A 72,089-nucleotide genomic window follows, 5' to 3' on the forward strand; every position below is an offset into this window, starting at 1 on the left:
AAGATGCGCTCATGAAGGCACTCAGAACGTGGGTAAGGGAAGTGAGAAGCCTATTGATGCATCTCATATGAGTACCATCATTTCTCGCTTCCACCCCTCTACTTATGAGGGTATCGGTGAGCCAAAGCTGCTTGATAATTGGCACCGTGAGATGGAGAGTTTGCTAGAGGTTGTGAAGTGTCCGGCAGATATGATGGTAGAATAGGCTGTGTTCTACCTGAGGGATAAGGCTGGAATATGGTGGCAGAATGTGAGGGAGGATGCTAGGGCACACTACAGAGACCTGGGGCATGATGTTATACCATGGGCAGGCTTCAAGAGTGCTATGAGGGAACAATTTATGCCGGAGCACATCTGTCACAAGCTGAGGGCTGAGTTCGATTGCTTCACCATGGCTGATGATATGACCCTTACGGAGTACTATCATCGGTTTATAGAGTCTTCATGGTACGCAGAGGATATACATATGGGTCAACGGAGTTTGGCTCTTCGCTTTGAAAAGAGGTTGGCACCAAAGATCATGGATTGACTACCAGCTGGGGTAATCACAGATCTGAAAGAGGTATATGCACGAGCAGGGCACGCTGAGAGGTTAGTGGACTTAGCCAAGGAAGCTAAGGAAAGGAATGATGAGAAAAGGAAGGCGTAGAGTGAGAGTGGCAACCTGTCGGGCCACAAGAAAGGCAATCACAATCAGGCTAGGACCTTTTCTGGAGGATCTGGTTATGCAGGGGGATCTCGAGCTTGGGGGAGAGGAGGCGGCGGGAGTACTAGTGATAACTCCAACCTTACTTTCTTCAACTGTGGCGGAGTGGGTCATAAGAGGCATGAGTGTACCAGTGCCAGAGGAGGAGGAGGCTTTCCAGGGACTTATCAGGGAAACTTTTCTCAGGCTCCAAGCCAAAGTTTTCCTAGCAAAAGGCCATCTGGGTCGTGGGGTAATCGCGGAGGGCAGAACAACAACAATGGCGGCTACAACCGCAACAATGGAGGGTCCTATCAGCGTCCAAACAACAGCGTGATGCAGAACTTAGCAACCAAGATGACTACTTCAACTACCACGGTCCAGGGTGGAGGTTAGAAAAGCAGTGGAAAGCTCTTTATGATGGGAAAGCAGGAAGAAGAGAATGATGCTCACGTTGTTACTGTTAGAAATAATTAATCTCATTAATTTACATATTCATATATGAAGTGATTTATTTAGTCATAAAATAAATTCTAAATCTTATGCATGCAAACATGAACTGAAATAGAGAAGAAATCGTTTTCCTTACTATGTGATTTCGGTTTTATGGGCACCAACAAGATCTCCTTCTTGTTAGTTCTTGAGCTTTCCAACAATGGATGAACAAGATTCAAGTTTAGAATCTCTCCCAAAAGCATATACCCAAGGAAACCTCTTAATAACTAATATTATTTTGTACTAGAAATAATATAAGTCTTACTATAAAATTGACACAAAAATTATAGTTTTGCTCTTGAAAAAATCTGTTCAAGAGGAAGTGATTATATGAGTTTATTTCTCTAGAATTTTCACAAATTGTAGAGAGTATTTTTTTAAATTTCTTACACTAGAAATTTTATGATAAGAGTGAATGAATAATTGTAGAGGAAACATTCTCTATTACCATGGTAAAACTGGTTGGAGGGAGTATGATGTCCAATGCATGGGCTAGTTTTTCTACCCAAGAAAAGATAGGCATGTAAGGCTAAGACTATAGGTAATTATTGTGTTTTCCACTTAAAAATAATCAACACAATTTTTATCCTAAAACTCCCTCCATTTCGGTACACACACATAAAATGGATGAGTCCATTTTATTTGTGATTTTGTCAATATGTCACATGTGACACATTACATGACATCTTATATATAAAATGTATTTTTAACAATTAAAAATCAACATATTAATAAAATATGTCACTTATAAAAATTAACATAGTAATTCATAATTACTTGTACCAAAAGTGTTTTCGAATTATAAACTACAACATTCTGTATTTATAATAATTTATTCATTCTGTTTCAATTATTTCCTTAAACAATAATTTCATCTAAGTAATAAAGCAATTCGATTACTTAGACCGTGTCTCATTTAATCAAATTACAATAAGATACGTTAACTTTACTCACAAAATCATCCGTCAATTTTAAGCAATTTAATTAACTCGTATCGGCATACGATTAATTAAATAATCAATTAAGAGTATTTCCCTATAGGTATGACCTAAGGGGATCAACTGATCACCAATGTCGCACGACAGTAATGTCAAACTCTAGTCAGCCAATCATTACCGATATGTGTGGACCAGTTGACTATAAAATTATTACATCCTACATGTATTCTTAAAATGAGATTTAAACATGTGATCATCATGATCGATAGTTGTGATTGCATTATTGTTGGAGGACACATATTCCAACAATCTCCCACTTGTCCTCGACAAGTGTGCGTCACCAATTCTCTTGTCCTATTACTATCTCCCACTCAATGCAAGGTGTCTTTCAGGTCGTACTTGCAAGTGATCATATCGAGAGTGGTTTCCTCGATCTGGAGAATAACTGATTGACCGGAGTTATCTACCATAGATACCTATAGTCTCTCTGGCTCTGAATCAGCTGAAACTAATTCAAACCTGTCTGACCTGGGCATAAACAACACTGAAAGAAAATGAATAAGAACTGCCTCAAGGAATAAAAATTCCCTGAGACGGATAAAATAAACGAGACAAAAAACAGATAGGCCAATTGCCTCCCCGGCAATGGCGCCAAAATTTGACACGTCTGTCGTGTACCTGTCAAAAATAAACTAACTAAACTAACTATATAGCTAGGGAAGTCAGGTCGATCTCCACAGGGAGGCAAGATATCTGTAGAAGTCCGTCTATTTGGTCACAAATGGGGGGGGGGGGTTGTTTAAATTGTTTTCTAAACTATGAAGTTGAAAGGAAGAGAAATAGAGGTAAGAACAGTAAAAGCAAGAAATAAGGATAAAACTATCAGATAGAGAGGGACATGTCAGGATTTCGGTTCACTACGGTAGTCCAGTGACTCTGCTGTAAATGACTCAGACGAATTAACGTAAGACGGATGTTGAAAGGTCCTTTCGGTCCACTTTCTATCCTAAAACATCACTAACTTAACTTTCTTTCTCGTCAGGGTAGTCTACCGTTCATAGCAGGCCTATTTAGTCCAATCTTTCGATCTAGGATTAATTTTAGCCAGATTAAAGGATAACTCAGAAGCGTGCACTCAACTAAGTCGATAAATACAATTAAATTGCTATGGTGACAGGATCTCACAATTCATTCATCTGTTTCATTTACTACATCGTCATATTCCTACCGCAGATCCCCTAATCCCAACATGAAAGGGGTTTAGCTACTCATGTCGCTAATTAAACTAACAGCAGATAATTTTCCAGCAGTAAACATTATGAAATAACAAATAAAATGCATAAAAGAGAAATTAGGGCAAAAGAATAAATGTAACGAAACGAAGAATTAAAGCAAACAAGAGATTAATTATAAGTAAGAGAAGAGAAAAGATTACAATCGTGCGAATTCCGGCATAAAGAACACAAAATCCGAGCAAAAATAGATAGAGCAAGGTTACAGTGAAGGGAAAAGCAACGTAATAATGTTTACAGTGTAGACTGCTTAAGATAAAAAAGATAGATAAAAGATGGCTCCTAATGACCTAGTAAAGTGTGCTTAAATAGAAAAGTAAGTAAGTCTTTGCGGAATAAAACATAACACGGGCTAATTAAAGCCCATAACAGCGAAACCACTCGATCGAGTGGATTAAAACCACTCGATCGAGTGGATTAAAACCACTCGATCGAGCAGACCTTCAGCATAATCTACTCGATCGAGTAGAAAGTTACTTGATCAAGTAACTCGTCTTTCTGCAGCTTAAGGATCGAGTAGAATTCTACTCGATCGACCATCCTGGAACGTAGAAACCACTCGATCGAGTGGTAAAACTGCTCGATCGAGTTCTTTGTCTTCATTTCAGCTCAAGTCCGTCACCGACTGCCTCGTAATGCGTGCCTTGACGCTTCCAAACGTAGTATCTCACGCTGGAAAATCCCGTCTCCTCTAAATGCATGCAAAAAGGACGAAAAAGAGTACGATTCCACTACTTTCGCGTTCATTTCTACAAAATGGACAAAACGAACCAAAGTAGCTAATTCGGGGCAAAATACCATAAAAACAGTATAAAAATGCATAGAAATACGTGCTGAAATAGGCTAAAAAGACTATATATTATGCACGTATCAACGTGGTGGTGGTGGTGCGTCGGTGGTGATGAAGTAGGTGTGGTGATGGCAGGTGTTGCCGGCGGTGAATGGCCGACGGTTAGTGGCCGGACGTTGATGTACTACACTGATACATTTTTTTTGGTTTGTTGCAGTAGTACCACGCCTGTACTACATTGAGTATTTTTTTATTGTTTTTAGTTTGTAATTTACTCAAAGTATTTACTCAAAGTAGTAACCGTATTATGTGTTTGTACTGCGTCATTATTAACAATTAATTATCTATTCATTTCTTGAATAATCGATTATAATTGAAGAATTTTAACGTGGTTGAAGATGGTTAAGGCTTTTAATAGTAGAGAGAAGAGGGAGAGAATTAGGTTTGAATGTTTTTTTTTAATGATGAAGGGCAAACAAATGGAAAGTTTGGTGCAAAAAGCACTGTATTGAGTAAAAAACGTACTGCGAAAATAAATTACGTTTTTTTATCACTATAGAATAAATTTATACAGATGATCCTAATGGGAGCCCCGTGCATCGCGCGGGCTTTTCAACTAGTATAGATTAATTATAAAGGTAATAAGAATAATTAAAGATTATTCTATTAAACTTTCCTAATCTTAGATAGTTTAGGATTTTCCATGAACTCTCTACATAGAGATATAACGGGAGATATTTATAGATCAGTTTTTATGAAAGGCAAAACCTCCAGGGAGAAAGAAGAAAATTGCCCTTGAATTTGTACTAGCATACATACTCGTATTGTGTGGATACCGGTAGAGGCGCAACACTTGTGGCGTTATTGTGAGACGGTCTCACAGATTATATTACTATTCAAGGAGTTGTGATTTGGGTTTTATTATACTTCTTATTATTAGCATATTATTGGAATTCTTCCGCATTCAAGTTTGCTAATAACCCCTTTTATTTAATCTTAATACTTAACATGAATGAGATCTTAGGTATTTTGTAATTCAAATCTGTTGAAAATCCTTACAGATCCCTTTAGTGGTATCAGAGACAGGTTGTTAAGTATTAGATTAAAAGGTTGCTCCTTAAGATATAATTGTTGTATCCATGTGTTTATTCTATGATTGAAAGATTGGAGCTTTGAAATTGAATTAGTTCAATTAATGCAATTGTTGTATATTGTTAAATATTAAATTTAGGATTGTATCATAATAGATGTTTACTTGTACCGTAATATTTGATATTATGATGTATTCCTTTAATTCGATTGAAGGAACCCTAATTTAATTGATTTTAACAAAGGCTCTAATTTGTTGTTAGATGCCTATTTTAAGAGAGTCTTAAAATCACAATTTTGTTGGATCTAGTTAAATTATATATGTAACAAACCCTAATTTGATTAGGTGATTAAATTGTTTAATCAGTTTTAAATGTTAATTTGTTTTAAAAAAAAATATTGTTCATGAAACATTATGCACGCACGCACGGGTACTGTTCACAGCCACTATTAGCGGAATGTTACTGTTCATCAGTTCCAAGTGTCGTATTTTGATGTTACAATATTCTTTTTCAAGTGTAAACGACATTCTAAACAAGATTGCAAAGCAGGGTCGGCGTTTTTAAGCCAAATTATGACGTCTTCATAGACTTTCAGGTTGTTTTTTATTAAAAATTATGATTTTTGATTTTTCATAATTGGTTTTGGGTTTTAATCAATTTGATAGATTGATTGTTACAATGATTGTATTGATTTATGATTGAAACTTTATTTATTGTATATATATACCTGGAATGATACGATCATCTACTCATGTTATTATATTTTTGCATAAGATGTTTAAAAACCAACAATTATGAATTGTAAATGATTATGAATCGTTTATGGGTTCTTAACATGACTTGTTCTAATTTACAAATGCATGTATATTCCATTTTTACATATGATGTTTAAAGATTAATTGAAGCCTGATTTGTTGATTAGAACGACTAGGTTCCCCTATACCCTTTTCCTAAGAGAACTAGCGCCATGTTTAGGACCCATGTCATGTATAACTCAATATACCCTCAACTAAAATATTAAGTAATGCCCATCCAAATTAATGTCTGTAAAATACTTATATCGTTGGAAGTATTGTCTGCCAAAGTAGAGTACTCCTTCTATATAAGTTGAAGAGGTGTACCCACACGTGAGATTTGGTTCACTTAACAAGGTTATCAAAACAGTTTTGGACTTTTGGAGCAAATAGTCGAGTCACATAAGATGTTACCTAACAACTAGGAGTCGCATTTGGTGCAATTGGCATATGATGGCTAACTTGATATGTGTAATTTGGCCGATGAGTCAAAGCTCACTCAAGTTATATATGATTGGGGATCTAGTGAATCTTAAAATTGTTTAAGAATGTCGTACAAATTTTGTGTTTTAAATTGATTAAGATAATCACAGTTTATTAATATATCCATTTATTTTTTCATATGTTGATAGTTGTAATTTGTCATTGTTTTCATGTTTTTCAAATGAGTTTGAATCATTCAAATTCATAGATTGGTTTCTTTGAGAAATGTTCTCAATTAGGCAAAGTGAAGTTTGTCTTCAAAAGAAAATTTTATCAAACCATACTCAATGCTAATGTATAGTTTAGACTACATATAGAAAGGCATAAAGATGAGTATTCATACCAAATATGTCAATCGTCTAAAATAATAAAATTGTTTCCGCTTAGTGAGAAAAATATGAGGGATGATCCACTTAGTCCACTTGTCATTGTTATGACATAATTATATTGATAATTTGGACTAATTGGATATCGTTCTTATCAAAGGTTGGTTACTAAAATTGTTTCAGTTGTACCTTAAGTTGTATTATGAATGATGCACGTAACTTAAGCGAATTTCTCAGTTAGTTACAATTGAGTTTCATAACAAGAAGAATCAGAAACGAATGTTCTTTGAGTTCATCAGTAAAGAGACTTTAAGATATGAGCATAGACACTGGTAATGGTGGAATGGACAATCATTGTCAACTCCAATCTGAAGATCAATGTCTAACAAGGTACGAAAATTATTTAGTGATTACTGTCATTATTATAATGACAGATAGCATTGGAAATGTAACTTCTAGATATGTCTCGAAGATCTCCGAAAGTTATTGAAGCATGACTTCTAACTAAAGTATGCATGTTATATAAGTAAAAGTTATTGCGGCTATTCTACTATAAGGTATAAGATACCAAAACTGATATTTACATTCTGAATGTAAGGACCTGTGTTAGTAGGATAATGGTAAAGAATGTAATAAATTTACGTATATAATGAACAAATGTTGTTGCATTATTTGTAGATGTTATTCGTTTGAATGTTATATTATTCAAAACAAGATTTTAATAAAAGTTATTCATACCTCTATAGTTAGGAGAATATTAATTATTTTATGATAAGAACAAATGTTGTTCACTTTCTAGTTATGACAATTTAGTTTTGTCCAATTTTATCTATGACATGAAATACAAAGGTTCAAGTCTTATGACCCGAGTTTCACACGCTTACAATAACATTATCTTATGAGCCAGGAAACAAGAAACACTCATAGAAGTTCCATGTTGATGGAACTCTAAGCCTTGTTGATTTGGATCAACTAGGGCAGGTGGATTTTGTTTAAATGGTGAAAGAACTGTAACATGCCTCTAACTAGTTAAGAGGGCAACCGACTAGTTTGTTCACATATATTCTGATACATGTGGATTAAATAAGTGACATTGCTAAGGAATAAAACTCTAATACTTCAAGATAATTAATATTTTTGTCATTATGCATATATTCATACGATGAACATGAAGTCTGAATATTTTAAAAGGTTTGGAATAGGCTTACACTGAAGTAAAAGATCAACTTAGGAAGTCGATCAACATCATTCGATTTGATCGAGATGGGGAAGCTTGAACCAAGTTTTTATGATCATCATAATAGTAATGAAATTGTTTCACTACTAGCCTTAAGGATACAATCGAAGTTTCACAATAAGATTATTAGAGAAAAATTGTTTTCTTTAAAGGACATCACTAACTAAAATTAGTATGTGGTATTTTGGGAATGTCCCAAAGATATAACCATGTGGATTCGTCCGAAATGGAAATATCATACTATTTTTACTTTGATGGTGGTCTTTTCTTAATGATTGTGGAATGTTATGTCTTATAAGAGAAGAAGAACCCTATTTTGATGTGGTTTTCTCCATGGTGTGTCATGCATATCTTGTTATTTTCGAAGTTATGCACTTAAAAGTATCTAGGTACACAATTTAAAATTGTTTCCATCTAAGTAAGTGAAAATACATTACATACAAGATATGTAATTGGAATTGTTCCTAGATAGTATTTTATTGATATTTGAGATCTTTAAAACCTTTTTAAAAAAATAGTTTTCTGAAATTTAGACTCAAATTTGACATGCACTTTGTGGGATTATCCTAAGGTAGGATATTAATTCTACATTCCATTCAAGTATAAAGAGTTTGTTCCTTGAAATGATTCTCAATGAGAATGTTGTCTCTAAAGAAACTGTGGGAGTAGAATATTCTTGAAAAGATCAAGATTCATAGGAATTCTCATCAAATGTTGATGTAGGTGGCTAAGATCCATGAAGAGTCATGGATGTACCACTTATGAAAAAGCCTGCATAAGTTTGACTTTTAAGGAAGCAATAATGAGCTCTATCTCAAAAGTGTAAAGTGGCCTGAGGGCATAAATCCAAAATGGTTTCATCTATCATTACAAAGTATGGACTTTTAGGGATACCCCGATGGTGTCATAGCCATATATTGTTTGGATTCTCCTAGCAAATGTCAACATCCATAAGATGAGATTTGATAGGTATACGTGAATATTGTAGTTTTCTTTAATGGAAATATACAATAAGTTGTGTCAGACACATCTTGAAATTCATGTAATCAGAGTGCGCTAGACAATTGAGAAAGTTTTGATGATCCATTCATGGATTGAAACGAGTATCTAGAGATTGGAATATTCGGTCTCAATAAAATAATTTAGAAGTGTTTTGATTTATTTGAGACTAGGATAATTTTATGTGTACATGAAAGTTGTTGGAGTATAACTCGCTTTTATCATTTGGTATGTTAATGACATACATATTAAGGAAACGACATTTTGTTGTCTCAATAAGACTCGCAAATATGTTGTTTATGTACTCGTATGACGAGTGGATACCAATCTAGTCTTGATAACTATTGTGGACAACATGAGAAATAATCATTGTAAGTTGGTTACATTGATATCAATTTCAAATAGACAAGTATGGTTTCTGATTGTAATCTAGACACATTTTGTTTAAACGAAAGTAATCGTGTGATGAAATGGTTTCTAGTACGACACTATGACTAATTTTACAACTAAAATGAGTACTTTGTTGTTTTTGAAGCATCAAATGGAGTGTGTGGTTTTGAAATCAAACATATACAACTATATACTTTGTTGCTTATGAAGAAACAAAGAGTACATTTGATTTAAGAATCAAACGTGTGTTATTGATTTTACTTTATTCAGATAAGGTAAATTAAACATATGTAAGATACTAATTGATGCAATGGTTGTATGTCCCGTACAAAACCTCTTTCGCAATTATAATATGAAAATTCATAGCACTACGATTTGTATAAGACGCATTAGCGAGTGGTCTTGATACTAGCAAGAGGTCTTTATTTCAGTGGGAGGTTATGTACGATATGATTGTTTCTTTTGTATGACATATTTATCTTTTATATGATAAAAGGGTTGATTTTGCATTTAATTATCGTATGATTGAATGTTTGTCCTAAAATAGTATACATTGTTTAAACAGATCACCAAGTGCGTGACTTGGTTATGGCACTCTGTTTTATAAGATAATGTATTTATATGTCTATAATCACGACATAGTGAAAGGGACACTTATGCCAGGCACATGGATACATGTTTGGAATATGTATTAGACTGACCTGTCAAAGAACTTTGTTAAGGTTTCGCTTAGAGTCAAAAACGTTTCTTTCACCGTTTGTTAGTCGTTAGACCTGAGTCTTTGACTATTCTATACATGTGAAATGCTAGTTTTGACATCATCAGACGTCAACCATGACTGGTGGCTATAAAGGTGATGGTTGGACTTGTCATGGAATGTGTGACAGGATGTGGTTAGATAAAATGGGATTTGCTCCTCCTTTGAGAAAGGAGTTTATCATCTTCGGCCTCTCGAAGAGTGTGAATTGTACAAGTGCATGGTCGTGCCCAGATGAAGTGAAACTCAGTCGCCTGTTGTAACAAATGAACTAACAGATTCGAGAAAAGAGATAGAGATTTATAGGGATGACACTTCTCCTACCCTACTCTCATCTGAAGAGATAGAAGCAAAGAGATTATGGTGCCTTATAGGACATAAGTGCAAGTGTGAGACTGAAGGAGTTAGTGTTCCCATATGTCCGGAATATTGTATAACCGATTAATTTTATGTGGCTACAATGTTCTGCATGGAGCCGCTTGTAGTCTGTGTCCTAAATGTGTTAGGATTCAGTTAGTATTAGTCGGTCCTATAGGGTCCACACTAGATGAGTTTTGGGCAATATTATAATTAATATAGATTAATTATAAAGGCAATAAGAATAATTAAAGATTATTCTATTAAGCTTTCCTAATCTTAGATAGTCTGGGATTCACCTTGAACTCCCTATATATAGAGAGATATAAGGGAAGATGTTTATAGATCAGTTTTTCTGAAAGACAAAACCTCAAGGGAGAAAGAAGAAAATTGCCCTTGAATTTGTACTAGCATACATACTCATATTGTGTGGATACCGGTAGATGCACAACACTTGGGGCGTTATTGTGAGACGGTCTCACAAATTATATTACTATTCAAGGAGTTGTGATTTGGATTTTATTATACTTCTTATATGAGCATATTATTAGAATTCTTCCGCATCCAAGTAAGTTTCCTAATCACCCCTTTTATTTAATCTTAATACTTAACATGCAGGAGATCTTGGGAATTCTGTAATTCAAATATGTTAAAAATCATTACAGATCCCTTTCACTGTTCACTACAAGAAATACGCGGATTTGGGACCGCCCAGGGGGGGATCCAGGGGGTGGCCCGGGTGGGCACGTGCCCATCATGAAAATATAGAAATAAATATTTATAAGGATCAAACATAGTCACATGATATAATTAGTTATACATTGACACTGTTAAACGCTACACCGTAAAAGGAGGTTATAAAAGCAGTAGTCATGGTGGATAATAATTGAGTGGGAGTTTTGGTTATACAAGATTGAATAAGGACTTATTCAATCCTTATTAGATTAGAGGAATATACGATAGGGTTGGTGTCTAGGCCTCTTGATGAGCAAGAACTGGGAAAATGCATGACCATGCTGGATTGGATTAAAAGGTTAATCCTTATTTAAGCAGTTCGAACTCGGGATCAAGAAATATAATTTTGTTGGAAGACATAATGAACATTGGATGTTAATTGTGTTATCAAAATTGACATTAAGAGATTTAAGGAATTTGATGATTACCTTATTGTGTACAGACAAGTGGGAGATTGGAGGAATATGTCCTAAGACATTTCCGACAATTACTAAATATAATATAGGATATAATATGGAGATAAATATTATATTATTTTATTAAATCATAATTACTTGTTAGAGAATAATTATGCTAATTGGTCAGAATAAGATTGGTCACAATAAGATTGGATTAATGATTAAAATAATATAATCCTATAAGGTCACACATATAAGCACAATCTGGAAATAATAATCCTATAAGGACACAGATTTGAGGCGCCGGTTTTTGGAAAGGAATAGGAGTTCTTTCCTTATTTCACAGAAACTCTTTTATGGTATGTGATACTATATATATATATATATAGAGAGTTAGAGGGTGATGGAAATAATAAGTTTTTCCATAGGAAATCACAAGGAAGAAAATATAATGTTTTTCCCATATACCGCCTGCCTCAAGCACCCATAAAAGTAAGAGAGTGATATTGATCCTTCTCTTCCGTTCTAGCAGACATAGGTTTCCGGGTTGTGCTTGTGGACCGAGTAGAGGGCAACAAGTGGATCTCTCAGATCTCTTCTATATAACCTATTTGTGGAATTTGCGCTTCAAGAGGTAAATATTTTTTTTGCTTTTTATTATGATTTATATTATCTTATTCGTGTGATCCTAGAATAGATGTTTGGAAATTGTTTCCTGCAATTCCACTTTCACATCTATATAATCCTTCATTTATGTCACCAGTCCTTATTAATATTCAAAAGTTAACTATGCAGGAAGAGAATTCTGGCCAATGGGAAAATAAGTTATCAAGTACTTCTAATTACATAACCCCACAGAAGCGTCCGTTGGAAGACATAATTGATTGTGACAAGTACGAAAACAAGGGCAAATCACCAATGGCAGATTAGGAGTCCACAACTAGGTTTCCTCTAAAAGTCAAACTGGAGAAGGAGTAAATAAAGCTGATGGACCAGGGAACAACCAGAGCATCAACTATTTATTTTGTGCTATTAATTTGAATTCCAGTTGTGTTTTTTTTTTAATTCCAAAGACAATATCTACGTTGATTTAATTAAGTTTGTTATATATATTGTTGTAGGACCCTACTATGTAAGTTCTTTGTTTGAAATTATAAAATTTCCCTATTTTATTGTTCACATATAAGCATATTGGGCTGAAAGTATTGTTATTATACATTTAAGAGGCCACATTGTGGGGGATTCAACTACATTTACTTTGATAATTGTCCATGATGGTAGCCATTATGCAAAGGTGATCTTTACTACCTATGAAATGGCAATAAAAGGATAATAATATTTTTATAAATGAGTTTAGTTCAATATAAGTGGGACTTCTCGATTGAAACCCATTGTTTTTTCTCTCACCCTTGAGGACAAGGGTGTTTTCAAGGGGAAGGAGATACGTAATTGGGGTAAACTAATGGAACTCATTCTTTGGAATGGACTAGATAATACAATAAAGATTCCTTCTATCCAATACAATATTACTCAATTATTTAAGGATACATTTATATATGATTTGACGAGTCTTTTTCATGCTCAGAGTTGGTAATTATGAGGTCTAGCGCAAGATTTTTTCTAGGCCATTGATAATAAAAAAAATACGAAAAATATAAAAAATAAGAGTATGGAAAATCAGCGTGGATCATTTATCCCACTTTTGTATCTCATTGTGTGTGCCACTCCACTTACATTTTGACACATCGCTTATGGCAAAATAAAATATTGCAACAAATATATAAACGTGTTGATGTGTTAAATTGTAAATGGTGTGGCACATATAATGGGACAGAGGATCCTCACTAAACAAAAAAAACATAATAATAACTGTAGTCGTGAAAAAATACTAATAAATTTAAAATAGTTGTGACAAAATAGTAATAAATCGTGACAAAATTCAATTAAATTGTGGTAAATGTCTATGTATTTTGCAAATATATATGACATAAAAATAACGCATGATCTAAAATTTTTGCTCGTTAAAAGCCTACTCAAAAAATCATATCATAATTCTAGGATCATATGATTCGATTTTTTTTTTTTTTTTTTGTAAGAGTAAGTAATATTATAACCAAATTAGCTAGTACATCCAACGTTTAAATCAACATAAGGTAAAGAAGAAACATTACAAGGAATGGACTAATGAAACCACTCTCTATAATCCTCTCTATATTTACCTTTAGAAATCATGCTTAATCAAAATTGTACATCATTTTTAATGGACTGAATAATAAACTCCGGCCTCACCACCACAGCGTCCACTCTACATCTATTTCTTGCTTCCCAAAATTTGTAAATTAAAGCTTGAATGCAAGCAGTCATGACCTTCTTCTTTAGTAGTCTTCGATTTTATTTTAATAATAAAGTTCTTTTATAACTTCTATCATTATTATCAAGATCTAACCCGGACTAAGTTTTTTAACGGGTATATGTAAAGCGGCGCCATCGTTGATTCTACTTTTATAGTCTAATTTCAATAAAACAAATTATTTTTTAAGAATACAAACAATAGAAATTTTCTTACGGGCCTATTTGTCCCCGGGCCCAGTGCAACAAAGGTGATTTAAGGGGACTATTCTACTTAGACTATATCAAAATCGTAAAAAGAGAAACAGGATAATCGACAATTTCACCAATTGAAAAAGTAATTTGTTGATTTAACTAAATTAACAGAAATATGTATATCACAGCTAATACCAACTCAATCATGACCCGATCTAATTACAAGTTACAAACAAGCTGAAAGCAAATTAAATGAGCAAACTGTAATACTACGATTTTCTATGCTTTTGGGTACTCTATCGAGTGGGGCTTACTCTATCGAGTAAGTGAGTTTGGATTCCGAAACAGTATTCTGTTGATGGGTACTCGATCGAGTAAGTGTGGCACTCGATCGAGTAAGGGTCATGTGGGAAATATCGGTATACTTCCCTTAAATTTAAGGATTATAACGAATTTATTATGATGAATACGAGTCATAAAATAAATTACATAAACAAAAAAAGTAGAGAATTAAGAAATAACCTTCGGTCCTAGCTAATATGGCCTATGAACAATATCGCAATGATATTCTCCTATCAGTTGCACCCAAGATGATATGAGATATGCCTTTGTTCTTTGCTAGAATCGATCCCCAATTTTCTGTAAAATTTTTAGGGTTTTTTTTTGTGTGTTTTGATGAGAGGCAAAATTAGGTTAAAAAGAAAACAATAAAAATTATCTAACCTACTCTCCTTTAAACCGTGAAAAAGAGTAGGAGATCTTTTTTTTTCTTTTTTTTTCGGTCAAAACTACTAACCAAAAATAAGGAGAAAATATCTTCTTATTTTTGGGTAGTTATCAAAATGTATATTATGTGTACATTTTATTCATTATCATATATATGTTGTCCCATTTTAATAAGTCCATACATAACCGATTATAGTCGATTTATTAAATCCGGCCTGACAACATTTATTATAACAATCTCGTATAAAATATACTTTAACTATAAATATCGCATATTTATAATTAGCTAATTAAATATAACCGATTACATTTAATTACGAATTAACATATTAATTCGTCCAAGCTAACATTATATACATTAATTAAATATAACATATTATATTTAATTTACGAATTGACAGTTAATTCGTCTCAGCTAATATTATTTAATCGGCATTAATTAATCGTCTCATCAACACGTTGACTAACTGTTTAGTCATATAAGGCATCAATGTGATTACATTTCCATAATCACATCTCTCAAACACATCCTTTAGGTGTGACTTTTAGGACCAGTTGATCACCGCCATCTGTATGATAATAACGTCAAACTTTCTAGCAAGCCAACCGTTATTAGGTAATCGTTAATCAACTGATAAAATACGAAGTATACCCTTGTGAACCTATAAGAGATTTATAATTGTTATCACACTAATTTGTGGAGGACACAAGCTCCAACAAACTCCCACTTGTCCTCCCAAGTGTATGTGCGATAACCGATTTTCATATCCTAAAATTTCTCCCACTCAATGTAAAACAATTTGCAACATCCGTATTTACAAAGGTCATATTTTACAAGTGATCAATATCAAGAGTGGTTTTCCCGACTAGAGAGTAACTTAACTGATAAACGAATCATCATTCGAGCATGGCCATGTATTTCAGTTACAATTCCTCGAGTGGCCCTGAGAAATAACTAAACTTGATAAGGTTGGATATTTTCCTCAACTCGAATCCTGCAGATGTAAGCACAGTATGAAATTACCTAGAAATAATCTACTTAGTCTCCAGTTACGACAGACCATGAGAAAGAAACCAAAGTCACCCAAAAACTGCCTTAATATCAAGAGACATTCGATAGTCAAAAGAATCGACTCTAGGAACACAATGGACGTCCAATCCACGACCTGTCACCGAATGTTTTTAAACATTTAAGACTCCATTATGTTGTCACAAAAATTGTCCTGCGAGGTATCGTTATAATCTCGCATCTGTGATCGATCAGTCAACCGTTTGACTTATGGCTCGTTGAACCCACCATCAATCGACTGCACAATATAATAGAAAGAGTTATCAGCTCATGTAGGCGATTACGGACCAAAATAAATATAATGTAATTCAGTTCACTTTGTGGCGTTCAATGTTGTCGGTACAATCCACATGAAAAACAAAATATTATAAAAACGATGAAGTTGTAAATGGTATATGAAAAAGATAATGTATCAAATCCATAATCAACTACTACAACCCAGGAACACGTTTAATTCCTATGGAAATAACGTGCCCTTCATGCTTATCAAAATTCAACGGTTTAGTGAGAGGGTCCGCGATGTTATCATCCGAAGCTATCTTGTCAATCAGTATCTCTTCTTGCTCCACGTAATCACGGATCAGGTGAGCTTTCCGATGTACATGTCTAGATTTGTTGCTAGACTTAGGCTCCTTAGCCTGGAAGATGGCACCTCTATTGTCACAATAGATGGTGATAGGGTCATTCGAACTAGGAACTATCGTAAGTCCTTGTAAGAATTGACGCATCCATATAGCTTCCTTAGCTGCTTCCGAAGCGGTATAGTATTCGGATTCAGTGGTAGAATCTGCTACAACACTCTGTTTATAACTCTTCCAGCTGACCGCAGCACCATTAAGAGTGAAGACGAACCCGGACTGAGATTTTGAATCATCTCGATCCGTTTGGAAGCTAGCATCTCACAGAATCGATTGCGCATAGCTTAGTATCTCCTCCATAAGTCAATACCCTATCCTTAGTCCTCCGTAGGTACTTGAGGATATTTTTAACAGCTATCTAGTGTGTTTCACCTAGATTCTTTTGGTACCGACTCGTCATACTTAATGCATATGCCACGTCTGGACGTGTGTATATCATGGCATACATGATTGATCCTATTGCAGATGCATAAGGAACATGACTCATGCGCTCAATTCCTTCAGGCGTCGTGGGTGACTGAGACTTGCTCAACTGCATCCCAGACGTCATAGGAAGGTTCCCCTTCTTGGAGTTGGTCATACTGAACCTCTCAATAATCTTATCCAAATAAGACTCCTGACTAAGTGATAACGTTCGTCGTGATCTATCTTGGTAGATACGGATTCCCAATATGCATTGTGCCTCACCCAGATATTTCATCTGGAAATGGTTCTTCAACCATCCTTTAACCGAAGATAAGAGAGGAATGTCATTCCCAATCAAGCGTATGTCATCGACATACAATATCAAAAAAACAATCTTGCTCCCACTCGACTTGATATATAATCATGGTTCCTCGACCGATCGAGTGAAACCATACTCTTTTATCACCTGGTCAAAACGATGATTCCAACTCCGAGAAGCTTGCTTAAGTCCATAAATGGAACGCTTAAGCTTGCATACTTTCTTAGGATGTTCAGGATCTATGAAACCTTCGGGTTGCACCATGTATAACTCTTCCTCCAAATAACCGTTTAAGAAGGCGGTTTTCACATCCATTTGCCAAATTTCATAGTCATGAAATGCGGCAATCGCTAAGATTATCCGAATGGAACGTAGCATGACTACAGGTGCAAAAATTTCATCATAATGCAATCCGTGCACTTGAGTGAAACCTTTTGCCACTAGTCGTGCCTTATAGGTATCTGGTTGCGCGTCTACAGAATGCTTTATTTTGTAAAGCCATTTGCAATGTAGAGGTTTTACCTTATTAGGTAAATCAACAAGATCCCATACGTCATTCTCATACATGGAGTCCATCTCGGATTGCATTGCTCTGAGCCATAGCTTTGAGTCGGAACAGGCCATAGCACCTTTATAGGTAGCGGGTTCATTACACTCTAGGAGTAAAACGTCATTTTCCTCGACCATACCATTGTATCTGTCCAGAGGATTAGAGACTCTACCCGACCTCCTAGGTTCCTCAGAAATATTAACCGTGTCATCAGTTGGAGGAACAACTTCTTCCATCTGTTCCTCGGTTGTTGGTTCTGGAATCTCCGACAGCTCGAAGGTTCTATTACTTGTCTTGTTCTCGAGAAATTCTTTCTCTAAGAACGTCGCACTAGCCGCAACAAAAACTCGATGTTCGGTGGGCGAATAGAAGTAATGACCAAACATTCCTTTTGGATAACCTATAAAGTATGTATTGACCGATCGCGGGCCGAGCTTATCCTCGTGTCTCCACTTGACATAAGCCTCGCAGCCCCAAACCCGAATAAAGGACAAGTTAGGGACCGTTCCCTTCCACATTTTATATGGAGTCTTGTCGATAGCTTTAGTCGGACTTCGGTTAAGTATAAGAGCAGCTGACAAAAGAGCAAAACCCCATAATGAATTAGGTACTACCGTGTGACACATCATGGATCGAACCATATCAAGTAACGTTTGATTTCTCCGTTCAGACACACCATTCAATTGAGGTGTTCCAGGTGGAGTTAACTAAAAAACGATTCCACGGTCTTTAAGGTGTTGATCAAACTCATTTGAAAGATATTCGCCACCCCGATCTGAACGGAGTGCTTTAACCTTTCTACCTAGTTGGTTCTCAACCTTGTTCTGGTATTCCTTGAATTTCTAAAAGGACTCACTTTTATGCTTCATTAAGTAGACATATCCGTATCTACTCAAATCGTCCGTGAAAGTGATAAAATATCTATAGCCATCTATAGCGGTATTTGACATAGGTCCACAAACATCAGTATGTATGAGTCCTAATAGGTCACTAGCGCACATTCCAACACCTTTGAAGGAAATTCGAGTCATTTTGCCAATGAGACATGATTCACACGTGCCATATGTAGAAAAATCGAATGCGGAAATGGTCCCATTATCGACGAGTTTCTTCACGCGTTTTTCATTTATGTGTCCCATTCGACAATGCCATAGATAGGTTTGATCTTTGTCACCAACCTTTAACTTCTTATTATTAACGTGTAATATTTCCGTGGTTTGATCTAAGATATAAATTCCATTCATGGAAACAGCTTTGCCATAAATCATTTCATTGAAAGAAAAAATACAGCTATTATCCTTTACTAAAATGAAAAACCGTCCTTATCAAGTCCGGAAACAGAAATAATGTTCTTAGACAAACTGGGTACATAGTAACAGTTATTTAAAAATAACTCAAAACCATTAGGGAGTTGGATTACATATGTTCCCTTCGAGACTGCAGCAACTCTAGCTCCATTCCCGACTCGGAGGTCCACATCACCCTTTCCGAGAGGTGTGATGTTTCTTAGGCCCTGCAAATGATTACACGGATGAGAACCACAACCAGTATCAAGTACCCAAGTTTCAAAACTTGCATGGTTAATCTCAATCATATGAATATAAGATGACATACCAACAGGAACGACGCGACCTACTTTTATGTCCTCACGGGACAGTTCCTCCTCAAATGTCCAGTCTTGTGAAAATGGTGGCACTCAATGTCACCGCCCTTGCTCTTTGCCTTGCCCTGTGAGCCACTAGTCTCACCAGGCCCACTCTTACCGTTTCCTGGCTTTTTAAACTTTGGCTTACCTACAGTTAGGTCGCCTGGAGCTTTGCCCTTACCTTTACTCTTGTTGGAAATCGTGAGAACATCCTGCTTCATGCTCCCACTCAATTTCATATCCTTCTCGGTCTGTACGAGAAGTGAGTGTAGCTCATGAGGACTTTTCTTCAAGTCATTCATGTAGTAATTCGCCCTGAAAGGGCAAAACCATCATGAAGAGAATGAAGCTTTCGGTCAATGACAATGCTCTCACTGATTTTGCAATCAAGTGCCTCCAATTTCTCGACATTCTCAATCATGTTAAGAATGTGTGGGCTAACCGGTTGGTCCTTTTGGAGTTTCGCATCAAAGAAGCGACAGGTATGCTCAAAGTAACGATTCTCGGTGCTTTTGAGAACTCGTTAGTGAGCGTGGTGAAAATCTTGTTTGCACCTTGGGCAATGAAGCGTCTCTGCAAATTGGTTTCCATTGCAAAGATGAGTACGTTCTTTATCGCACCCGCTTCCATGACGAAATCACTATAAGCAAGTGACTCGTTAACTCCTGCATTGAGGCCTGGGTTTACCGGTATTTGCTCAGTTAAGTACTTGAGCTTACCGTCGAATGGCAAAGATTCCGTAGTCTTTGCCTCCCACCCGCAGTTGGACCCATCATTCTTCGATCGTGTGAACTGATTCATGTTGTCCATAAAAACTTTAAACCAGGACTCGCGTCCAAGCGTGGCACTCGGCATTGGGATTTCGTTATTTCCAGCCATTTGTTGTAACAGTATTATCAAAATAAACGTATTCTACACTGCGAAAAGAAGAATAAAAATAATAAGCATATGTATCGTTATGATTTTAAGTCTTAATGCAAAACTTTTATAAGCGTAGACTCAAGCATTTATACAATTGACCTCCCTCAAGAATTATATAAATGATCCCAAGACTCAATTATCTGTAAATTGATAAGCCAACCTTTTGGCTAATTCTACTGTTAGAATTCTTGGTCGATAAATTTCTGTAAATTCTATCTTTAGTCCATCATAATCACGAGAAACTCTTCGGACTATAATGTTGAGATAAACTAAGTCAACACAAACTACTTAACCAACGTAGAAGGGGTCATATTATGCCTACCGACGAAGAAGGGATTCATAGTTGTTTGCCCTTATAAAGACTAGTCTCAATTTCCGTTTTAGAGGAAGATCCCATCAACTTTATTTTTAATTCATTTTAAGTGAACTAATATCTAGCATGCGTGAATGAATAAACTAAGGTGATGGCTTAAACTGAGTGACATCTGTATGTCTATGAAAACTAACATACAATCTATATGAGTCAATTTTCATGCATTTTAGTAGGTGGTTTGGTTTTAGGCGGAAAATGATGCACTAACTAGCATGTGAATGAAAAACAATAGGAACGAAAACGTAAAAACAATAAAAGGTCCTAGTGTGGCCTATCTATCAAAATGAACATAAATACAACTTTGAAATCCATCCTAGAACCCAAGAAGCTTGTCTTGATGTTCCATCTTGATCCATATAGCGGGAGTGAGCTTCAATCTCCATCTTTAGTCTTTTCAAAAATTACAATTTAAAATTACATAATAAACCTATTTACATTCTAATTTCAAAACCGTAATAAATAAAGAAAATCAAACGGAGATACGAGATCTCAAATTACATTGAAAATTATGTTTCCATCATTACGAAAACATAATTTGACTAAGGCCACACTAGGTATTACAAATTACAACCGATTGCAAAAATACGTAAATAAATCCATTCAACGATTCATTCAACTAATAAAAAGTGCATCAACTAAATAAACTCAACATGCAAGACATAATTTTTTAATTATGTAGATTAATTTCCCAAACCACCTATTTAAATGATCAAACTAAGTGACAATTCCTCAATTAATCACATTAATTTCAATCTTAATTCATATTTACCTATAATATGAATTAATCCATCAATATTTTAAACTGCTTTAAAATAATTAGGTATCTAAAATTTGTGAACTTCTTCACAACAATTAATCATACTTTTTCAATTTAATGTATAATCAATCCCCCTTTTTTTTTTATTTGGGTCTCGGCAAAAACAGGAAAAACAAAAAAAAAACAGTTTTTTTTCTTTCTTTGCTCTCGGCTGGAATAAAAAAACACAAAACAGCCCTTATTTTTTTATTTCGGCTATTCGGCAAAAAAAAAAACAGAAAAAAACCCCTTTTTTTTTCTTTCTCGGCATTTCAGGAAAAAAACAAACAAAAAAAACAGAAACCCTTTTTTTTCTTTATTCTCTCGGCAAACCCTAAAAAAAACGTATTGAGGAACAAATTCGTTTATAGTTGCTATTAGAACAAGATTTGCATATGAATTAATGAAACATGATTAATCATATATGCCAAAAACTATATAGCTAAAACAAATTTAACATCATCAAACCCGATTCCATTTACATTTTAGTTTAATCATCATTAAATCAAAAAATCTACAAATTATCATATTATCATCTTAACTGATTAAAACAACAATATGAACAAATCAAATGCAAAAAAAATCATCAAAAACAAGAACAAAAACCGGCTGGAAAAAAAACCTTCTCGGCAAAACAAAATTTTTCAGCCGAAATTTTTTTTTTCTTTCGAAATCCTTTTGTTTAAATTCAATCTATGAAAATCATCAAAATAAAATCATGGCCTTGGCTCTGACACCACTTGTGGGAAATATCGGTATACTTCTCTTAAATTTAAGGATTATAACGAATTTATTATGATGAATACGAGTCATAAAATAAATTACATAAACAAAAAAGTAGAGAATTAAGAAATAACCTTCGGTCCTTGCTAATATGGCCTATGAACAATATCGCAATGATATTCTCCTATCAGTTGCACCCAAGATGATATGAGATATGCCTTTGTTCTTTGCTAGAATCGATCCCCAATTTTCTGTAAAATTTTTAGGGTTTTTTTGTGTGTTTTTATGAGAGGCAAAATTAGGTTAAAAAGAAAACAATAAAAATGATCTAACCTACTCTCCTTTAAACCGTGAAAAGGAGTAGGAGATCTTTTTTTTCTTTTTTTTCGGTCAAAACTACTAACCAAAAATAAGGAGAAAATATCTTCTTATTTTTGGGTAGTTATCAAAATGTATATTATGTGTACATTTTATTCATTATCATATATGTTGTCCCGTTTTAATAAGTCCATACATAAATGATTATAGTCGATTTATTAAATCCGGCCTGACAACATTTATTATAACAATCTCGTATAAAATATACTTTAACTATAAATATCGCATATTTATAATTAGCTAATTAAATATAACCGATTACATTTAATTACGAATTAACATATTAATTCGTCCAAGCTAACATTATATACATTAATTAAATATAATATATTATATTTAATTTACGAATTGACAGTTAATTCGTCTCAGCTAATATTATTTAATCGGCATTAAATAATCGTCTCATCAACACGTTGACTAACTGTTTAGTCATATAAGGCATCAATGTGATTACATTTCCATAATCACATCTCTCAAACACATCTTTTAGGTGTGACTTTTAGGGACCAGTTGATCACCGCCATCTGTATGATAATAACGTCAAACTTTCTAGCAAGCCAACCGTTATTAGGTAATCATTAATCAACTGATAAAATACGAAGTCTACCCTTGTGAACCTAGAAGAGATTTATAAATATTATCACACTAATTTGTGGAGGACACAAGCTCCAACAGGTCACTCGATCGAGTAAGTGACTTACTCGATCGAGTAAGTCAGTTCTGCGGGTTGTTTTAGCCGGGTTTTGTTAGCAACGTGTGATTGATATTTAAAGCTTTTCGTCAGTTCCTTTGTCACTTTTATCTTTTCTAAAACCTTGCAAGAGAGAAAACAAGTTACGTTACTTCGTTTCTTCGCGTTGCTATCAAATCCCAAAGGCTAAGGGTGTCGGATCGTCGTGTTCTTTATGCCGTTGAGTTCGTCGTGTCGTGGGTAAGATCCTTGTATAGTTTTTATGCCTTTTCGTTGATTTTGTTTAAAACCCTAATTGGGTATTTTGGGGGATTTTGGGAGTATGATCTGTATTAGATAGTGATGATATGATTATGTGTTTATAGGAGGTGGTTTCGTAGAGGAGCAATATTGAATAGCTACTTTGTGACGATCTGGTGATTTGCTTATTCTAGGTAGGGTTTCCCTACTCGGTTATTGGTTACATAGTTGTTGGTGATGGTTGCGTTTATTATTGATCTTTAATGTATTGGATTGTATTGGTGTTGTTGTTGTATAATTGGTTGTGTTGTGTTTGTCTGTGGTCCACAAGACTTGTCCTCGGCTGAGTGGAGTCACTTGCGGGAGTGGCTTCACGCCCTTGATTCCCCCTCTGTGGAACCCGCCACTGGAGGGGATGTGCACATTAAGGAACATGGGTTATCGCTCAGAATAGATGAGCGGGAATTTGGTGGGTACGGCTGCGGTCCCCCACTGGTGGCGTGGAATATCTGTTGCGATGGGTATTCTGGCAGGACTACACACTTTAGTGTGTAGTTAGGTGTGTGGAGATATAATGGAGTTGGGAGTTGTGTGTTGTTTGTATATTGTGTATCTTGCTTTATATAATCAGTAACTGACCCCGTTTTAAATGTTTTGAAAACTATGGTAATCCATTCGGGGATGGTGAGCAGTTATAGAGCAGGTATTAGATGGCTTGCGCGAGAGACAGCTGGGATGGAGTCATCACATGTCACTAGAGTCTTCCGTTGTGTCTTGAACTTAGTTTTATTTTTAGTTGGTTTGGTTTTGGGAACATTTGTATTTACTTTACAGTTTGGTTTCGTATTTGTAGTAACTTAAAATCATTTACTTAATTATGTTTCTTTATGGTCTATTTGATATACATTGACTCGGGTAACCGAGATGGTAGCATTTCCATGCATTAGGTGGTCTTGGTAAGGCACCTTGGTGTATGGGGGTGTTACAAAGTGATATCAGAGCGACGATTTTGGAACCTGTAACTAATGAAGCCAATGAATCTAGGGAGTTAAAATAAAATGAACCCGGGTAGGAGTTTTTAGGAGCTAATGCAAAGGCTTGGGAGACGTCCTAAAGTCGCGAACTCGCCCTACAACTTTGAACCGGTCACTATGGGGTGTCATGGGATCGCTATGTGTTCATTTAAGTTAAATTGCATACATGTATTGAATGATGTGTTGTATGAATTGGTGGATAAGTGAATGTGCAGAATGGAGAATGTGGTGGCGAAAGGTGAGTAGTTCGTATGATTATATGTTTATGTGAATAACGAAATTGCATGATGTTGATTTATAACGTGGTTTACTAGAAACATGTGGATATGATGTTGTGTTGTTGTGTTGTTGTGTTGTTGTGTTGTTGTGTTGTTGTGTTGTTGTGTTGTTGTGTTGTTGTTTATGATGTTGATTTATAACGTGGTTTACTAGAAATTTCATGATGTTGATTTATAATTGTTGTGAAAAGTAGTTAAGTTGAGCATGCGGATAGCTAACGAGTCAGCATGACTCGATCGAGTGAGGAATACTCGATCGAGTAGGTTGGGCTCGATCGAGTGGGCTGGACTCGATCGAGTGGGGTATTTGACATTTTTGAACAATCGCTGCTGTTTTGGGGCACTCGATCGAGTAAGCCGGGTACTCGATCGAGTGAGGGCTACTCCATCGAGTAGGAGTGGGGCTCGATCGAGTGGGTTATGTGATGCTTTCTGGTCAGGTTCTGGAGTTGAGGTACTCGATCGAGTAAGTGGGCAACTCGATCGAGTGACCTCAACTCGATCGAGTGGGATGAGTTGCTCGGTCGAGTGGGGTCTGCACAGGTTATATACGTGTTTAGTCGTGGGATGTGTGCTTACGTTTACCTCTTTTTTTATATAGTTCAAAGATGCCGCCAAAGAGATCCGCTTTGTATGCTAGGGCTGAGTTGATGAGTGTGGATGAAGTTGCCAAGATGCTTGAGAATCAAGAGGCGCTTACTGAGGCCTTAAAGAAGTTTGGGAAGGAGAAAGAGGCTGGGGTAGACTTCGCTAAGATGAGTACTACCATAGCCAGTTTCAACCCAAAGGAATACCTGGGTACCGGAGCGCCAATTTTGCTCGACAATTGTCATAGGGAGATGGAAAACATCTTGAATGTGGTTCACTATTTTGAGGACTTTAAAGTGGAATAAAGTGCGTTCTACTTGAGAGATGTTGCGGGAGAGTGGTGGGGTAAGGTAAGGGAGAGTGCTCTGGACTTGTATGTGAGGCAGGGGAAGTCAGCTATACCGTGGAGCGAGTTTAAGAGAGCTATGCGCCGAGAGTTTGTGCCTGAGCATGTTCGTAGTAAGCTGAGGGAGGAGTTTGACGATTTCAAAATGACTCTGGATATGACTGTGGCTGAGTACTATCATAAGTTTAATGAGAAGTCTAGGTATGCAGAGGATATGGGGTTGAACCAGGAGAACTTAGCGTTGAGATTTGAGAAGGGCTTGACCTACAAGATAATGGAGAAGTTACTGATTGGGGTTCTTACAGATGTTAAGGAGGAGTATAAGAGAGCGGGGAGAGCTGAGACATTGGTCGAAATGGCCAAGGAGAACAGGGAGAGAGATCCCACGAAGAGGAAGGCTGAGAGTGAGGGTGGTGGTCAGTCTAGTTACAAGAGGGGTAACCATAACCAAATGAGGGCTTACTCATCGGGATCAGGGTTTAGTAGTGGAGCTTCCTATGGGCGTGGTCGTCGTGGTGGTAGTAGCAGCTGGGGTATCTCTTATTACAACTGTGGTGGTATGGGCCACAAGAGACATGAGTGTAATAGTGCTGTAGGAAGGGGTTTTCAGAGGCCATCACAAGGGAGTTTCTCTTAGGGTCCGTCTCAGAATTATGCTAACAACAGACCGGCTGGGTCATGGAACAATCAAGATGGTCAGAGTAACAAAAATGATGGATCTAGCCGCAATGGCGGTAATTCTTATCAGAAACCTGCAGCTAACAACAACCAGGGGTCGGCCGCCAAGCCATCTACTAGTGCTAGTACCGTCAAGGGAGATGGACAAAAGACCAGTGGCAAGTTATTCATGATGGACAAGAAAGCTGCTGAGGATGATGCTCACGTGATCATGGGTAATTTTCTTGTTAATGGTGTTTTTACCTTTGTTTTGTTTGATTTGGGGACGTCACACTCTTTTGTATCGTTGAGTCATGCTAAGCTTTTGGGTTTAAGAGAGTTTGAGTCTGTAAAAGATGAGGTTTTTATACCGTTGGGTGAGTCTGTATCTTGTGGGAGATTGTATAAGGGTGTATCTATGATAGTTGGGCAGGTTGACCTTCCAGTGGATTTGTTAGCATTTCCTATGGATGGTTTTGAGATGATAGTTGGTATGGATTGGCTGGGTAAGTACAATGCTAGAATAGATTGTCACCAAAAGAGAGTCTCTTTGAGAGGTCCTAAGGGAGTTAGTGTGTCTTATCGTGGGTTTGTTGTCAAACCCAAAGTCAAAGTGATTGCAGCGGTGACATTGAAGTCTTATCTGGGGAAGGGGTATCCTTTGATTCTATGCCATGTGAGAGACCATAGTAAGGTGAGTTTGACAGCTGATCAGATACTAGTGGTGGGAGAGTTTCCAGTTTATTTTTCCGGAGGAGATACCAGTTGTGCCACCAAAGAGGGAAATAGATTTCAGTGTGGAGCTGAAACTGGTCGATCGCTTTCTAAGCTTAGATTTCGGTTACTTGTCGTTAGGAGCACCTAGACCAAAACAATATTTATAACTTCACAAACAACTCTACTACTAGTAAAGAGGTAAGTAAAGGTCGGATCCCAAGGGACAGGTATTGATGTAGGATTTTCGATTGCAAGTAGTGGTGTCATGGGGTGTCACAATTTGGGTTGAGATAAGAAGATCACTAAACTAAATAACAATAAAAGTAAACAAGAAAGATGACTAAAATGAGATGTAAACAATTGATTAAAAGCACTAGGGTGTCATGGGTTCATAGGGGATTCATGGGAATTGATTATACAAACATATTCTCAAATTATAAGCAAGCAATTATTGTTGTGATAGGATCGAGTTGGTTTATATCTTACAATCCTAGGAAGGTTTGGGTCCCGGAGCCGATTCGATTAGATTGTACAACACCTACAAGTCGACTTAATCCTCCCTACTCAACTATATGCATGGTCTGATGAGACTCGAGTTGGTTTATGTCTTACAAGTCTCATTGAAAAGGTAAGTGATGGGTAAAAAATGCAAGGATTCATAGGCTCGCATTTCATCAAACATAACATGTGCATAAGTTGAGATCACAACAAGCAAGCAAATAAATTATGAAAACATATTAAATTAAGCATGAATCATCCCCCATGTTGGTTTCCCCTAATTCCCCATTAACCCTAGTTAAGGAAACTACTCACTCATTATCAAGTTTAACATGTTAACAAGGTTGTCAATCATATTAACAAAGCAAAACATGATGAATAAATGAAGATAATTAACAATAATTAAAAAGGGATTAAGAGAATTATACCTAATGATGATTCCAAAATAATAATGCAAATAATAATAGAAGTACTTGATGATTGACGGAAGGTTGTCAATCTCCCAATAAACCCAAATAATCTTCAATTACCCAAAATAAAAGATGACCAATAGAGAAATTAAGGAAATGAGATTTGTATTAATACTTGATTAGAAGTTGATTACAAGATTAAAGAGAGATTAGAATAATATAAACTACACTAAAGATTGATAAGAAGAACATGATAATCTAATTAGACTAATGGGGTATTTATATTGGGGATTAGGTGCACAAATTAGAGTTACTAAGGGCTTAAATGAGGATTAAGTCCTTGAGGAATCGCTCCTCTCAAGAAAAGATGTGGGTCTCCTTTTAGCTAGTCTTTCAAAAATATGCGCATCTCGAATGAAGAAAGAAGGGGGCGTGTTTCTCTTGAGGACAATCCAAGCGTCCAAGGGTCGGGACGGGCGGATTGGGGAGCTTCTGGACGAGCGGCCTAGCAGCTTGGACGAGCGTCTTGGGGAGCTTCTGAACGGGCGTCCCGAGGGATGAGACGAGCAGATCTTAACTCAGCTTCCATTTCTTCTTTTCTGCTTTCAACAATCCTCCGGGATTTTGTCGGGGATGCAAGGATTTTTTCATCATTGCCCATCTACTACATTATGTACAAAGGCCTTCTAGTCTTGTCTTCTCTTTGATGCTTGGTCATTAGATTCGATCAATTTAGCTCTATTTTGCCATGAAAATGCAAGGTTTGCACTCCTCTCCTACCAAGGAAACAAAACCTCAAAGAATATGCAAAACAAAGGACTAAAGATAGTAAATGACCCAATTATGCACTAAAAAGCATAGGAACGAGGCTAATTCGGGGACTAAATATGCTCAAATATTAATCACATCAAATATCCCCAAACCGAACCTTTGCTCGTCCTGAGTAAAGAGGTGACAAAGCTAGGACCCTTATTTAAACTATCCTACCAATATATCCGATATGAGATAATTAGCGGGTCTCACTCCGCCCCTTCAACTCACAACAAGACAACCATGAGGTAGGATGCCTTCTTGCAAGGCAAGGTGGGTGTTGCTAAAATGGCGACACATCCAATCATTAAAGCACACAAAATCAAGTAATGGATGCATCTACAAAAAGAATAGCCACTTTCCTCATCTAAGTGGCGGAAATTATCTAAAGGGGAAGCAATTCAAGGGTACACACTCCTTCATAGATAAGGTTTCTTCAAACTACTAAGCCTAGAAGGATACCAATAAATCACATCCAAGTTGTGTTAAGCTAGGGTACCTTTGTCCTCAAGCGTTAAATGCTTTTGTCAAGAGTAGACTTCCTATGGTGTTAGAAACACTGGAGGATCGCGGAATTCCCCTTCTTGCCTAGACAAGAAGAAGGGTCGTCCTCTCTCTACCATGCATAAAAATGGATACGATGGATAAAAGGATCAATAGTATTTGAGTTTCATGTGGGAGTTTGCTTTTGTTGTTGTTTTTCCCTCCATGGCATTAACATTTGAGAACACTTTCTTTTTGCTATTTCTTTTGATGTTTGGCTTTTCAATAGTTGACAACTTTCAACTTTTGCATTTTCTTTTGAACATTATCAAAGTCACCCCAATTAGTAACGAGGGTGCCTTATATTTGAAGCATAGGAGTCTATTTTTGCTCCTCTTTTCTTTTGATGTATTTTGCAAACTTTTTAGCTTTTCATTTCATTTCTTGAACTCAAATTTGAATAATTTTTGTGCCCATTCCCTTTGATGACAAAATGTATGGTAGAACATGGATGAATGATGATTGCATGGTTTCAAGGGTCACCTTGGAATAAACGGTAGCCAAGGAGTTATCACACCACAAGGTACTCTTGACTAAGCCTTAATCCATGGGTCAAAGGATACTAGCATGACACGTCCTAGGGTGTTTTACAAGTATTCTAACAAGCAAAGTCTTAAGAAGAAAAAGCATCTACTAGGGCCTATATACACTTGTCAAGCTTGCCAAATAGACGGTTTCACAAAATTTTTCCTAAATGCAACTACATGCCATGATGCAACTAACATATATACATCCTAATGCATATGCTTCTACCAACTAATATGCCAAATAATCTAAATACAAGTCCTAAATTCACATTGTTTATACCGCATCAATCAAAATAAAGCCACATAGTCATTAACATAAAGAGGAAAAAGGAGATTGGAAAGATCATACCATGCGGTCTTCAATATCCTCATGTCTCGGATGTGGCGTAGTCAATCAATGTGAACAAGGATGAACAAATACAATATATACAAAACAATATATACAAAATTATACTACAAAGGAAATGAACTTGTTTTTGGATTTTCAATTTTTTAATTTTTTTGAATTTTTCGAAATTTTTGATTTTTTTTGGATTTTGAATAAAAGTCAAGTTAGAATTTCCCATCCCCACACTAGTATGGGCATTGTCCTCAATGACCAATACGATAGAAAATTATGCAATGAAAATGCATGATTTCTAAACTAAATGCAAACTATACTAAGCTACACTACATGATGCATGTGTTTTTGTTATGATGGAGAGCATAATTTAAATTAGCTCCCAATGCATATGCATAGACTTCCCCAAACCAAAATAGACATTATTTCTAATGTCATGAATTTCGGGGGAGTTTATGCACATGGAATACAATGCATGAAACTAAAGATTGTCATTTTGGATTTTACAAGTCGGGAACAATAATAATGAACACCTTAATGAAGCCAAGGTGTTAGTCCTCCAATGTTGCTAGGACTCCACAAAATGATCAAGATAAAATAAAATAAAGCCAAGGTGTAAGAATGTAGGAGCCTCCAAAGTTTGCTAATCCTCACCCATCGTATCATCATCATCATCATCTTCCTCCATAGATGTGGAATCATGTCCACTCTCACTTTCACTTGCTTGTTCTTCTTCACTTTCCTCTTCCTGCTCTTGGACTTCTTCTTCTCGAACCTCTTCTTCTTCTTCTCCTCCTTCTTGGTCACCACCCTCTTCAACAACCATCTCCTCTCCACCCGGTCTACCACCACTAGGAATGCTAGAAAAGAATACTTCCCTATCCGCCCAACTAGGCAAAGGACAAGATGGATCAAGAAGTCCTTGCCTAGCTAGATGTAGGAGGGGCGGATATTGGGCCTTGTAAGCATCCACTCTATCATTGTAAGCTTGCTTGTGAATTTCCCTCATGAGTAGTGTCAAGTAATCATTTCCCACTTCGACATCCTTGGGTTTGAACTCGTGGTATTCAAATGGGTAAGGTGGGGTGATAATGGAGGAGGAGGGCTCGACAATTTCGCCCCTTTGTTGTTTAATGATATACTCGGTCTCTTCGGAGAGTGGGAGAAGGTAGTTCGGTCGGTGAACATTCAATTGGCAAATTTTGGAAAGCAAGGTGAAGGATCTAGCTTCATTTGTTAACCACCCATATTTGTTGTCAAGAGTGTCGTGCTTGACCCACTTGAACTTGTGAATCATGGTGTCCATATCAACAAGATGGCCTCCTTTAACCGGCACATAGGTGATGTTTTTGTTGAAATCCCGGTTAAAATGCTTAGCCAAATGGGTAACTAGTCCTCCATTGACAATAAAGGCGGTGCCTTCTTTTCCACAGTCGAAATTAAGCCATCGTTCAACCAAAAGTCTTAAAGCATTGTATGGCTTGGTAAATTCCCTTCCAATGTTCAAGGCCGACTCAAGAAGAATACAATCAAGTTTGGTAAGATGATTTGTGCCATTTCTAGCTATCAAAGTATTCCCAATGACCTTATGCCATACTCTAATGCCCGGATGGTGGACTAAGAGAGCACGACAATCATGAAAGCGTATGAATTTCTTTCCGGAAATTTCCATCCAAAGAGGAGCGGGGTCATACTTGATAGGAGTCTTTGTATATTTCGGGTTATCACTAAGGCCTAATATCTTACCCAATTCTCCATAAGTTATGCGTCTATCAACATTTTTAAGACGAAACTTGATGTTGGTTCGAGTTTCCACCCTTGTGACTTTCAAGGAACTTAAAAATTCCAAGGTGAGGGAGGGGTATGTCAAATATTTCATTGTAAACAATTTACCCAATCACATAGACTCAAAGAAGGTTTTGGTTTGTTCAAGAACACCCAATTTTGACAATGCATCTTCACAAAAAAACTTAGTAGGCATGATGGTTTTCTTAGCAAAGAGAATGAATTTCTCCCTATGAGAGTCGGAAGTGAAAGTTACCTCCGGATAATTGGATAATTGTTCAATGACCGGAGTTGTTGATGTTGTAGCTTCCATAGGGGGATCTTGTTGTTGAACCTCCAACCTTCCCTCATGGACTACCAATGCCTTTGACAATTGTTTTGCTTGAAGAGCTAGTTGCCTTTTAGAATGTGTCTTCTTTTGGGGTGCCTTGTTGCCTCCTTTAGTTCTTACCATTCTCATTTGCTTGATTACACCAATGAAAGATTGAAATCTTCAATTTTTAGTGATACCCAAATCGATTTAGGATGAAAGAAAGTTACTTTGTATCCTAAAAATCAACTCAAAAGTTGAAGATTTTGGTGTTTGAATTACTTGTTGTTGCAAAAGGAGTGATTAATTTTTTTTGTGAGGAAGTTTGGATTTGATTTGGTTGAGTTTGGTTAAGGAATTTGATTTTGTTGATGGAGAGGATGAGGGTTTTGGGGTTTTTGAGTAGTGGGTAGTGTTTATATGTTGAAGAAATGAGAATGAATGGGAGAAAAAGGGTTTTAGAACACCCGTTATTTTTGAAAATGCAGTTGAGGACGAGCGGACCAGGTGTCGGGACGCTTTGATTCTTCAGTGTTTGGCTCAGAAAAAGACGCCACAGGACGAGCGTCTTTTTGCAAAGACGAGCGGATTCTTTGTGGAGGGACAAGCGTCTTTCTTGGTAGACGCTCGGATTCCTTTACAGAGAAAATCCCAGGATTTTTGCAGCAAAAAGACGAGCGTTTTTTGTGAAGGACGACCGTCCAGAATGAGACGAGCGGATTCTCAGCTGAGACGCTCGGATTCTTTGTCAGACCAGATTTTTGTATTCTGCAGCTCTACCAGATGAGCGTCTGGTGATTTTGGATGCTCGGGTTCTTCAGGACGAGCGGATTGTCCATTTGGCCGCTCAGATTCTTCCTTGACCACACGGATTCAGGTCCATCCGTGGGTACTTCGTAACCCGTGTCATTTTTGTTCTTCAATTCTCGTGTTCTTCATTGTAGGGGCACTATAAAGGCATGAATATACTAGGCAATTACTATCCCCACACTAAGGTAAAGCACTACACATCAATAAAATCATAAGTCCCTCCCTCACTTTTCTCAAAATGATGAATATCTTGATCAAAGCACAAAAATATAAATCCAAAAATGACAAAAAATGCAATTTAATAATTGAAATGCAAGTTAGTGAGTTAGAATATTTACAAATGGTGGTTTAGGGAGGACTCCACCAAACTCTCATCCAATGTGAGATGTCAAGGGGGCATGTTCAAGGTGTTGTTGATGTTACTCAACACCTTGAAGAAGTAATCGAAAGCTTGCTCATTATCATGATAAAGGTCCTCAATAGATTTTTGCACTTGTTGTTCTCCATGATGGTCTTGGTTCATAGCATTACCAATGTAGGGATTGAATACCTCTTCAAACTCATCATCCCAAAGACCGCAAACTTCGTCTACTTGATCATTAAACATTTCTTGAGTTGATGGAGACAACTCTCCTTCTTTCTTGTCTTGGCAATGAGGCCATCTTCTTCACTTGTCATGGGTGAGCTTTTCAAGCCCTCATTGTTGCTATTTCCTTTCTCTTTTGATGGAGCATCATCCACTTTCTTTTTCCATTAAAATTCCAACTTCTTCCTATCATCCTTCCGGCTATAGTGATCAACCATAAAACATGGCTCATGCAATCGGGGAGCTCTCATGGTCTTATCAAGATTGAAAGTGATGTTTTAATCTCCCACTTCAAGGGTGGGCTCTTCATGCTTCACATTGATCACCGCTTTCGCGGTGTGCAAGAAAGGTCTTCCTAAGATAATAGGAATGTTGGAGTCTTCTTCCATGTTAACAATAACGAAATCCACCGGGATGAAGAATTTTCCAATTCTCACGGGAACATCTTCCCATACCCCTAAAGGTGTCTTTGTTGATCTATCCGCCATTTGAAGGGTGATGTTGGTACATTTGAGTAATCCCATTCCTAGCCTCTTGCTAACCGAATATGGCATGACACTAACACTTGCCCTAAGGTCACATAATGCTTTGTTGATTGTAGTGTCACCAATAGTGCATGGAATGGAGAAACTTCCCGGATCCTTGAGTTTTGGAGGTGAACTCCCTTGAAGGATGGTGCTACTCACCTTAGTGAAGGCAATAGTCTCAAGCTTCCGGATTGATTTCTTCTTCGTAAGGATGTCCTTCATGTACTTCGCATAGGCCGGAACGTGATTGATCAATTCCGTGAAGGGAATCGAGACTTCCAAATTCTTTACAATTTCCATGAATTTTCCAAGTTGGTCATCAAACTGAGGCTTAGCTTGACGACTCGGGAATGGAAGTCTAATAACAATGGGCTCCTTCTCTTTGGCCTTTTCTTCACTTTTCTTTGAAACTTCTTGATTGATGGGTTCTTCTTCCCTAGAGTTTTGCACAACTCTTTCCTTGTCACTAGCTTCCACAACTTCATCCTCAACTTGCTTCTTTGGTCCTTCATATCTCGTACCACTCCTCAAGTGAATGGCACTAACCGTTTCATGTCTTGGGGGATTACTTTGAGGTGGTAATTGCCCCTTTTGTCTTTGAGAGGTTGAAGATGCTAGTTGGGTCATTTGAGTTTCCAACATATTTGTGTGGGCTAGGATGTTGTTGATGGCGATGTCTTTTGCTTGGCTATCTTTTTGCATTTGATTGAAAAATTCTTGCTGATTCTTTTGCATTTGGAGGACCGCTTTTTGAACATCAAAACCTTGGTCATTTTGTTGATTGTATGGAGTTTGATTTTGATAACCTTGGTTTTGGTTGAAAAAGGGTCTTTGATTTTGGTTTCTCATGGGAGGTGGGGTGTATGTTGATTGAGGGTTTTGAACATTTTTGCTTTTGTATGAGAGATTTGGGTGGAATTTGGTGTTTTCATTGTAATTGTTGGAATAAGGGGTACCACTTTTGTATGCTTGAAAAGCATTCACTTGCTCATTTGTTCCCCTACATTCACTTTGGTCATGTCCCAAAGTTCCACAATTCTCACATATCCCACTTGGGATTGATGAAGATGCCACCATGGCATTAACATAATGTTTTGGTGATTTTGAGGCTTCTTCAAGTTTAGCCATAGCTTTTTCAAACTTCAAGTTAATGGTATCAATATGAGCACTAAGTTGAGCACCCAATTGAGTAATAGAGTCCACTTCGTGCTTTCCTCCTCTAGTAGCCTTGCGAGGTCTACTATATTGTGAATTATGGACCGCCATTTCCTCAATCTTGTTCCAAGTTTGATTACCGTCAACTTCGGTGAACATACCATTTGATCCCATATTGAGAATGTTTCTTGAGTCTTCATAAAGACCATTCCAAAATTGTTGTACCAAGAACCACTCGCTAAGTCCATGATGAGGACATGAGCGAAAAATTTCTTTGAATCGCTCTCAAGCTTCATACAAAGATTCTTCGTCCCTTTGCTTAAAACCCGTAATTTGAGCTCTTAGCATGTTAGTCTTTTCCGGAGGGTATAATTTTTTGTAGAAAGCTAGAGCCAACTTCTTCCAAGAGTCAATTCCAAGAGTAGCCTTATCAAGGCTCTTCAACCATTGTTTCGCGGTACCAATTAGAGAAAAAGGAAATAAGACCCATCGAATTTGGTCTTGAGTCACTCCGGTTTGTGAAATCGCATCACAATAGTCACAAAAAGTCTCCATGTGGGAATGAGGGTCTTCACTAGGCATCCCCCCAAATTGGCTTCGTTCGCCTAATTGGATAAATGCGGATTTTGCAATGAAATTTTCGGTTAAGTGTTGGGGTGTAGGAGTACCATTGGGTAGGTTCTCCTCGGTTGGTACGGAATGTGATGAAAACTTAGGCATTGTGGGGTGGTTGTGTGATTGATTTTGTGTTGGGTTCTCCTCACCTTCTCTTGCAAAAGGGTTGATGAACTCAATAGTATTTGGTTGAATATCTACAACCTCACCAATAACTCTCAAAGTATTTCTAGCAAGTCTTCTATTGGTTGTCAAAGTCCTTTCAATTCCCTGATCAATGGGTAATAAGTTACCTTGTGATCTTCTAGACATGCAAAATATCAAATAACTCGAAAACAATTAGAACAAACCTTGAGGAGTTTTACTTCCCCGAGGCAAAGAAAGACACAACTAATAACAATCAAAGAAAATCAAATCAAGTTAACACTGTCCCCGGCAACGGCGCCATTTTTGGTCGATCGCTTTCTTAGCTTAGATTTCGGTTACTTGTCATTAGGAGCACCTAGACCAAAACAATATTTATAACTTCAAAAACAACTTTACTACTAGTAAAGAGGTAAGTAAAGGTCGGATCCCAAGGGACGGGTATTGATGTAGGATTTTCGATTGCAGGTAGTGGTGTCTAGGGGTGTCACAATTTGGGTTGAGATAAGAAGATCACTAAACTAAATAACAAAAACCTAAACAAGCAAGATGAATAAAATGAGATTTAAACAATTGATTAAAAGCACTAGGGTGTCATGGGTTCATAGGGGATTCATGGGAATTGATCATACAAACATATTCTCAAATTATAAGCAATCAATTATTGTTGTGATAGGATCGAGTTGGTTTATATCTTACAATCCTAGGAAGGTTTGGGTTCCGGAGCCGAATCGATTAGATTGTACAACACCTACAAGTCGACTTAATCCTCCCTACTCAACTATATGCATGGTCTAATGAGACTCGAGTTGGTTTATGTCTTACAAGTCTCATTGAAAAGGTAAGTGATGGGTAAAAAATGCAAGGATTCATAGGCTCGCATTTCATCAAACATAACATGTGCATAAGTTGAGATCACAACAAGCAAGCAAATAAATTATGAAAACATATTAAATTAAGCATGAATCATCCCCCATGTTGGTTTCCCCTAATTTCCCATTAACCCTAGTTAAGGAAACTACTCACCCATTATCAAGTTTAACATGTTAACAAGGTTGTCAATCATATTAACAAAGCAAAACATGATGAATAAATGAAGATGATTAACAATAATTAAAAAGGGATTAAGAGAATTATACCTAATGATGATTCCAAAATAATAATGCAAAGAATAATAGAAGTGCTTGATGATTGATGAAAGGTTGTCATTCTCCCAATAAACCCAAATAATCTTCAATTACCCAAAATAAAAGATGAACAATAGAGAAATTAAGGAAATGAGATTTGTATTAATACTTGATTAGAAGTTGATTACAAGATTAAAGAGAGATTAGAATAATATAAACTACACTAAAGATTGATAAGAAGAACATGATAATCTAATTAGACTAATGGGGTATTTATAGTGGTGATTAGGTGCACAAATTAGGGTTACTAAGGGCTTAAATGACGATTAAGTCCTTGAGGAATCGCTCCTCTCAAGAAAAGATGTGGGTCTCCTTTTAGCTAGTCTTTCAAAAATAGGCGCATCTCGAATGAAGAAAGAAGGAGGAGTGTTTCTCTTGAGGACAATCCGAGTGTCCAAGGGTCGGGACGGGCGGATTGGGGAGCTTCTGGACGAGCGGCCTGGCAGCTTGGACGAGCGTCTTGGGGAGCTTCTGAACGGGCGTCCCGAGGGGTGAGACGAGCGGATCTTTACTCAGCTTCCATTTCTTCTTTTCTGCTTTCAACAATCCTCCGGGATTTTGTCGGGGATGCAAGGATTTTTTCATCATTGCCCATCTACTACATTATGTACAAAGGCCTTCTAGTCTTGTCTTCTCTTTGATACTTGGTCATTAGATTCGATCAATTTAGCTCTATTTTGCCATGAAAATGCAAGGTTTGCACTCCTCTCCTACGAAGGAAACAAAACCTCAAAGAATATGCAAAACAAAGGACTAAAGATAGTAAATGACCCAATTATGCACTAAAAAGCATAGGAATGAGGCTAATTCGGGGACTAAATATGCTTAAATATTGATCACATCAGAAACCAGGGACGGGACCAATCTCTAAGGTCCTGTACCGCGTGGGTCCTAAGGTGTTAGAGGAGCTGAAGAAATAGCTGGATGATTTGATTGATAAAGGACACATTAGACCTAGTGTTGCCGTAGGGAGCACCAGTTCTGTTTGTGAAGAAGAAGAAGGATGGGAGTTTGAGGTTGTGCATCGACTATAGAGAGCTGAACAGGGTTACAGTGAAGAACAAGTATCCTTTGCCAAGGATAGATGATCTATTTGACCAGCAGAGCGGGGCAGGAGTCTTTTCTAAGATTGATTTGAGATCAGGTTACCATCAGGTGAGGATTCGGGATGAGGACATACCAAAGACAGCTTTTATATCGAGGTATGGTCACTATGAGTACGTGGTGATACCGTTTGGGTTATCTAATGCACCAGCAGTGTTTATGGATTTGTTAAACCGGATTTTCAGTCAGTTTTTGGATCGGTTTGTGGTGGTGTTCATAGATGATATCTTAGTCTATTCCAAGACTAAAGAGGAGCATGAGGGGCATTTGAGGTTGGTGTTACAGACTTTGCGTGACAACCAGCTGTATGCAAAGTTGTCTAAGTGTAAGTTCTGGCTCGAGGAATTTGCCCTTCTGGGGAATGTGATTTCCAAGGATGGTGTAGCGGTGGATCCGACTAAGATAGAGGCAGTGTCTAAGTGGGAAGCACCGAAGAATGTGGAAGAGATCATGAGTTTCTTGTGTTTGGCAGGGTACTATCGTCGGTTCGGGAAAGACTTTTCAAAGATCGCCATACCTATGACATCGTTGATGAGGAAAAAGAACATGTTTCATTGGGATGAAAGTCGTGAGACGGCGTTCCAAACATTAAAGGAGCATTTGACCATTGCTCCAGTCTTAGCTTTACCTGAAGGGTGTGAGAACTTTGAGGTATATACAGATGCTTCAAAGAATGGGTTAGGGTGTGTGTTGATGCAGAATGGGAAAGTAATTGCCTATGATTCTAGGCAATTGAAGCCTTATAAGGAGAACTATCCGACACATGATCTAGAGTTGGGTGCAGTGGTGTTTGCTCTCAAGACTTGGAGGCACTATCTTTATGGATTGACCTTTAAAGTGTTTTCAGATCACAAGAGTCTCAAGTATATCTTTACTCAAAAGGATCTGAACATGAGATAGAGGAGGTGGATGGAGCTCATAGGGGACTATGACATGGATATTAAATAACATGAAGTGAAAGCAAACGTGGTTGCCGATACGTTGAGCAGGAAGAGTGTGCATTCTCTATGCACAACTATGTCCTTGATGAGATTGAGAGATGAGGCGGGGAAGATGGGGATACATATGATACAAAAAGGGGATGGCAGAGGAGACTTGACAGTGGAGCCAGACCTTTATGATGATATTCGCAGGAAGCAGGCTCTTGATCCTAAGATTGAGGAGTTGAGAGCTGCAGTAGAGAAAGGGACAGTGTCTCGATTCTCTATTAATACGAATGGGAGTGTGTGGTTTGATGGGAGATGGTGTGTTCCTAATGATGAGGAGTTGAAAAAGATAATCATGACAGAGGCTCATTGCATGCCGTATTCAGTACATCCAGGTGGTGACAAGTTGTATAAAGATTTGAAGAAGACTTTCTGGTGGCCTGGGATGAAGAGGGAAACAACTGAGTTTCTGGCTCGATGTTTGACATGTCAGAGAGTTAAGGGAGAGCAGCTATGACCACAGGGTAAGATTCAATCTCTGGAGGTACCTGAGTGAAAATGGGAATCTATCTCTATGGACTTTATAGTGGGTTTACCGAGGAGCCAGTAGGGTAACAACATGATATAGGTGATAGTTGACCGTTTGACTAAGTCAACTTACTTTATTACTATGAAAGATACTTGGAGTAAGGTTCAGTTTGCTAATGGGTACAAGAAACATGTGGTGAGGTTACATGGAGTCCCTAAGGATATTGTGTCAGATCAGGATGATGCGATGTTTATTTCTCGATTTTGGCAAGAGTTGCAGGGGATGATGAGAACTACCTTGAAGATGAGTATTGCTTTTCATCCTGTAACAGATGGAAAGACAGAGAGAAATATTAAGGCCTTGGAGGATAAGTTACGAGCTTGTATGATGGAGTTTGGTGATAGCTGGGAGGATAGGTTGGATTTGATTGAGTTCTCTTATAACAACAGCTATCACACGAGTATTGGGATGGCACCGTTTGAGGCACTGTATGGGAGGAGATGTAGGAGTCCGCTTTGTTGGGATGATAGAACTGAGGCACTGGTTTTAGGACTACAGATGGTACAGGAGATGATAGAACAAGTTCAGGTGATTAAGCAAAAGATGAAAGCGGCCGAGGATCGACAAAAGAGTTATGCAGACCTACATCGCCGTGACATAGAGTTTCAGGTTGGGGACAAGGTTCTTCTAAAAGTGTCTCCTATGCGTGGGGTTATAAGGTTTGGTAAGAAAGGGAAGCTGAGCCAGAAGTTCATCGGACCATATGAGATTTTGGATCGTGTGGAAGAGGTTGCTTACCAGTTAGCGTTACCAGCAGCTTTGGATCGTGTGCATAACGTGTTTCATGTGTCTCAGTTACGGAATTATGTAAGTGATCCCTCCCATGTGCTAGAGGTGGAGAACATAGAGTTGGACGAGACCTTGTCTTATCTTGAGGTGCCAAAACAGATTCTTGATCGCAAGGTTCGGAAAATTAGGTCCGTGGAAATGGTGTTGCTTATGGTCCTATGGTCTAATCATGAGGTTGAGGAAGCTACTTGGGAGGCGGAAGAGGCTATGAGGGAGCGGTATCCGTCACTTTTTGATCAGGTATGTGTGGTTACGGGGACGTAACCATGTTTCTTTTAGGGGGGTAGGAGCTGATCGCATAAGGTTTTAGTATGGTTTATGTTAGTTTTGGTACAATTAGTAGTTGCTTTGAGTCGGTTTGAGTTGTGGTTGAGAGTTTTGTTTTGAGTTTTAGTTGCGTTGTTGTGTCGTGGTTGAGTTAGTATGTTTTGTTTTTGAGTATGGGTTGAACTTCGGGGACGAAATTCTTTTTAAGAAGGAAGACTGTAATACTATGGTTTTCTATGCTTTTGGGTACTCTATCGAGTGGGGCTTACTCTTTCGAGTAGGTGAGTTTGGATTTCGAAACAGTGTTCTGTTGATGGGTACTCGATCGAGTAAGTGTGGCACTCGACCAAGTAAAGGTCACTCGATCGAGTAAGTGACTTACTCGATCGAGTAAGTTATTTCTGGGGTTGTTTTAGCCGGGTTTTGTTAGCAACGTGTGATTAATATTTAAAGCTTACCGTCAGTTCCATTGTCACTTTTATCTTTTCTAAAACCTTGCAAGAGAGAAAACAAGTTACGTTACTTCCTTTCTTCGTGTTGCTATCAAATCCCAAAGGCTAGGGTCGTCGGATCATCGTGTTCTTTACGCCGTTGAGTTCGTCGTGTTGTGGGTAAGATCCTTGTATAGTTTTTATGCCTTTTTGTTGATTTTGTTTAAAACCCTAATTGGGTATTTTGGGGATTTGGGAGTATGATATGTATTAGATAGTGATGATATAATTATGTGTTTATAGGAGGTGGTTTCGTAGAGGAGCAATATTGAATAGCTGCTTTGTGACGATCTGGTGATTTGTTTATTCTAGGTAGGGTTTTCCTACTCGGTTATTGGTTACATAGTTGTTGGTGATGGTTGTGTTTATTTTTGATCTTTAACGTATTGGATTGTATTGGTGTTGTTGCTGTATAATTGGTTGTGTTGTGTTTGTCTGTGGTTCGAGAGGCGTGTCCTCGGCTGAGTGGAGTCACTTGCGGGAGTGGCTTCACGCCCGTGATTCCCCATCTGTGGAACCCGCCACATGAGGGGATGTGCACATTAAGGAACATGGGTTATCGCTCGGAATAGATGAGCGGGGATTTGGTGGGTACGGCTGCGGTCCCCCACTGGCGGCGTAGAATATCTGTTGCGATGGGTATTCTGGCAGGACTGCATACTTTAGTGTGTAGTCAGGTGTGTAGAGATATAATGGAGTTGGGAGTTGTGTGTTGTTTGTATATTGTGTATCTTGCTTTATGTAATCAGTAATTGACCCCGTTTTAAATATTTTGAAAATTGTGGTGATCCATTCGGGGATGTTGAGTAGTTATTGAGCAGGTATGAGATGGCTTGCGCGAGGGATAGCTGGGATGGAGTCATCACATGTCACTGGAGTCTTCTGCTGTGTCTTGAACTTAGTTTTATTTTCAGTTGGTTTGGTTTTGGGAACATTTGTATTTACTTTACAGTTTGGTTTTGGATTTGTAATCACTTACAATCATTTACTTAATTAAGTATGTTTCTTTATGGTCTATTTGATATACATTGACTCGGGTAACCGAGATGGTAGCATTTCCATGCATTAGGCGGTCTTGGTAAGGCACCTTGGTGTATGGAGGTGTTACACAAACTAACGAGATCAATAACAAGGAAAAGTAACAACAAATCTAGCAGATTTAATCTCAAAATCATAGAAAGGAAACGACTTAAATGGAATTTAGGGTAATTGATAACCATACCTTCATTTGTTGACAGAGGAGAGTGAGCAAAATTCGAAGCAGAGGAGTTCAAGAATTTTCACAGGATTCTAGGGTTTTCAAAGGATTTTGGGGTTTATAAAGGGAAATAAAAATCATAAGAGTGTGGGTATGCTCGTTGATGGGTCTAGGGAATTAGATAGGTCCAATAAGTATAAAATATCCAGGTTAATGAGTTGTTTTCAAAATCATTATATATTTATTAATATAATAAGGGTGTTGCTCTTTCACATACGACATTTACTCTTTCACATACATATTTTCATAATGTTTCCAAATACTACCCTTCTTTCTAAAAAAAACCCTTAATTTTATCCTTTCTCTTCCTCATAAAACGTAATTAAATTTCACTCAAATTCTTCAATTATGAAATTTAATTTTCATATCAAACAAGTAATTAGTGTAATTTATCAAAACATTACATTAATTTATGCGACTTGATTGTTTTGTGTTCATTTTGGCGAGTAACATTTGGTCAATATAAAGGTATTATTTCTAGAAATTGGACGAAATCACCAAATCTGGAAATTAAACTAAACTTGGATAGGCGAAAATCGAGATTTTGATTGAGTGACGAACTCGCACCATTGATTCATACAGTATAAAGTCATGTATTTCATGTTATAGACTAATAATCCATGGCAACGTCGTGTATCGTCCACGACCACCTCGCCACTTGTTCGTGTACCACAAACGAGTAGTCCACCACCAGATCGTGCGCCAGACACGAGCAGGCCACGGGCCAGTCATGTGCACTACACGAACAGATCATGGGGGTCTCGTGCACAGCTCACGAACATCAATTCACTGCAGTTTTACACGGCCACCACATGCAACAGTCACTTGACGAGTTCATCTGGTAGAAAAGTTCGTATGTTAGAAAATAAGCAATAAGTTTCTCTTGGGTGTTTATAGAGTCAAATAGTGTCGGCCTAATTAGGTAATTTTAGTTGAATAAACTTGACATAAAGCCGGTTTTGAATGTTAATCGTGGTATTTTCCGGTGATTCCACTTTTGTTGTATTTTGGATCATGTGAACTTGTTGTTGGTATTTACATCTCAAGGTAATTCAAGTACTTCATATTGATAAGTTGAGATGAATGGATCATTTTGTACAAACCGACTCACAAGTCAAACCCGAGCCACGGTCAACCAAGGTGAAGAAGGAGAGCAAAAGGTAAGCCAAGGGAATAAGTTCAAAGTCAAGAAAAGTAAGCTAATGGAAGATTTGATGCCTTGGCATAGACAAATAAGAGCCGAAATGAAGAATTGAAAACTCGGTTTCACAAGGGTCAACTTCAAATGGTTATATCTCGAGTTCTAGAGCTCGTATCGATACAAGGCCAATTTTAGGTGAAAGCTTGTGATATTAGCTTTTCAACGGTAGGTCACACGCCTCGTTTGTCCAAGAAACGAGGGAGATATGGCCTTCGCAAGATGTTGCTGTCAGACTGAAGCGCAACTTGCACAAATACGCGCTGCTCTGGATATCGCAAATCTAGTTCCGTGTTTTGGGCTTTCTTAAGGGACTTAACCTAGATTCTCGTGCCTCCCTATATATATCTAGAATTTTGAGATCTAAAGGGGGCTCCTAACATCATACAATCTCATACAATCTCATTCACTCTCATAATTAAGTTTTGAATCTTGTAACATTTTAGAAGACTTTTCTACACAAGTTGTAGTCTTTCTTTGTTATTTGGGTTTTATGAAGACTATGGAAGGCTAATCTTCCACTACTTGGTGTAATCCATTTCAAGCTTTCATCTTTATCATTGTATTGACTCTCTAATCTCTACTCTTTCATTTATTTCAATTTCTATGTTTGAATGTCATGATGATTGTTTTGTTGTGAGAAGTAATTACCCTTGCCTCTATAACACTCATCTAGTGCTTGAATGTTGCAATGTTTCTTACTTTTGTGATATCTTGTTGAAGCAACTCATATTGTTGTTATCTTAGTTTAAAGTATCAACCTTTGTGAGTAGAAATTGAATATGTCATTGGGTTTGTTGGCTTAGACATACTCTTGTGATATTCCATTTACTTTCCTCTTGGTTTTACTCTTCATGCTCTTAGCTACAATTCATACATGATTTAATGTTAGAATTTGTAGTTTAAGTAGGATTATCATTATTGGCTTAGATAGTGATAATCATTTGCTTGAGGTTTGTTGTTGGGTAAATGAGTTTAGAGAGAAAAGAGTCATACTTTGAGAAAAGGTGGAACTTGTAGGATTATACCAAGTTTCCTCTCACATTATTGTTGTTTGCACACCAAGTGTTTGTTACTTTGTTTCATAAGAAAAATCATATCTTTTTCATCTTGTTACTTGTTTCCTCCATGCCAATTCTCCTCTTATGCGTTTCAATTGTTGTCCATTGTTAATATTCATAGTTTGTGCATAGTTTTGTGTTTTGTTCATTGTCTTTAGTAATTCAAGCTTTAGGCTTAATCCATTCTCTTGGGTTCGACCCTTACTTCCCTTTACTACTATTCTTAATTGCATAGTGTAGAGTCAAGTTTGGTTTATAAATATCTAATTTGGTAGAATAATTAGTTAATACGACACCTAGTTATCTCAACTGCCAGGTGTCTTTATTATGATTCGTGCTATTGAGTTCATACGAATCATATATCATGTTTGTTCGAGAAGAAAATCGATTCATGCTATTGAGTTCATTAAGAATTATATATCATGTTTGTTCGAGAAGAAAATCGATTCATACTGTTGAGTTCATTACGAATCATATATCATGTTTAGTCGCAGAGTTTCTAAGGATGATGAGTTTTACAGTATATGATTCATGCAGTACAAAAGATAATGGTGGCCAGGTACGGGGATGGAAGTGGTGGCAGTGGGTTGTTGGCTTTATTAATTATTTTTAATATGTAGTACGAAAGATAGGGATGAGAGAAAGTTGAAAAAGTAAAAGGGATAAAATGGTAATTTGGGTATGTGAAAGAGTAAGATGCGTATGTGAAAGAGCAATATTGAATCATGTGGAAGTATTTGTGATGTGTGATATGCGATATGCGATAGACTAAAAATAGAAATAATAATAAACGGGTTGGAAAAGTAGCAACTAAAGACACAAATAAGATCTCACATTCAGTTGTATAATGTTCTAAGAGCATTATACAAGTGATGAAAGTATTAGTAGCGTCATCCTGATGCTACTACCAAAAAACAATCTGTAAAGTTTTTCAAGGAGAACATAAGAGTGGCCATTTGTTGGTTTAGCAAAGCTGTCGTCATATATGTTCTTTATTTTGGAGGTTCTTTGATCATACATATCATTGATCCTATGGTGAATTGGTGACTATATTAGGACTTGGAAAATGCTTGATTAATTCTCGCCTCATATACTTTCTCCGTCTCGATCATTTGTTTGCCCATTCCATTTTGAGGTGTCCCAGTCAATTGTTTGCTTTCTGTTATGAGAATGTCTTTGATGTGCAATTGGATCCTGCACACTCAATTTAGTCCACATGTTATCTAATAATTGACTCCCTCCCCTTTCCTCGGTCTTTGTGCCAAAACCAAGTGTTTTGTGTTGTTTGTATTATTCAGCGTGTCTTGCTTGTGACGTCTCACAACACCTTTTCCTTTTAAAATCGGGTGTGAGCCGCGCGTCATAAGCTTATTACGGTCACAAATAAGTATTTGTGTTATTATTTAGGGTTTTAGATTAATAGTTGAATTTTTCATCAATTTATGATGATAAATTTAAATAATAACTGTATCTATAATTTATTTACTTACATAAATAGTATCCGTCTTAGTCATTTGTTTACCAAATTAGAGTTCAGATTTATTCACGAAACGAATTAATTAGGTCGACCAAATAATGCACTATCTTTATAATTAATTAGTTGGAAAGCCCGTGCGATGCACGGGCTCTTATTAAAATCCTTTGTGACTATATAAATGTAGCGTGTTTAGAGACTTTTTTTAATCTCTATACAATGGAATTTGTCTTTTACATAGCTACAATTAATTTAATACCCGTCCTATTAGGGACCCGTTGCCGACCCTTGATCTCGTAGGACCTTTAGTGGGAGATGGAGAGAGGGTTAGATTGCATTTTAGACTGTGAACTCGACTTAGTAAGGGTCACTCGGCCGAGTGTCTGTGGCACTTGACCGAGTGCAGTGTACTCGGTCGAGTATGTTTAGTACTCGACCGAGTGGCCTAGCGTCAGCGTGTTATAATGTTACGTGGAGGTTACGACTGAAATCATTTTCATTTCTTTTCTAAAACCTAAACCCAGAACTTCTCTCTCTCTTCCTCTCACCACCTTATCACCTTTGGAATCCTTCACCTAGAAGACCATCATGGGAGCGGGATATGCGAGTCGGGTCATAACCCTGTCATCAGTCAATCGAGTCAGGTAAGTCGTCGTCACCACCTGCGATTTTGGTTGTGATTATAGTTGGTCATAATAGGGTAATACCGTTGTCTGTAGGTGTCGAAGACAGCATTCCGTGTGCGTGTGTGATGATTGGTGCTTGAGTGAGAATCGCTAAAGGTAGGGTTTCCATACTTAGTTCTTCTATATGGTTAATTATAAGTTGGTGTGATGATTTGTGATTATTGTTGTCATAAGTACTATTGTGGTATTGTTGGTATTGCTAGTATTGATTGTGAAGCCATTTTTAGGAGATGGTCTTCACCCCTATGTTCTCCCCTTGTGGCTTCCGTCATAAGGGGGATGTGCACATTAATGATATGGGTTCGCTCATTGCGATGAGCGGGGCTTTAGGTGGCAAGGATGTGGTCTACCACTGGCTGGGGTGGGTTGCCTGTTGCGGTGGGTAACCTGGTAAGGCTACTCACCGCGATGTGTGGTCGTGTCTGGGCTGCGGTTCGGACACTAGCTCTTTGAGTTGAATTTTGATGATTGTTACAAGATGTGATTGTCTTGGATTGGTCATTTTATTTTGAGCTTATTGTTGATTGTATAGTTGACTAACCATGTGTATGTTTTGTACTTCTGCCTGTTGTGTGTCTGCGGTGATCCATTTGATATTGTCGGCAAATGGTGAGCAGATAGTTTTACCAGGTGTGTTGAAATCTAGGAGCTTAGCTGGTATTCATGGAGGGAGCGAGTCTCCGTTGTGGTTGCTTAGTTCAGACAGTTCTTTTTAGCTTGTTGTACTTTACGCTGTAGCTAGTTTTATGGTTTGGCTTTGTACCAGCTTGATGAGTTTATATTAACGAAGCTTTAATTGTTCTTTAATTGCCAATTTGATATACCTTACCTCGGGCAACCAAGATGGTAACGCCAGTATTTACTAGGGAAGGTCTTGTTAAGGCTCCTTGCTAAGTGGGAGTGCTACAAAGTGGTATCAGAGCGACGATTTTGGAACCTGAAGCCAATGAATCTAATGAACGTAGGGTGTCAATTAAAATGAACCTGGTGTATATGTGTTAGGAGCCCTCTTATGTTGATTTTGGGTGAGAAGGCACCCTCATTCCAGGATCCTGGCCCTAACATGCTTAAACCAGAAACTTCGTGGTGCGTAAAAGAGTCGGGAATTATGTGTATGCTTGCGTGCAATATATAGTCCATTTGTGGTAGTCATATGCGTAGATTGGAGCCGATATGAGTATGTTTTATGCGTGATGTGTAACTTAACTTGGCTGTTGTATGTGTGGCTTGGTACTTGGAGTTGGATGAGTATGAATACGTTGAAAGGCATGTGGATGAGTATGTGAATGTGCTTACGACTGTCGAGGTTAGATTGTGTGCATGAACAGTTGAGTAAAGGTGTGGGGATTGTGTGTGTATGTGAAGCATATATGTGTGAATTCTGAGTATCATTGTTGCAATGTGTAAGTATGTGCATTAAAATGAATTATATGGTGTGTATACGAGGTGGTAGCATGTTCAAGTTGAGTTGCATTGCCTTTTGGGAATCTGTATAGTTAAGTGCATGTTGCTAAGGTGAATTGTGGATACTAGTAGTAAAATCTGATTTGTGACGAGTTCTAAGTTTATCTTACGCTCGGAACCACGTTTCTTGTGTTGCAGGAATAATGATGCTATTGTTGGACGATTTTACTCAACTCTTTTGGGGACTCGACCGGGTTCATAAGGTACTCGACCGAGTACACTGTACTCGACCGAGTGCCCAATAGGCAAAAACGGGTCTAATCTATCAATCTGAGCACTCGACCGAGTGCAATAGAACACTCGGCCAAATAGAGGGTACTCGACTTAGTGCACCCGGTACTCGACCGAGTACCTCAAATCAACCGGTTTTCTTCGAGTTATTTCCGGAACACTATCAACCTAATTCTTTCATAATTTTCGACATATCTTCAACAAAGCACATCCAAAACTCTCTTTCAAAAGTTCTCTCAACAAAACCTTGGTGAATTTATGTTCATTATTTCTTCAATCCTTCGCTTTGCTCTTCCATTCATTCAATCTATTTCCAAACTCAAGGTAATGTGATTAAACTCTTTATTTTTTTTTCTTTTTTTTCTTTTTTTCTTTTTTTTCAAATTTAGTATGATTATAGTTGATTACAATCTGAAAATTTTGATTTAAACCCTTGAAATCATATGCCGTATGTCGTTAAATTAGTAAAGCTTGCTCTGTTTATGGCTTTGAGTATAGAAGGAACAAACTTTAACTCCCAAATTGCCAATTGTTGGAATTGAAATTTCTTGGGTTTGCCCCAAGATTATGATTTTTGATATTCAAACCCATCATAGAAAGTTATAAAGATCAATTGATGCTAAGGGTGCGCTAATTAGCATTCCTTTTTGCATAGTTTGTTTGAAAAATCCGTCTTAAACCCGTCTTCTGGAACTTGAAAAAAAAAATTCTGAAAATTGTTTTGATATTTATGAAACCGGAAAATTCTTGTTGAAACCATATTTTTGCAGCATGCCGAGAGTCCAGAGAGCTACCAACAAGAGGGCTCGTGCCGCCATTTTGGCCGAGCAAGGCCAATCAAGCCAAGGACCAACTATTCTTCAGGTGGACGAGTATCCTTCAGTGATATTCACTGACTTCGATCAACGTAAGGCTTTTGTTGCTTTGATGCTACGCACCTTGAAACCTACCCAGTGTGTGGATGTGAGTATTTTGGAGGAATTGGAGATTGAAGTTGATGTCCGGCACATGTTTGAGGTGTTGGGCGTGGAGGATTTGTATCGACTTCGTAAGAAGTCTTATACTTTTCTGACTTTGGAGTTTATGAGTTATTATAAGTATGATGCGGTTGGGAAAAGGGTTATTTTCCGTCTTACGAACACCGACTTTGACTTGACCTTGGATTAGATAGCGGCGCATTTGAATTTGAAAAAGGGTGAGGAGGGGTACTTAGAGGATGTGGGAATGGAGAGTGGGGCTGCATGTTTCCTTCCTTTGTTCACGGGCCAACCCATACCTAGTGTGAGTGCTATGCTCATTAATGATGTGCAGCATGTGTCCCTTCGTATCTTTCTGAGGATGATGACATGTCTCTTGTACGGGAGGCGTGATGTAAGTAAGTTGAACTCACATGAAGTGATGTTGTTAGTGTCCTACCTAAACCCGACTCGAGGGAAGCGTTTCTACTTCAACACTCCCGCTCTAGTATGTGCTAGTCTAGCTCACATGGTCCAGTCTAAACTTCGTCACCTTAGTTGTGGTGCCATAGTGACACGCTTGGCTCAGAGGCTAGCCAACTTTGAGCACGCTGCTGATCTTCAGGCCTTTTTTGAGGGAGTCCCTACAATCAACAAGGACTACTTGCTTCATACCAAGTGGTTGAGAGTGTTTGATGATGGGACACTAGCATTGGGGGTGAGGAGGAGTACATGGATAAGGATACCGAATGCGTAAAACCTTCCGAAGACCGAGCACTTAGGGGAGTTTGACCCGGACAGTGGGGATCCCGAGATTCCACCCCAGACTTACCTCATTCATGATCACATTCTTTAGGACATGCCCGAGCCTGTGTTGATTCCCCGTCGTAAGTGGGTGACTCAGCCTAGACGGGAAGCCGGGAGAGTTAGGGAAACTAGATAGGTTGAGACCAAGGCACCCTTTGTTCCTCAGTACCACTACCGGTACCAGTACCAGTATCCGGCCTAACTGATTGTCCATGACCCTAGGATTCAGATGAGTGAGCTTACGGAGAGGTTGTCGAACACCTTGGTTTTTAGAACATGCATGAGATGGCGCACCTCCAAAACGTGGAAACTAATTGTGCTCAGCCGGTGTGGTGGAGAGGAGTTGGGGATGATAGTGTAATCTTCCATAGCTATGGAATGGATTGGGCCACGTCGAGAGCTCTAACTAGCTATGAGTACGGTTGCCTCGCAGGTCCTTGGGGTGAAAACTATGGGAGCCAACTTGACTCGGAGGGGAGATGGGTTGGTGGTGATGCTTATGCTGGAGCTGGGACATCAGGCACAATGGATGAGGACCAAATGGATGGGAACATAGGTGCAGGGCCATGAGTTGGTGCTTCAATTTATTTTATGTTGTTTTGTTGAACTCATTATGGATTTTTGGTTATTTATCTAGTACTTGGACTTTTTATTGTTGTGTTGTAATTCGGCCATAAGGCCAAGATTTATTTGCACTGGAGTTTCGTGGATCGTTATTGTGGTTAGTGTATGGATTTGGGTGACATTTGATGTCACGGAACTTGAGTTTACAGGTAAGGCAGGCTAAGTTTGGCAATTTTGAAAAGAATTACATTATGACTAGTGGATACTCGATCGAGTACCCGTGATACTCGACCAAGTATCCGCTGCTCGGCCGAGTGTCAGAGTTACTCGAACGAGTACCCTGAGCTTTTCCCGTAATTTGTTTCTCATAATTCCGTTTTTAAGTTGTGTAATACGTTGCATGGCTTTATGATGTTCGCCTTCTCTATCATGTTTAATATGGTCACAAGATGTGGGTAGTGGGGGTATTAGTGTTACGACTTTAGTCGTGTGCTAATAAAGTGGTTGATTATGAAGTTAAATCCGAAGTTGTGTGGGTATATATATATATATATATATATATAGGATCATGTACGAACAAATAGTTCGGTGCGAACTTACGAACTAAATAGAAATCAATATATATATATAAAGCAGAAACTTTTCAAGCGATATTAGAGAGTCCAACTTTTTTAGAAATCCTAACAAGAGTAGATTTCGAAAAAAATTAACAGTCCAACTTTTTTAGAAATCCTAATAAGAGTAGATTTCGAAAAAAAAAAATCATACCTATATATAATGCAGAAACTTTTCGAGCGATATTAGAGAGTCCAACTTTTTTAGAAATCCTAACAAGAGTAGATTTCAAAAAAAAATTGATAGTCCAACTTTTTTAGAAATCCTAACAAGAGTAGATTTTGAAAAAAAAATTGATAAATAAAATAACAAATTTAATAAATTGAAATCCTAACTAGTGTAGATTTCGAAAAAAAAAAATTAATAAATAAAATTATCCTAAGAAAAGTAGAATTCTTAATATTGAAAATAAATCTAAATAAATTATCTTAATATAAGTAGATTAAAATTATCAAATAAATAGTGGACATTTGTAATAGTTCAAGTTATCATTTTTATTTTTGCCCCACTTATGATATCATACATTTGTAGTTTTTATTCTAGCATTAAAATAAATTTAAGAAGCTGACGGATAAATAATGAATTTATTTGATTAAAGTGTTATGTTAATATGATGTAATGTAATCTTACGTAGTTACACAGAGTATAAACTACGGTTCCATAAAAATATAGTCACTAAATAATCATTGGGGTGTGTATATAAATTGTAAATGTCTCCATATACATTCAAGTAATCAATGCATATAGAACAATACATCGATTTATATGTGTTATTATTTTTGTTTCATCAATTTACTCTCCATAAGAATGTTGAAATCATTAGGTGGAGAAATGAAACCGTACAAAATTGAAGTAGAATTTGACAGTTTGGACACCTCAAAGCTTTTTGTAACAATGGAGCAACTCAGAGTATTATTCATATGATAAATTGTTGATCATTTCTAAACTCACCCATTAGCCTAGATTTCAAATAAGAGTAAGTTTGAAATAGTCAATAATTTATATTACTAATTAGTAAAGGCCTCAAGAGTGTACATATATTATGGTCATTAATTAATTAAATCAAAAAAACGCGCATTATGTTTTAATTTAACCAAATCTTGCTTGTGCACTAAGTAGTATTTACTCAACCATGTATCTTTGTGTTTTAGTATTGGTTTTACATACTAAGTAAAATTCTATTTTATACATTAAATTTATATTTACTTATATATCCTAAGTTCATTGTTATTCATTGGTGAGGATCTTTTGTCCCATTTTGGTGTCCCATCTCCTTTCCCATACTCTCTCATTTTCACACATAGACATAAAAACCACATATATGATATATTTAAAGGTGTTAGAATTAAATAAGTTAAAGTATTGTGGTGGGGTGAGATAATTGGAAAGAAAGAAGGTATTGTGGGGTATTATTGTGGGTGAGGTGATTAAAATAAGTATTGTTGTGGAGTAAGGTGATTAAAATAAGATAAAGTATGGGTATTGTGGAGTATTGTTGTGAGGTAAGGTGATTAAAATAAGTATACAACTTTACTAAATAAGGAAAGAGGGAAGGTATTGTGAATAGATTAAAAAAGGAAGAGGGAAGATTATGTAGAATAGGAGGGAGTATTTCCTATGTTGATGTGTCAAGCAAATAGTAGCATAAGATAGAAGATGGGACACCATATGGGATAGAAGATCCCCACTGTGTATATGGGGGTAAAATTTGAGATAGATGATCAAAGATTATGCAGGCTTTGAAAGTTTTTAAAGTATATTGATTTTTTGAATTTTTGATGTAAGTATATATTTTACTAATTAACCAAAAGATAGTTGATGTTTTGGTAAAAAGGACATAATACGTACTCCATATTTAATATTATAAATAGAAAGGTTAAAAAAATTGATAGCTTTCTCATATGTTACTCTTATTTTGGTAAATAATTTATCTACCAAATACTTACAAAAAACTAAGATAAATGAAATTTTTGTCAAATAAGTTTAAGCTTATTTCTTGGAAACAGGGCCTAAATATGAGATTTTTCATGATCTCTGAACCGTCCTCATGTCAAATTGATTTGTTTTTGATGTTTTATTCTGGCAATCTTTACTTGCTTTTGAGCCTATTGTTAGGAGTTGATCTCAAGTTCTTTTTTAAAAAAAGAATTATAAACTTGATTAATATAATAAATAGCTATTGGTTCAGAATAAATATTAAGCAATTAGACATTGTAACGCAAAGTATGTATATAGTCCATCACCACGAGGAACAGAATAATACGTAATTGGTTCAAAATAAATGTTAGCAAAGAATAAAAATGGTTAGCTCTACCATAAGAAAAAAGAAAATTTGATCAAAAAAATCTATCACAAGTGTCCAATTATATCGCATTTGTTTTGATTAAGCGAATATAAATAAAGTTTTAGGCTCAAATTGAATTATAAATCATGTCAATCAAGAGATTTAGACACGGTACAAATAATATCAGAATTATTTAAGAAAACTATAGAATAAATGAGTATATAACATTTAAACGGAACGAAACTATTTTAAGATCGCCACAAGTTGAGGCGGTTATGGTTTTGAAAACTTTACCCGCGACAACTAGGGGCATGTAATTTTTCTATTAAATACGGGTATGAGAAGGTCTACATCCGTCCTGTCCCCTCTTTCATATGTCATCCTTGCTTTTAGGAGTCATTTTTTTTGTCATGCGAGACTTGACAGAGTATTTTAGTCGGGTTATATTTTGGGAGCAAAAATCATTACTTTTAGGTTGACCATGATTTTAGACATATTAATGGTCAAAGTTATTAAAGTTTGACCCCTAAGAAGTAAGGTGGAAGATGTTTAAGAAGGGAAGGGAGTATCCATCATGATTTTTTAATATTACTCATAATGATTTGTTTAAGAAGCGGGGTGAGTCTTAGACCAAGTGTGGTATGCCGATTATGTTGTTGAGAATTGAGGAACATTAACTCCGTAAGAGGATTATGTAATAGAATCTGTCTTATTATCAATCGCCATGGAAAATTCGTAGTAGAAGGGAAGATATTTACGGGTTTCAAAGTCGGCAAAGTGTACTTAACCCGAAGATAGTAATGACTTTCTCAAATGCAAGGATTCCTTTTATGATTACGCGGAGACAATATACATTGAGGCCGTTCTACGCCATGACAATAAACAAGAGTCATGGGCAGTCACTTAATCATGTTGGAATTTATGTGCCTAAACCAACATTTAGTAATGGTCAGCTTTACATAGAAGCGTTAAAAACGTCATCCGAGGGATTTAGGTTCTCATTGATGATAGAGACCAAATGTATTAAGGCCACACGAAAAACATTGTTTACAAATAAATTTTCACAAATTTACAAAATTAGGTGTCGTATTAAATATTTTACATGAAACTACAAAGGATAAGTAGTTTTAAGTAGTATACATAGTCAAAGACTATTTCGGTAAAAAAATTGATGGTGCGTAAAACAATAATAATGATAACTCTATAGTTCAACTATTTCTCTGAATGTTATACAAGTGATGTATTTAATACCATGGTAACTTTAACCAATGCTTTCAGCGTTGCCATAAAATACTAACTTGATAACCCAACGATTTTAGTGACGTCATAAACTACTAAATGATGTTGCCAAATATGATACTACTAAGTGCCCCCGGCCCTTGCATCCTATTAAATAGAATCACAAATATTTTTTATTGTTGTTTAAAGACTACTAATTCTGTTGATATTCATTTTGGATTTGATTGTGCGAAAAGTATATAAGGAGCAAATACTCTTAATTGTAAATAGTAAATTATGTTGTAAGAGATTTAACATTTTCTCTGAACATACTAAATATATATAATCTTGACATCTGTTGTTTTACATGACATTGATATCATTTTTTTAAATTAAAATTACGTTGTGCCTGTAACAATGAAAAAATTAACAATATACTCCCTCTATTTTTTTATATATGACTTTCTCACATTTCGAGACACTCCCTTCTCTCTTCAATATCTCTTAAAATATAAGACTAAATATTATGATATGTATACTCATATGAAAGAGTTTTTCGTAAGGAATTTAATGGTACAATTTTTATATTTTTTGAACAAATACATTTTTGTAAGTATTAAAGTCAAAAGCTTACCTTGTAAATGCAAAACGTCATATATAAAAAAATGGAGGGAGTACTATAACTATGTCACTTGATATTATACTATTGAATGCCGAATCTTTTATGCTAAAAATACTAATAATTCATCGGTGATCAACTACACCAACCACGATTTTTTTTTTCATCAATGATTTAATATAGTTGAACTTTTTTTATCAACTTTAATATATGTTTTTACATATAATCCTATTGGGAGCCCCGTGCATCGTACGGGCTTTCCAACTAGTTGTTATATTAAAGCAATTTAAGGCCCACATTAAACTTTATCCTCTTACCATAATAACCTTCATCCGTATAAAAAAAATACTCACTCATAAATCCTTCTCAACTCCCTGCTAATGTCAGCAAGCTCGGCACCGGACCTCCGGCAATCACCATTGTCGTTGACCGTTGATCTGCCGAATTAACGTTGCTACGCTAATGGAACTCCGACCAACACCGACCACACATAACCGCCAATCCCCGGCCAACACTGACCCCACTTCATCCTCTAGGCTCACGGGCCACGTTTCTTTTATAAAACCCAACCTTGATCGAACTCCGACGCTATTACTGGACCCGTCTCCTCCTCATTTCGAAATCAATTTCATTTTCCGACCAACAATCTCTTACAACGACGACATATATAAAGATAAAACAAATATTAATTCTTAGATCTATAAAAAATGGTGAACAATTGTTGAAAACTAAGGACATTGGATACTTTATTGGAACATTTCTAATCGAGATATGTGTTCGTCGGTCAAAAATCTGTTCGTTTGTGTTAATCGATTAAATGGCGCACCATCGATTGAACGGCCGCAACCATGAAAGGGCAGTGGTGCTCGTCAAGGATGAGAAGTGGTGCTGGCCATGAGGATTAATGGTTGTTTTATTGGGGGTTTCCCACGTGGTGGCTGTGAGGGTAGGCTAATTCCTGGTGGGTCTGATGGTGGTGGTGGTCATGCGGTGGTACTAGTGGTGTGTGGTGGGGGTGGCGGCGATTAAGGCAGTGATGGTGGTGGATATGAACGTAGTTGGTCGTGGGGATTGGCGGTTATGTGGGGTCGGTGTTGGTCGTGGGGATTGGCGGTTAGGTGGGGTCGGAGGTGGTGGTCTGGTGGTTTGGTCTTAGTGGAGGTGTTGGTGGTGGTAAAATGGCGGTGGTCGTTATGGTAGGGGTAGGCTTGCGAAAATGGCGGTGGTCATGTTGGTAGTGGTAGGCTGGCGGTCGTGATGGTGACGGTTATAGTGGTGGTGGGTGGTGGTGGTAACAGCGGCAATGGTGGTGGTGGGCTTTGTGGACCTAGTGGAGCGGTAGATACACATAATACCGGCCCGGATACACATGGTATTACTACAGGATACATGTGTATCTAGTAGTTATACCATGTGTATCTGAGGGGGGTAGTAGTATGTGTATCTGGAAGTACTAACTTGTGTATCCGAAAGTATAATATTGTGTACCTGACTAGTTCGTACCGTACTTTAGTTCGATATATATATATATATATATATATATATATATATATATATATATATATATATATATATATATATATATATATATATATATATATTTATTTGGGATCCAAAGTGAGAACCACCAACATAATGAGAACCTTGAGAACTCTACCTTACGGAACTTTTTAAAACAAAATGATGATATATTTGGATTCGGCATAGAATTCTATGGCTAGATAACATATTTTTTGCTAAAAAAAAGTATAAACTAGTGACAGAAATCGAGCCGATACACATTTTATTAATTTTTCATGCACCTCCTACCTATTTTCATGTATCTAACAATTTTCATGCACCTAAATCCTGTTATTTTCATGCACCTAGTAATTATTTTCATGCATGTAATAATTTACATGCACCTAGTAATCGTCTTCGTGCACCTATAGCCATTTTAGCATACCTAATTGTATTTTTGTACATTAAGTTTATATTTTGTTACTAAATCAATAAATTTTGTTTTCCTATACTAAAAATGTGTTTGAATAAACTAAACTAAGGGTAAATGATCGACCAAAACTTTCGGAACAAGACTTGACGATGATTTAGTAAGGGTTCTCACGGTTCTCATTATTTTAGTGGTTTTCACCGGATCCCGACCCTATATATATATATATATATATATATATATATATATATATATATATAGATATATATATATATATAGATATATATATATATATATATATTTAGGATCCGGTAAGAACGATCATCCGGTGAGAGCGGTGAGAACAAGCTAATCTAATCCCCACTAACCACCCTTTTTTCCCCGATAAATCCATTTTCTCAAACACACTGCCATAGCACCATTCCCATTTGCTAAAACCAGCCACTAGGCAACCACCCTCACACGCCATCAGACGACCACCGGAGGTTCGACTACACCTCGTCGGCGTCGGATCTCCGGCAGCCACCACAGCCATACACCTTCAACATACTGCAATCGGCAGTACAAATTTTGTGCTTCTTCTTCGTTTTTTTCCCTCTCACCTCCGATGGCCCTCAACTACCACTGTCGACGCTTGCCGCCATGATCACCTTGTCGCCACCAACCTCCCCGCCGGCGACGCATTGGAAACGATATTTGTGGATAAATCAGGTTAAACTCCCTCCCGTATCCTCTCTCTTATAATTACTATAATTTCTGGTTCGATTTTCAGAGCGATGCCGATGAAGGTGGTCGAAGTGGTTGTAATGGCGACCAATGTTAGTCTATCACCATCTCCGACGAACCATTATTTAAATTCATTGGTTATGCTCGAGGTAGAGAAACGGTAGAGCTGTGTTTGGTTTTTGTATGGTTTCATGGTGCGCCGGTGCCATCTGGTGTATCGGTGATGTCGTCGCGGCAGGGGTGACGCAAGTATGGTGGTGATTGATCGATTTTTGGAAATAGGGATTGATCAATTTGGGGATTTTTTTCGAATTAGGGTTTGCATTATGGTGGTGGTGGAGCGACTGGCAATTGTTACGGCGATGGTGGTGGGTGTTGTGGTCAGGGTGCGTAATGGTCTCTTAGTAAACCCTAACTCGAGATTAACATAAGAAAAAGAGGAAAAGGTGGGATTTCGACTTACAAAGGTAGATCGGAGATTAGGCGAGGTGTTCCATCATTAATCCAAGCTTGAAGGCCATAGGGGAAGGTTTAGAGAGCATTTAGAGAGAGGGGAGAGTGTTTTAGAGTAAGAAGGAAGAAGAAAAAGAAGAAGAAGAATGAAGAGGATAAGGGTTTGGATAAGATGAAATCCTGAAACATCATTTCTCGGGTACAGTACAGTGTCCGAGTGAACCCCACTCGGTCGAGTATACTCTTTACTCGACCGAGTGTCACTCACTTGGTCCGCTAGAGGTTCCACTCGGTCCACTGGGAGTCTACTAGGTCTAGTTTAGGTCTTACTTGGTCTCGTAGGAGGGGACATTCTTTACTTCCAAGTATACGTGGGTTCCCTCATGTATGACTAGGTCCTTTGAAAGTCCCAAATTATCCGAGTATTATAGAAGTCACCGTTAGGATATATATTTACTACCGCTGTCACAAATTTTAGCACTCTATCCTAGACTTCCAATATGCTTCCCACGTATCCTAGTCGTCCATGTCGCTTCTTGCTCCTTATCACTTACTTTTGCTTCAAGATGGCCTCTCCCATAGCTAACAGTCATTCATTAAACAACCTATGCCTTCGCTGTTTTTGCTCGTCTCCTTGCCCCTCACAAACTCTCGCGTTTTTTTTTCCAGTTTTTAAACTTTGAACTCATTCCTAATTTATGTCTATACAATGTCTTGTCGTGATCCTTTTGCGATTATCACAATAACCTGGCGAGAATTGTCCATAGGCAATTATACTTTCCCTCCAAAAACCTTTGACACTGCTTGTGGGTCCCTGAAATGCCATTATATCTCATAGTATCATCCTTCGATCCAATGCCTCAAATGCAAATTTGTTGTCAATGGGGGGCCTCTCGTCCCATATAAATGATTACATTACGCGTATGAGTTAGGCGTTATGAGATGTTACATGTTGACTTCTCAAATAACTCAATAGGTATCTCAAATCTACTATGATTAGTGATCCTTCCTCGTGGTAAAAACATTACCGCAATACATGCATGAGATTTTAAAGTATTTTCATGTACCGATTACTAATATTAAGCTTAAGGTGTTTTTCATAAGTTTAGAACTTCCAATAATCTCAAAACGTGAACCTTAATCTTTCACTCATTCTTAGTTTAATTTAACTCATTGATAATTGAATCAAACCTGAGAAACATATTTAGAAATACACTAAATTTAGTCCAAGCAACAAGTAATAAACATTCATCATGCTAACTCTAAGAAACTTGGTACTCAAAAGCACATTCAAGTAAGTGCTCGTTTGATTGCCTATTGGAATTTTAACTCCATAGGAATACCGAAAGCATGGGAATTAAGTTCCCACATGAAATTCATGTGATTTTAGCAAACCCGTTTAGTTGCCTATACAGGAATTTAATTCACAGGAGTTTGCAATTACCTAGCGAGATTGTGGAGGAGTTTCCAACTCCTTGGAAAATTAAATTCCCACATTTTGCCAAAAAGTGGGTAACCAAACAAGTCCCTCTTTTCTAATTCATGGAATTTTTCAACTCCCATGAATTTTAAGGGGTAACCAAAGCACTAATATGTTATCACAAAAGCACTACAAAAATTTTACAACACAGGCTAAAATAGCTGCTACATGGACTAAGGCCCTGTTTTTTTGGACTTAAAGTCACTTAATTTCAGTTCACTTCAGATCCTATAAGTTCAGTTCAGATCCTATAAGTTCAGTTCAGATCCTATAAGTTCAGTTCATTTTAGATCCTATAAGTTCAATTCAGTTCAGATCCAATAAGTTCAGTTCAGATCCTATAAGTTCAGTTCAGTTCAGATCCTATAAATTCTGTTCAGAAAAATTTAGATCCGATAAATTTATTTTTAAAGACCGATATAAAAACATTTGACATTAATTATTCGATGCATACATTATTATTTAAAAAAAAATCACTCCTCTCATTAATAATTTCAGCGTCATAGTAGATTTAGGCATGTTTGATAAAAAGCGGAATAAGGCCATGTATTAGGTACGAAACAAAATAGTAAAAAACATTTGGCGAGGTAATGGATCCGTTGTTGAGAGTGGTAGTGAAAATGAAAGTGATTAGGATTATGATAATATGGAAATAAATGATTAGAAAAAAAGATATAATATGTGATTTATTTGTTATCGTAATGTAATCGTAGTATAATGTATGAACAAATCAATACATATAAAGGGGAAAAAATTTATTATTTTACCTTGTGTTTTACACTATAATTTTTCTTTTATCAATGTTCTCTCTTAGCAAGTAATAATAATAACAATAATAATAATAATAATAATAATAATAATAATAATAATAATAATAATAATAATAATAATAATAATAATAATAATAATAATAATAATACTGCTACTACTACTACTACTACTACTACTACTACTACTACTACTACTACTACTACTACTACTAATAATAATAATAATAATAATAATAATAATAATAATAATAATAATAATAATAATAATAATAATAATAATAAAGTTAAATAAAATCACTACTACATTTAGATTCTATAGCAACACTTTGCTATTGTTGCATAATGTCATATAAATGTTGCAATAGAGTTTATGCAACACTTAATCAAGTGCTACATCAGGTCTTGTTGCATTAGGTCATTGCAACGCTTAATGCAACACTTTTTAATCTAAAGCAACACTTTTGAAAAGTGTTGCATTGGTCATGTTTATGCAACGCTTTTTCAATTGCAAAGGCAACATTTTTTATCTTCTAATGCAACATTTCTTATGTAAAAAAAGCAACAATTCCTAAACTAATGCAATACATTTCATGTTGATAAGCAACACTTATATCAAATTAATGCAACATTTTTATTTTGGAAACGCAACACTAGTTACGTCCCAAAACAACACTTATAATAAACAAATGCAACACTAATTTATTCAAAAACAACACTTAATAAAGTGCAACGACATAAGGACTTGTAAGGCACGCAACAATTGTAATTCTCTATAATTGTGCATTCAATTGATTCAGTCTCAAAAATATATGTCAATTATATTTCAAAAAAGGATCAAAAGTAGAACTTCGATCGCAAATGTTCAATTATTTAACTAAAACAAATATAACAAATGTTTAAATAGAACAAATAATAATTCTTAACGACTATTTGAAAGCTACTAATTATAAGTCTTCATTCTTGTATTGTGAGCATATATATGTTGCCAACCGGACAAAAAATCAACCCGTCATCATTGTTAATACCTCAAATGCAACCTGTAACATAAAAAATAGAACATTATTAGATTTGAGGATTCAAAGGCTCAATAGGCATAGATGATACGTCACACTTAATTATCACGAAATAATAAATAATGCATTAAAGAACAACTAATTAACAAGGACGTGCAGAAAATAGAGTACGTGATTGTACACAAGGTGTAGCCTATGTGAAACATTTGAGTTTGATCTGCAAAGGTAGGCCTGTCCAGCCATAATAATCACACCAAAGACTCAGAGACCCTCTGTTCTCGATAGCCAGGCCATTTTTCTACCTTCACAGGATAAGCATACTAACCTGCCTTACTCTAATAATTCTGCACCATAAGTTCCAATCATAGCGGCCCTATTGACTACTCTATCTACCTACAGAATTTACTCTAACTACCTACTCTGCCTCATGCTACTAATAAGGTTTATCAATGGTCTGAATGGTTCAGAGGTACACAAGCATGCACCAAAGATAGGTGACCTGGTACAAACAAAGGTGCCGGAATGGGTGGGTTAGTTGTGCCAAAAATCAGTTTATGGGATGACAATATGCACTAGAAGCTCTGAATACGAATGACAAATGACAAACTAATCAAGTATGACATGGATATTGAGGATAGATGCTACTTTTGTGGGCAAGCTGAGGAATGTATATCTCACATCTACTTTGAGTATGCTTATAACAAGAGAGTTGTTCAAAGATGCGTGCTTGAACCAGAAACTAATCGGAGATTCCCTGTGAGCAAACTAATCGGAGATTCCTTGGGTACCAAAAAGGAGTACAGGCAAAGATTGGTTATGGGACAAATGTAAACATGATTGTGTGCTCAAATTTCCAGAGAAGATCGAGAGTGGATACACAAGATGAAGTTAAATGGTGGCTAGGATCACTAGAAATGATTTAGCACATCTAGGGATAGTGAGCTAAATGGTGATCGAGGACTCTGACTCACTAATTTAACATAAAATTCACATAAACACAGATTCGTGTGTACTACAATCGCTTACTCATTTCGATATACCAAAGATTTAAATGTATCTTTAAGATTTGTACAAACCAAAAGAATGATGCAATATTTAAATTAGAAGAACAGAATGGCATGTGTTTAGTTCTTCAAAAAAATTCCTACGACCTCTATATATCATAGCCCAAGACATAACTCACATCAGACATCGAGGCTCTCCTCCATCTCGATTCGACTTATGCGGATATTGTTTGAAGATGTCCCCAAGCCTGAAATCTAAGCGTACTGCTTTAAATGAGTACTGGGCATGAAGTGGCTCGAATTAATCACTAATCAGCACTCCCAAAGTCCCAAGTCTAACTTATGACCACATAGAAGACAATAAACAGAATGACATACAAATCAGAATACAAAAAATTTCACTTATATAAATGTGACAATCTAAAGAATACCTTATTTCAAAACTTTATTTGTGTCAGTCACCGGATCTGGCATGTATTCAATCAGAACTTAAGGAAAAGAAAAGTGATATAAAGAACTCCTTTTCCTTGTTTAGAGTAGGGTAGATACAAAAGTTGCTCGTGTAAATAATGTCACTACTACAGATACAGGCTATAACAACGGTCAAAAACCGTTGTTATATAAAAAAGCGGACGTTGTTAAAGCGTCCGTTGTAGAAGGTTTTAACAACGGTTGGTTTACTTAACGAAACCGTTGTTAAAACTATTAACAACGGTTTTATGTATAAAAACCCGTTGTGGAAAGTGTGACTCAATTTTGGGGGAAAAGTTATAACAACGGGTTGTAATATACAAAACCGTTGTTATAACTAAAGACAACGGGTTGTTTCTCAATAACCGTTGTTGTTTGTTCTTAAAAAATAAAAAAAAATTAAATTAAATATTACTAGATGCATGCATAATTACGGCCTGTTAGAATTCCGATGCATGCATTATTACTGACATCACTGTACATATGAACGGATAATATGGAATGAGAAGGGTTAGTAATAGGATTTGAAGCAGCATTATTGAGAGATATGATGATGATTATTATGGCACAACTTCCTAACATATATATTAATTAAAAAGCAATTAACTCAACCCACACATTGCTTAGTATAAATACATTGCATATCTCAACTAACATTTCCATTATCTCATATATTCATCTCCAAACTCTAATCAAAAACAAACTCTACTTAATCTTTCAAATCAAACTCAAAAAACTCTAACAAAATGAATGATTTCATCCTAAAGACTCTTACCATGATCGAGAACAACAACAACTTCATCCGCCTGGTTCCTCCATATTAAGGAAAGTTTCGGAGCTACCTTGCGGAAGCTCGATCCGCATCAAGCACGCCAAAGAAAATGGCTTGACGGAGCAAAGAATTGCGATTGCGGCTATATGACGATATAGCAACTGCTGAACGGAACCTCCAAATAGCCAAGGAGGAGAGGACGGATACGATAGAGCACAATAAGATCCTCCATGAAAATATAAGAATTGCATTTTTACATATGTAATTTTTTTTTTTAATTTATGTATTTATAAATATATATATATATTAATTATGTTTATCTTACTTCTTCATCTTGCTTCTTCATTGTTTTAGTAACTAATTATGCGAACAATACTTAAACAAATAACATAATGGTCGATAAAAACACATACATGCAAAAGAAATAAATAGAAAAAGAAAATAATGACGATGAAACTAACAAAGGATTTACGAGATTTACCTGATAAATACAGAACGTAATAGACGATGAAATCACAGTGACGGCGAGAAGATAAAGCGACGATGAGAAAGAGAGAAATAGAGAAAGAGAGAAAGAGAGTGTGTATGTGTTTTGTGTTTGTTTGTCTGTTGTGTTTGTGTTTGTGTATTAAGGGTTGTGTTTTGTGGTCTGCAGAAGACTTTTTGTGTGGTTTATAGTATGGAAGGTATTGACAACGGTTATTAAACAACAACCGTTGTGAAATATGTTTTAACAACGGTTGTAAAAAACACCCGTTGTTAAATAAGTTTTAACAACGGGTTTCAAAAATAACCGTTGTGATTACTTTTCACTAACTTTGCGCCAATTTTGCGCCAAATTATTAACAACGGTTGTGCATGTGTGACCCGTTGTTAAAACTAATAACAACGGTTTTTATAACCATACCCGTTGTAATTGATTTTAGTAAAATTCGCGCCATACATTCTACAACGTTTATTGTGATTTTCGTGAATAATCGTTGTTAAAGGGGCGTTGTAGTTGCCTGGATTTGTAGTAGTGTGTCCAGTTTCAGTGACATTAACTAATGCTGTTGGTCAGCTTTTTAGGGACATTATCATTATCATTATCATTGGTAAGATAATACTCCGTACATAGCACACCTCTTACATCAGCTATATTCCAGTTTCTTCCACTTCCTCCAAGGTCTTACCAATACATATATGAACTCAGTCTCATTTTTCAGAACAATGAAATTTGTTTGGTTTGGCATTGAACACTACAAACATGCCTTAACAAACATGCCTTAGAGTACTTGATGTATGAAGCCAAGTACTTGACTCAAGATGTAAACAATCCCCATATAAACAATCCCCTATAAATTACTACATTAGTATAAATAAACAATCCCCATATAAACAATCCCCTATAAATTACTACATTAGTATAAAGCGTCACAAAAAAATTTATACTAATGTAGTAATTTGTAGTGTACTCTGGAGTCTGGACCTCTTAGTGTGCAAGGGACATAACCCATATAAACAATCCCCTATAAAACTATCCCCCTGAAAAATGGATATGTCCAAGAGATCTCCAATCTAACTCTTATACAGAGGTCAAATACAAAGATAACAACGAAAAACATGTCAAAAAAAATTCACACATAGGGCAGGGAGGCTCATCTACATATGTCATAAATTTCATAGTAGCTCAAGGCTAATACACCAAAACACCTATGCCACTGAATATACCATGATATCAGCCTATTATTTTCAGAAAAGAAAAAATATAATTAAAAATCATATGCTGAAATAGGATCGAATGCTCTGTTGAAATATAAAATCTAAACCTGATATATTTAAAATTAAACACTTGAAAATAAGCAGACATTATAATCTCAAGTAGAAAGGACAAAACAAATTGTTCTCACGAATAGAAACCAGATCAAAAGCTAATACTCTTGTTCGAAAAAATTACCTTGAGATGGTGAGAGATTTAATAGATGTAGCGATATCATGCTATCTGCAGTGGTTAAATTATCATGATAATCTGATGTTGCATTCACCAAACGGATATACACTCACATGCATTTGCAATGAACAATCACATAATGGATTAAAGTTCATGTTTTTGAATTGGGATGGAACCTTGGGATGGTAAGATAATTAGCCACGCGTTATTCTTAAGATGTTTAATCATAAAGACACACACTGACATAAAAAATAAATTACTTGCTACCTATTAAACAGAAAAGAAGACCCTTAATGAATATAGAGGTTAATGGTACAAAAATGGTGTTCAGATAAAAGTGCACCTACAAATCAAATTTAGATTCCAGGTATAAAACTTTTTTGGTTAGAAATAGTCATACCATGGTTCATAAGGAAATCACAATTAAAAAAGGTCAGGCGCCAATGTCCTCGTCTCACATATGCAAATCAGTATGAAAACAAAGATCAAGAAATTTATCATCAGTATAATCAAATTAGTTCCACAAGCATAATTTAATTCCCGTTCAAAACCAACTTGGCTAGGAGATGGTATTTTAAAATTTGTTAAATTTTAAAAACTGATAAGCATAATAGATGGGGGAACCTGTTTAGCAAGAGCAATTCAACTTTTATCTGCTAAGTAAAACAACATTACTTTTGGTCAGATGAATACTTTCAATTACATATGTTCAGTGCATAAAAAATCCTCCCTCCGTCCAAATCATTCGTTTACCCATGATTAAATACTCCTCACAAAGAATAAAAAAAAGGTAAATAAATGAAATAGACGGAGGGAGTAGTAGTGTCACTCAAGCTTTTATTAAAGTACAGTAAAAAAGAGTCCAACATAGTTAATTCAAAGTTTAACAAGTACGAAATACGAAATCAAAACTATTATCAAGTTGAAGCAACATGTGAACACACAACAAACATAAATTGGCGCTTGATTGATAAAATAAAGATACAACGCATGAAATACCATGAATAAAGTGCTTGATTGAGGAAAACTACCTTATTTCACAAATACTCACTATATTTTCTCTTTAATAGAACAAAGCAAGTAAAACACTTTCTACAAATCAGCTAACGAGCCAAAAATAACAAGTTATCCAACCTTATTAATGATGAAGAGCATGTGATATTTCCAATCCCATACCACCATCGTCATCTCAAAGCTCACAATCGAACACCACAACTGCATCAAACTCAAAAATTAATCTACATTTCCTTACTGTAGAAGTTTTCTCTAAGTCCTTTTGAACCCACTAGCCAACCACATGAACTATCAAAAACAACACGTGAAGGTAACTATATCACGAAGCAAATATCAGCAGACTAAGCTTGATCATAAAGGCTGCTGTGTGACTTTGCAAATCTATAACGGATAGGTAAACAAGCGTGAAACTCAAGAAATTAAAAAGACCTATTGTAGAAACGTTTATGTTTTTCATGTACCCATACCTAGCATGTAAACTTGGAAACTAGACAGATTTATAGCATTAGAAATGTAAAATTTGAATTTTCCAATCCATATCCTTGTCCCCCATCCCAAATTCATGTTTTTAAAGTAACCTAGTCGTTACCTTGCTAAAAATACGTTATTAACATAAAACAAGTAAGAGCAATTTGTAATGATAATAATGAATGGTCAGAGTAAGAGAGTTCTCGATACTCCATGATGCCACATCAAGATAAGTATTCCCTGCAAAGTGAGCATATAGTTTCTAAGTAGGTCTTAACACCGTCTTAACTTAAGACGTCTCACAAACGCCTTTCATTTTCACCTCTATTATAATCCGTTGTGAGAGTTACCTTAATACGATCTTTAACAAGAATTATTGATAGTTTCTAATCAACATCCATGTTTATTAACATTACTAAACTTGGTCTAGAGTTAACAAAAGCAAACATAAAAACCTACAATGAAGTTCTAAAGAGATCAATGTAGATTATATGCCATTTCCATACATGGAATTCAAGCAAACTTTATTCAATATTTGACAACTACTCAAATACAGTAGCAAGACAAATGAACATGTTAAACAATATAGTTACCAAAAGATAACATTTGGGCAATCTAGTATAATAGTGAAATCGATATTTCATAGACAAAATTACAAAGAAAATATTGCAAGTATGGAATCGAAACATGATTAAAAAAGAAACTCAAAGTCAACAACTTCAATTTGAATCTAAAAACTTCAAATCAAAACCCTAAATTTCATAATTGAACTTAAAATCACACGAAAAATGAGGAATACTCCAAATTAGTGTTGATTTGAAGTAACAACTTACTAGAGGATTGTGGAACGAGCTAGTAAACTGAACGAATATACGATCGAACCATCTTGGTAGTGCAAACGTCAAAGCGTATATGGAATTTAGAGATAACGAATACGGAAACCAAAGGAAGGGAGGTATGAGTGTTTTCATCATATCTGTTGAAGATGAGAGGAATTAGATTCTAGATCTGGTAGGGTTTTGTCTTTAGTTAGAGAATAGAGTAAAAGTTCTGCAGTTTAATTTTTCATTGTTGCGCTCAAATGGGTTTTCTCAAAGTTAAAACGAGCGGGCCTTGAAATTTTGGCACACTGAAAGTCTAAATTCATTTTAACCAATAATTAGGCTTGACGCCTTCTAAAAGCGTCGACACTGGAGCGTCATTATTGTAAGGGTTTTGTAGTAGTGACGGTGGATGTGAATGAAAAAGACAGTGTGAAGGAATGAGAAGGAATGAAAAAAATTTAGATGGGAATGAATGAATAATGGTTGCAATTCCCAAAAAAAAAAACGGCGCAAACTTGTCATTTTGACAAATACCTTAAGGCGTAAAAACGAAAAATGAAAAAATTTTAGAGGGTATATACTTATGTGACATAAGTGTTGCTGAAGTGTTGCGACAAAATGCAACATTTGTATAAGAACGTTGCACTTGTAGTAATACATTGCAACACTTAATTTAAAGTGATGCCCTATGTAAGTAAAAGCAACATTTTTAAATAAAGCGTTACTTAATTAACTAAAAATTGCAACACAAATCGTAAGTGTTGCACACAAAATGTTGCATTACGTCTACTTTTGTAGTAGTGAATAAAATAAAATTAAGTTAAGTTCGGCTCCTATAAGTTCAGTTCAGAAAAGTTCAGATCTTATAAGTTCAGTTCAGTTCAGTTCAGATCCTATAAGTTCAGATCAGTTCAGATCCTATAAGTTCAGTTCAGATCCTATAAGTTCAGTTCAGTTCAGTTCAGATCCTATAAATTCAGTTCAATTCAGATCCTATAAGTTTCAGTCCAAAAGAACAGGACCTAAGATACCCGGGAAATAAGTTGTATACTTATCTTTGCGTAGAACGTCTATTTGAGTAGCCGGTGGGATTATATACTTATCTTTTAGGTAATCAGTTGTATATATATTTCATTCAAACCAAAAATCAATGATTATTAATCATAGTACGCATTATCCTTTTCCTAAGCTTTTTTGGTTAATGTGTTAAAAACTAAGGAGTTGATATGTATATTCTCTCGGTCTCAGTTATTTATTTATCTATTTTATTGATGGAGTGTCTGAATCAATTGTTTACCTTTCTATTTTAAGAATGCATTTTATTAGCATTTGACAATTTTATCATCCACACTCAATTTGGTGTATTTGTAATTTAATAACGGACCCCCTCTTCTTTTAATTGATATTTATACCAAAATCAAAGATAAACAATTGATCAGAACGGAGGAGTACATGATAAGCAAAATATAAAAATATTTGTGTTTACATGTATTCAAGCTATGAAAAGGCATGGGAGTATGTGACTTCATTGTAGAATTTGTTACGTTTAACTTTTGAGTTGATATCGTGGTGTCCTCCGTGCCTTAGCAGGATTTTTCTTACCTAAGCTGGTAACTTTTAAAATTAATTTTAAACAAAAGAAAAACTTAAGAAAGATGGTTGCATAAAGAATTTGGAATACAATTTTCTTCAACAATTAAACTCATTTAGGACGGACGTATTTGTTTTATATAGATAAATGGTCAAATACTAAACTATTTAGATAGATGAGTCAAATTTTTGTTATTCACTTGATATTTAATTTTTTGTTTCATCTATACAAATAGCAAATAATATATGTTGTCCTAGAAAGAGTTGAAATACGATAGGATAATATTCCTTCCGTTTCGGGCATTTTCTTACCTATTTTATTTTTTTGGTATGTCAGTGATGTAAACTCAGGTCGATTTTATGGGTTTGAACAGACCGTTGGACTGTTCGATTTGTGTTGTAAATACGCAGCGGAATATTAAACGTTTTATTTGATTTTTATATGTTTTTTTGAACGAAAATTACAAGGATATGACGTGAATAAACTCTCCTCCCTCGCAAGGAACTCGAACTCACACACGACTGGGTTTTTGTGACTCTCACCTCGCAAGGATCAATCACACTCTAATCTCTCCCTCGCAAGAAAGAAATAAGACTCTCAAAGCTCGCAAGCAATAAGCAACAAGAAAACTTGTATTAATCTCTAAACTTGAATGCATAAAATTGAATACAAAAGACCCTATTTATACTATAAGGAAACCGACCTCCCTTCCCTAAACTTCCTTAACTTGTCCTAAACTGATTAGGAAATCCGACCCATATTATGGCAATTTGCCTTATTACAATCTTGCTAAGATTAGGAAAGAAACTATAAGGAAATAACAACACTACCTTAAATTTATTGACTAGAATTCGGAAAGCAAAAATAAGGAAACTAATAATCCTAAACACCTCCATCAGCACCGACCTTGACCCTCCTCTGTTGGCGTGTTGACTTAGACGGACTCCAACCTGTCACCTTGGCCTCTCCATGCTATCATATTCACGATACTTGAGCCCATTTTGAAACCTTCAGAAATGTGAGTTACATTTCGACTAATTAAGACTTCATTTTCATTTTCTTCAAGTGCTCCTGCATCATTCTCCCCTTCTTTTTGAGAATTTGACCTCAAATTTTCGTCATCTAAGTACGGTGACAAATCTCCAACATTGAATGTCGCACTTACACCTCCATACTCACTCGGCAATTCTAACTTGTAGGCATTAGTCCCATAGCTTTCAAGTATCTTGAATGGTCCATCGGCTCTTGGCATCAATTTATTCTTCCTCTTGGATGGAAAGCGTTCCTTCCTTAAGTGTAACCATACTAAGTCTCCAACTTTGAAAACAGGTTGCTTTCGATGTTTATTTGCTTTCTCCTTGTATCTAGCATTGGCTTTCTCGATTTGTGC

At 36.6% G+C, this 72,089-nt stretch overlaps 1 long non-coding RNA gene and 1 other non-coding gene across 4 annotated transcripts; one reads left to right on the top strand and one right to left on the bottom strand.

Annotated features, from left to right (window-relative positions):
• The first annotated feature begins 35,947 nt into the window (after positions 1-35,947).
• LOC141634756 (small nucleolar RNA R71) lies at positions 35,948-36,054 on the top strand. Its single transcript, XR_012539480.1, has one exon. It is a non-coding gene; the product is annotated as a small nucleolar RNA R71 (small nucleolar RNA).
• A 26,358-nt stretch (positions 36,055-62,412) lies between these two features.
• On the bottom strand, positions 62,413-69,355 carry LOC141634430 (uncharacterized). 3 transcript variants are annotated; one of them, XR_012539153.1, is made up of 4 exons: positions 69,118-69,355; positions 67,937-68,017; positions 66,809-66,853; positions 62,413-62,649 (listed from the first exon to the last, which is right to left on the bottom strand). It is a non-coding gene; the product is annotated as an uncharacterized LOC141634430 (long non-coding RNA). The 3 variants fall into 3 exon arrangements; XR_012539151.1 differs by having other exon boundaries at positions 66,809-67,455; XR_012539152.1 differs by lacking the exon at positions 66,809-66,853.
• Between the last annotated feature and the right edge of the window lie 2,734 nt (positions 69,356-72,089).

The sequence above is a fragment of the Silene latifolia genome, chromosome Y (assembly GCF_048544455.1).
Source record: "Silene latifolia isolate original U9 population chromosome Y, ASM4854445v1, whole genome shotgun sequence".
Lineage (NCBI taxonomy): Eukaryota > Viridiplantae > Streptophyta > Magnoliopsida > Caryophyllales > Caryophyllaceae > Silene > Silene latifolia.